Source organism: Carex rostrata, chromosome 12 (assembly GCF_964058835.1).
Source record: "Carex rostrata chromosome 12, lpCarRost1.2, whole genome shotgun sequence".
Classification (NCBI taxonomy): domain Eukaryota; kingdom Viridiplantae; phylum Streptophyta; class Magnoliopsida; order Poales; family Cyperaceae; genus Carex; species Carex rostrata.
The window spans coordinates 10,265,740-10,337,828 of record NC_135929.1 but is presented as its reverse complement, the minus strand read 5'-3'; the positions used below and the strand labels follow the sequence as shown (position 1 = coordinate 10,337,828).

The following is a 72,089-nucleotide window of genomic DNA, read 5'->3' as shown; positions in this document are numbered from 1 at the left end:
CACTGAGCCCCTGGTATATATGGTATTCAAATCCATTGGAAATAGTATGAATTGTGGATTGAGAGGAGGAGACAAAATTGTTAGCGGCGCAGAGTAAATTACATGCACTTTGTGCATTTCATTCTTGTAAGATACACAACTGTCCAGTCTGAGGATACAAGAAGAAAGGTTGCGATGACGTCAAGGGCGAGGCAAGCACCGAATATGAGACCTATTTGTATGCTCAGGCTGGCGATACCCTTTTGAGTTTCATTGGTTTTGTCATTTCTCTGAAGAATATTATATATCCATTCTTTTTGAAATGGCAAAACCAATGGAACTCAGAAGAGGTAAGGATTCTCGTCCTCGCCAGCCTCAGCATACAAATAGTTCTCATGTTCCATTCTCTCTCTATCTCTCTCTCTTTTTGAAAAGCTTGGCAGTGTTTGCCAAGTCTTTCTCTTCCTCCCCTTGTCCTCTTCCTCTTTCTAGTTTCTTGTTCTGGGATGCCTGGCAAGATCCAAGCCTTGCTCAACAAATAAAATATGAATGTTGCTACCCCACGATTAGGTAGAATTTATTGGGCCTCATAACTGATTCAACGGGTGATATTGTTTTTTAATATTATTTGTCACATGACATGTTTAATATTAGTTGGCAGATTTGAATTCTGTTTCAGTTGACTAATTGGAGGTTCCGAATGGTAATGTAATTAAGCCAATTAAGATTCATTTTTACAAAAAGAAACAAGTTAGTACAACAAGGAAACAAAAAGTTAAATAACACATAGAATATCAGTGAAATATTGTGTAACATTAGTACGGTGATTTTTGGCATTCATCTCTCAATGCATGCAGAAGACACATCCATTCCTGGAAGCCAAAGGACAGAATTTTTTTTATAAATCATAATTAAAAAATTGATTTTTATCAAACCAGCATGATTACTTTTCTTATTTTTTTTTTAACAAAAACAACAAAGACCGAACAACCAATTCGGTGTTGCATTTTTTTGGGACCGAATTGGCTATTCGGTCCGCACTTATTTCACATATTTTCCCACCACGGTGTGGCCGTTGGTGTAAATGCGATTTTTTTTCAGACAGAAATGCCAATTCGGTCCCAGTGTTTTTTTTCAGCTGGGACCAAATTGACATTTTGGTCCCATGTATTTTTTTTAAAATACCATTTTTCTTTCTCAAAAAACATATTAACATGCAAATCCAATTAAATATTGACATGCAAACCCAATTAAATATTAACATTCATTTTATTACTCTACTCTACAATTACACTACAAAAATCTTAATTACATTAAAAATTTAAATCATTCAACAATTGATTTATATTACATGCAAAAAGCTAAATTACTTTACATATGCAAACTAAAAACACTCTACAATTAATAATTACACTTCATAAACTTAAATTACACTAAAATAAATAAATCATTCAACGATTGATTTATACTACATACAAAAAACTAAATTACTCTATATGCAAACTAAAAAATTCTACAATTAATAATTAAACTACAAAAACCTAAATTACATTAAACAAAATACCGGTCATTGTATACTACCATTGATAGAATTACAGTAAACTAAATTTTTGAGACACCAAACGACTTTTTTTGCCATTTTGATTCCGTCGAACACCCGGGGATACTCCCTCGGGCAAAATTCAGATCTGTCGCGTCCCCCCTTTCTGAATTGGGGTCATACGCGTAAATCCGACTTTCCTAGCCAAAGTTATAGTTGTTTAAAGTTAAAAAAAACGATGCTTTCGTGCAAAAACACCGATAACGCACTGATGCTTTCTGCTCAGTTTAACGACAACAAAAGTGCATCAATGTTTCATTGCCAAAACATCGATGACACACTTATGCTCTCTAAACAGCTATAACTTTAAATGCATTTACTATTTATTTTGTGTGTTTGCTTTTTTTTAAGGGATTACAATTTTGTTTATTATTTAAAGCTCATTGAAATTATCTATGATTGTTCAACATATGTATTTTAAATTTGATAATTTATAATTTAAGTTGGGTATTAATAAAAATATCGGTAAATTGCTCTACATGAAGACTAAAAAATTCTACAATTAATAATTACACTACAAAAACCTAAATTACACTAAACAAAAATCTAAATCACACCTTTTTCAACACGCGGCCACAGAAAATCCGAAACCACAAGGGACCAAATTGGCTATTCGGTCCATACGTTTCTCAGATTTTCTGTGGCCATGTCCACGAAAATCTGCAAAAAAAAGTGGGGACTGAATAGCCAATTTGGTCCCAAAAAATCAAAAATATAGGACTGAAATGGCTATTCAATCTTTGTGGTTTTTGTAAAAAAAAAAGTGATGATGTTGGTTTAGTAAAAATCAATTTCTTAATTATGGTTTATAAAAAAAATTCCAAAGTTCATGTAGAGAATAGGAGGTAATATAAAATTTCTTGAAGGGCCCCACGTCCCTAAATGAGAGTAATATAATAAGAGGGTTGAGAAATAAAGAAATTAATTTATAGATATATATAGTAAACATTTCTGTCTCTCTCTGACGCATGTGCTTGCTTCACATGAAATGTTCCCTTACCGCGTGCATTCCCGTTGACAACCAATTTATTGATTGTTAAATCAACATGTTGTCCATAGTTTAGCCAGCTAGGTTGTGTATTTAATTTAATTTAAAAACCATTTTTTTTTCCATCAATTAAGTGACTAACATTTTTTATACCATTTTTAATCTATTACAAAATATTAGTGGTATGGATCTAGTCTATGATTTTATTTGTAGAACTAGGGTGTTTTTAAGTACACAAAGTCTTTTGGTGAATTCAAGTCTAAAATCTATCGAATTGGCTTTAAATGACGAATCCAAACTGTTGAAACCCGCCTACCTTACGAGTGATGCGTTTACATGTAAACCTTTTTAATTTTAAAATTTATTTTGCATAGAGTCAAGTGGTCAAAAAATGTTATAAAAATGAATGCATTAAAATTAATTTAGTAACCTTCTAATTTTGACCGGTTCATTAATTACTAGAAGCTTAATTAATTGAATATCATAAATCAAAACCTTGTTAAATTTTAAATTAATGCAAATTAATAGATAAAATTTACAAAAAAACAAGTGAATGATTCAAGGACCAAAAGAAAGAACAAAAGATAATTAATTAGTGATCAGTGTTAGGTGGTTCTAGTTGACCTTTATTAATATTTTTTTTTTGAAGGTCAGGGGCAAGGGGCCCTCCGACAATTTTGTATTAAATAAAATAGAGAGTAATATTTACAGGGTCACCTCAGCATATCAAATTTTCACTAATCTACCTATTTTGAATAAGCTGCAGCCAATAAAATACAAAATCCTCGCACAAAGTCTCTCTCTAAATCACCTCCTCTAGATGGAGTGAGCAGCTTATAAAACAGACTGCCAAAGCTTGATTTGTGAGCATGCTTCATTTGCCAGTATTCGCGCCGTCTTCCTCTCTCCTGCGAATGTTCGCCTATTTCACTCGCGCCAAAGGGCCCATGTAGCACCTGCCCATGTGATATCCCAGTTTCTTTTATCCGAAACCCCCAGATTCCTACGAGTCCGTAACCAAATCCTGACTATGCCTCCCCGATGGATTGTGTTAAGTTATATTTGCAAGGAGATGGAGAGGAGCTGCCAAAATTGTTTGGCATAAGGACACGACCAGAGAATATGGTCCCTTTCTTCTAAAGTTGAAGCCCCACATAACTGACATAAAGGGATGACTGGGATTCCTCTATTCATCAACACGTGCTGAGTGAGGATCTTGTTTCGGATTACTAGCTTATTAATAAATTATTAAAAACTAAAGCAGATAAATATAAATAAAATAATAAACAAATACAGATGTTATAAAGCAAAGATAAACAAACACAAAACAAGATGGAGAATGTAAAGAATGACTATCTCTTATTCATATATTTCTCATGTGTACAATACAAGATTACAATGCCTCTATTTATAGGCAACCAAATGTAAATGAAAAGCCATTACAATAATAAATATGAAAATGAATTCTAAATAGTAGTGGGACATAAATTCCAATGGTAGTGGGGTAGTGGGAATTAATATTGGGAGTTACAAATGAATGGACCATCCATTATATTCATAACACTCCCCCTTGGATGTCCATTACATAAGAATATGCCTCATTAAAACCTTACTAGGAAAAACCCTATGGGATAAAAACCTAGTGAAGGAAAAATAGTACATTATTCTTTTAATGCGTATTAACTCCCCCTCATGACAAGATCTTTAAGTCGGCGAACTCCAATATTATGAACTAGCTTTTCGAATATTGTAGTTGGGAGTGCCTTAGTGAATAAATCTGCTAGATTATCACTTGAACGGATTTGCTGAACATTAATAGTATTATCCTTTTGGAGATCATGTGTGAAAAATAATTTTGGTGAAATATGTTTTGTTCTATCTCCTTTAATGTATCATTCTTTTAATTGAGCAATACATGCAGTATTATCTTCATATATGATCGTCGGGACCATTTTTTCAGAAGACAAGCCACATGTCTGATGAATGTGCTGAATCACAGATCTTAACCAAACACATTCTCGGCTTGCTTCATGTATTGCTAAAATTTCTGCATGATTAGAAGACGTGGCTGTTATAGTTTGTTTCACAGATCGCCACGATATAGCTGTTCCACCACATGTAAATAAATAGCCCATTTGAGATCGTCCATTATGTGGATCAGACAAATATCCAGCATCCACATAACCAATTAAATCTGATTTAGATACATTTGAAAAAAACAAACCCATATCCATTGTACCTCGGAGGTAGCGAAATATATGTTTAATTCCATTCCAATGTCTTCGCGTAGGAGAAGAACTATATCTTGCTAATAAATTTACAACAAATGATATATCTGGTCTTGTATGACCAGCAAGATACATAAGTGCTCCTATTGCACTAAGATATGGTACTTCGGGACCAAGTAGTTCTTCTTCATTTTCTCGAGGTCTAAAAGGATCTTTATTCACATCTAATGATCTTACAACCATTGGAGTGCTCAACGGATGTGATTTATCCATATAAAACCTTTTTAGCACTCTTTCAACATAAGTTTCTTGATGCACAAAAATATCATTTTTTAAATGTTCAATTTGTAATCCAAGACAAAATTTTGTCTTTCCAAGATCTTTCATTTCAAATTCTTTCTTTAAACAATTTACTGCTTTTTGAAGCTCTTCAGGAGTTCCAATGATATTTAGATCATCAACATAAACTGCAATTATAACAAACTCATTTCCAGTTCTTTTCATGAAAATACATGGACAAACTGTATCATTTTTATATCCATGTTTCAATAAATATTCACTGAGATGGTTATACCACATGCGTCCAGATTGCTTTAATCCATATAAAGATTTATTCAATTTAATTGAATATTGTTCTCGAGAACCCAAATTACATGCTTCAGGCATCTTAAATCCTTCAGGGATTTTCATATATATGTCATTATCAAGAGAGCCATATAAATAGGCTGTAACAACATCCATTAGGCGCAAATCGAGCCCTTCATGTACTGCTAGACTAATTAAGTACCGAAAAGTTGTTGCATCCACCACAGGTGAGTATGTTTGTTCATAATCAATTCCAGGTCTTTGCGAAAATCCTTGAGCTACAAGTCGCACTTTATATCTTACAATTTCACCTTTTTCATTTCTCTTTCGCGTAAATACCCATTTGTATCCTACTAGTTTTACGCCTTCGGGTATTGGAACTACAGGTCCAAAAACTTTTCGTTTTTCAAGGGAGTTTAATTCTGTCTCGATTGCGCTTTTCCATTTTGGCCAATCATTTCTTTGTCGACATTCATTAATAGATTTTGGTTCATGATCCTCATTATTCATTACATCTAGCGCTACATTATATGCAAAAATATCATTAATATCAATTTTATCTCGGTTCCATCTTATTCCGTTCATGATATAGTTTATCGAGATCTCTTCGTTTTCACTAATTTTAGATTCTTGAGTTTCTGCTGGAACTCCAATATTAGTTATAATTTGATTTTCTTCTGGAATTTTTTCTATCATATCCTCGACTTGGCCATTTTCATTCTTTGCTCCTTTTCTTTTTCGAGGATTTTTATCTTTGGAACCGATTGGTCTTCCACGCTTCATGCGTGTTATAATCTCATTAGTTTGTCCAACAGGGACATCAACTTTTATTGGAGCATTAGCAGCTGGTACATGTGATTTGGTCACTTTCTTTGAGTCTGTAAATGCGTCTGGCAATTGGTTAGCTAATCTTTGCAAATGAATTATCTTTTGAACATTTAGTTCACTTTCTTTAGTACGAGGATCAAAATGTGATAATGATAATTCATTCCAACTAATGTCTTTTCCCAGCTGATTATTTTCTCCCCCTAATGTTGGAAATTTTGATTCATCAAAATGACAATCGGCAAACCTAGCCGTAAATAAATCTCCTGTCATTGGTTCCAAATATTTTATTATAGATGGAGATTCAAATCCAACATAAATTCCCAACCTCCTTTGAGGTCCCATTCTAGTGCGTTGTGGTGGAGCAATTGGAACAAATACCGCACATCTAAAAATTATTAAATGGGAAATATTAGGTATGTGACCAAAAACTAATTGTAAATGGGAAGTTTCGTTATAGCTAGTTGGCCTAATGCGAATTAGTGCTGCTGCATGCAAAATAGCATGTCCCCAACAAGATATTGGAAGTTTAGATTTCATAAGTAATGGTCTTGCAATTAATTGTAATCTTTTTATAAATGATTCTGCAAGTCCATTTTGTGTATGAACATGAGCTACAGGATGTTCAACATCAATTCCAATAGACATACAATAATCATTAAATGTCTGAGAAGTAAATTCACCAGCATTATCTAGACGTATTTTTTTTAATTGGATAATCAGGAAAATGTGCTCTTAATCGGATTAATTGAGCAAGTAATCTCGCAAACGCCAGGTTGCGAGTTGATAATAAACTTACATGTGACCATCTTGTTGATGCATCAATTAAAACCATAAAATATCTAAATGGTCCACATGATGGGTGTATTGGTCCACAAATATCACCATGTATACGTTCTAGAAATGTAAGAGATTCATTTTTTATTTTCGCTGGTGATGGTCGAATAATCAACTTTCCTTGAGAACACGCAGCGCATGACAATTCATTAGATTGGAAAATCTTCTGGTTTTTCAATGAATGTCCACATGAATTGTCTATTATTTTTCGCATCATTATTGATCCGGGATGGCCTAACCGGTCATGCCAAACTATAAACATATTCTTATTTGTAAACTTCTGATTTACAATAACATGTGATTCAATTGCACTAATATATGTGTAGTATAAACCGGAGGAAAACATAGATAATTTTTCCAATATGCATTTTTTATTTGAGATTTTGCTAGTTATATATAGATATTCAACATTTTCTTTATTAGTTGTCTCAATATGGTATCCATTTCGGCGGATATCCTTAAAACTTAATAAATTTGTTTGAGACTTAGAAGAATATAGTGCATCATCAATATAAAGTTGAGTTCCTCCATATAACAACAATATAGCTCTTCCGGAGCCTTCTATTAAATTTGTACTACCCGAAATAGTACTAACATTGGCTTCTTGCATTACTAAATAAGAAAAATATTTTTTATCTTTAAGAATAGTATGAGTTGTTGCACTGTCGACAAGATATATCTCTTCATTATTGATGTCGCTGTTAACCAAAGAAATATTCATTCTTGAAAGAAACATAAAAAAAAACTAATCAATATATATAAAAAAAATGTAATCAATGGTACAATAAATGACTACTTTTTTTTATCTGTTATGATTAGTTTGGAACATCCATACTGGTAAGGACCTGTAAGAACGGATATTTGTAGTGATTTGTTACTTAAATTTATCTAATATAATATCATCTGTTTCTTCCTTTATAAAATTTTCAGGCATAAATTATTTCTCACTACACATACCAGGTACTATAGTCCAAGCTCATAGAGGCCTCCAGTTGGTTCATGAACTGGCACAACAAGAATGAGACACTTTTCGCGAGGATAAAAAAATGATTTTTTGCGACGAACTACTCTCATTGTTCAGCTTTTTCTTTTTGTGACGGTACTGTTTGCGACGAACGACCGATGTAAAAGCACTTTTTCCCTCATAAAAAATATCTACTTTGTTGTAGTGTGGAGTTGAAAGAAGACAAGGATGCTCCTTTCTTTCGAGAGATACCTCTAAGTGGGTTCCCCTTAATTTCCACTGTACCCTTCACTCGCACCTTCTCAGCTCTCTTCTTTTATCAACATCAGTACACCTAAATTGTCAGGTTACTACAAAGAGTATTTTTTCTAGATTTTTTTTTATTTCTGTTGCATGTAAATAACTAAAATGATATACCCGATAACAGAACTATATTAGTAATATACTAGTATAGTGCTATGGTACTATGCATAGTGTGGATCGATCTGTACTATGACTTCATATTTTTGTTTTTAAAAAAAAAAATAGCATCTTCCATAAATTTGTGCTACTGATTGTCGTTTTCTGCCCATTCCTTTTTACTTGAATAAGTTGAGATGCAAGATAATTAGTAAAACCATTGATTTATTTATTTAATCCCCATTTGCTTCTTTAAATCGATACTTTTCTTTACTTTTAATGGAAAAAGAAGGATACTGTAAGAATTTCAGTTTTGCATAACAGTGATATAGTGCTTCCCATCCAGCTCTTCGGATTGAAAGATCTAAGTTCGTAATATATGCTGCACTCTTTTTCATGTTGAAACCGATCATTCTTCACTGCCCCTCTCCATATCCGACAATACAATCTTTTTTCCTCTGCTACTGTTTTTTTTATTCGGATATCAGTTCATTTGTCTTATTGAAAAGCAATTCCAATTAAGTGCAATGGAGAATGGGAATTGCTGAAATTCTAAGCTTGGATATGACTTATTATTTCTGATTTGAATTGGAAATTCCTGTGTTTAATAAAGAGACTTAACTGATTATATTTCTTTGTGTTTCAAAATGACTGTGCTTAGAATGTATATTGCATACAAGGTTGCCCCTTCATCTCAAACTTGCAGCATTTCCGTCTCTGTTATTGTTACTTTTTTGGTATATTCATGTAACAATTTAATGCATATAGAAAGAAAGAAAGACCCAAATATTCAGGAAAATACTTATTTCACCCTTTGTTTTCCTTGTGTGTGTCAGGGATGGGATATTGTTGAGAGTCAGGGTAATTAATGCAAACCCCGGTTGGTTGAATCTATTTGATAAAATGCCAAGGTCAGCTCATGGAACTCTATCATGCATGTGAGTCTATTAACCTTTTCTTTTCTTTGATGTGATCTGAAAGAAAATATTTTGATAAGTCTTGTTTCGATGTGATCATGGTTATTTTTCTTATATTGGATTGATCGGTGTATTTGAAGAGGAGATATTGCAAGGAATTAGTGTTTGTTGTAGGATTTAATTTGTATCTCAAATGCATGCAGTTAATATTTTTCAACCCATGTAAAGCTCTTAATTAATTAATAAAGAATGATATGATATGATGTACTTGTCTCGGCAGTATTTGTTGTATCTACAGTCGTCAGATCCAAGTGATGAACAAGTGTTGGATTCTTTAGCTATGGTCTCCAGACACACACCTGTGCCTCTTCTGGAAGCTTTGCTTTGCTGGAGAGAAGGGTACACGGCAAAGGGGATTGTGTAAATCCAATTTGTTGAAGTCAGTAATATATCTATTATGTATTTTTATTAAGCTAGAGATTCTTACAAGTTCTCTCTTTTCTCTGCCCCATGAGACTGTACAAAGACTGCAAGCAACTCTGCAATGCTTTTCAAGGTATGCGTTTCCTAATCTTGCTTCTTTTGCATCCTCAATTTGACACATAAAAAACAAAAATGTAAGCATTTGACGCATAGCATTTCGAAAATTAGCAGTACACAGTTCCCAAACTGGTTTAGTAAATTAAGCATTTGATGCATACCATTTAGCAAATTACCAGTTTACATGCAGTACCTAAACTGGTTTAGTAAATTTTGTAAATCACTTTTGTTAAATGGAAAGCACTGGAGATCAAGCTTATTGTGTCATTTCTAAGCTGATTGTAGATTTGCAGGTAGGATGAGGATCCTCCTCTCGTGGTTTAAGGACCAGTTGTGTAATTTTGATTCTTCATTAAAAATATTGTATTATGTTTATTTCAGGACAATGTCAATCGTGATGAAGGGAATGCGGGATGAGAAAGGAAACAAAGCTGATCGATGCCAAGTGAGTTAAATATTCTTACTAAGCTTGATTTGTTTTGTTTCATATGGATGGTCTGTTTGCTCGACTGTCTATTTTGATTCCAAGTATATGTATGCAAACTTTCTAAAGGTTTAAAACATGAAGTTGTGGCATATAGTCCCTTGTCAGAGGGTCTTATGCAGAAAATTTAATAGTTGCTGGGTGTTTGGGCTTTTGAATGTTTAAATGAAAAGGGAGAATGTATTGGGCTGATTATTTGGGCTTAATTTCCAAATAAAAATGTACTTGAAGACTAAATTTTACATTTTTTATAATTTTTTTACTATTTTTTTAGATAGGTAGAAGAACATGATCACATACAATGGGTAAAGATACTATGAGATGAAGGCACAATAATAGAATTATTATCATGGATTAGCATGGTTGCCTTGGGATTCCCAATTATATCTTCTAAAAACTTCATTTTTGGCAAAATATGTAGATCAGCATAAATACAAAGTTATGTAGATAATATGTGAACTTGATTTCCCAGTGGGAGCTTACTGTCATGAGCTTGCATGATTTCACAAATATAAATAAAACAAAACCAAGGATCAATTTGCATAATTACACCTAATATCTGACAGAAACAGAGCTTGGATTTTCTTTGAAATTTTGGTTACTTTTATGGCCCATTCTTTGATTTGGTAATTAGATAAGAGGGACATTCATGAAAATGTTTTCTTCATTAGATATATCTTAATTTGTTAAGAATGTCATTTATCTACTGATTAAAGAAATGCAGCCGTGGTTCGGAACTAAACATAAAGTCTATCTGTACCATGCATTTATTGAATTTAACCGAGGGTGGTTCATGCCAGATAAAGGATGTGAATTCATTTGAGAGTGTGGTTAATACATCTAGGGTTTTGGAGGCTTGTCAGAAGGTGGACCCGGTTAATGAGTGTTGTAGTAGGGTTTGTCAGAATGCAATCGAAGATGCAGCTAGGAAGGTTGTGACGAGGGGTAACGGGTTATCGGGTTCGGGTAGAAAGATAGTGGTTTGGTGGCTTTTGAGTAGGCTTGAACCCGGCCCGCTAAGCACATGCTCAGACAGATCTCCAACTGTAATGTCAATGGAGGTAATTAGTTCAAACTTTTGAATTATTGTTTGTATCACCATTCAGTTGTTGTAAACTAATGTCGATAATGATACTGGTAACACTCTATGATTTGAGGCAGTACCAGTATTGATTTAACAGACTATTTGTATTTTTCTAATAAATATGATAATATGAGATGAATATGCACTCAGTTGTTACAAACAACATTGGTTGAAATTTAGTTTAATTGACTAAATTTGAGTTACCTTAGGTGATATGAATTCTCATTACTCTGTACCAATACTAATTTCACCCACTAGCTGGTACTTTTCTTACATATATGATATATGTATGAGGTGAATTCACAATCAGTTGTAAAAACATATATAGGTTCAAAATTTAGTTTTGTACCATCTATAACATAGGTCCAGATCCCCTAAAGTAACGGAATTTTTGAGTGAATTTGAATCGAGACCGTCTTGTCAGAATATCTAACAAAATGATATATGCATGTCATTGTCTTCTCTTAATTAATTAATTATGTGTTTTGTATGTGTGCTATGTATCATGTCTAGTAGGCAGCTCATGTCCAAGAGAGCTAGCGCACGTCAATGAATGATGTTGTAAAGGAGTTAAATTCAGCACGTAACAATTTGTTAAGAAAGAAGACAACAACACTCCTCTGACAGTCCCCATTCTTTGATATATACCTCAATTAAAGAAATTAATTGTTATTAATAAAAAAAAAACAAAATCGCAATTTAGCTCTCCCCTTTCATTCACTGCCCCCTCCCCCTTCCCTTGTTCTTTTTCCCCTGCACTTCTCTTCCCAGGCGAAATCAGAAATCTTTTATTTATTATTCTCAACTAATAATTAGCAGTAATATGACAAAGTTCACCATGCTTTATTATTGACACGAAATTCACATTCTTTCGACAGTGCATGACTATTTCTTTTTATATTTGTATTGCATGAGTCAATGCAAAAAGGGAAGATAACTGAAAAGTTCGATGGATTAATTTGATTAAGCCTTTATTGATTAGTTATTCATATATATTCATATAAGCCACATGTTAAAAAAAAAAATTGATCTCATGCAACAGGAGCCGATTCTATTTGTTGCAAGCATATTTTAAAACAACGCCTATGGGAAAGATTGTGTCACTGAAATAGATGCAGTGGAGGCGGCAAAGGTGGCAATTTTAAACATGATACAGGTATCAGGCGAAAATTATAAATACTTAATTATACTGCATGCATTACAGTCTTGCTTCATTAAGATGCTCTTAGATATCATCACGTACTCATCGAATACAATCATACATTGATAATAGTCTATTTCTTTCATATTTCCCCTCTTCTTAACTTTATTGAGATAATCTTATATAAGAAAATTAGAAAAAAAATGTATTGCAATTTTGATGGAAAAAATTAAAATAAGAGAAGTTTTAATAGGTACATGACAAATAGGGTGAGAATATTTTAGCGTACTCAGGCTTGAATGCCCTGCCATTAGTGCCAATGAAGGGCATTCTCCTTATAACATATGCACATCAAACACATTGATAAATTAAAACAAAATACAAGTAAATTAAAATGACCATAACATTCCACAATTATTCCAGTCCCATACAAAGCAACAATTAATCAAGTTACATATAAATAAAACCGTACAAAGAAAAGAAATATCCAACATGTAAATCCTCTGCCTTTGGAGTATAAATTAAGGAGCGTGCAAATTAATAGATCGCTCTAAGTTGGTTCACATAAGAAAAGGGTACAGATCTCATTATATAACAATTAGACATCAGCAACCAGGGATTTCCCTCTGTATAATATCACTACTCTCTGGTCGCTCATTGCATCAATTACGATTTCATCATGTTAGATTTCATCAATTACGATTTCAACAGGTTCGATTTCATCAAGTTTGATTTCATCAGGTTCGATTTCATCAGGTTCGATTTCATCAGGTTCGATTTGCAGCATCTTCTGCTCCCCAACAACTCCCAAATGAGCCATCAGCAACCAGAGATTAGTGAGTAATTCTCCACCCCTGCTCAAGGCCTTGGCATGCTGGTATGAATCGCAATGAATGGCGGCATATCCCAGCATCTCCATCCAGATCTCACTAATTAACTTCCATTTTATATTTTGGTCGAGTTTATGCAACTCTTTTGCAAGTCGATGGCAGTCCCATAAAAAATATCGGCCACCTTTCTTCACGGCATCCGTAGAGTAATCAAAAATAGAGTAATCAGAAAGGACCTCTGTTTTGTCGTAAAGCACTTGGCGTGCTTTCTCATCATCAAGCTTTCTCTGATTCTTAAAAATCATCCTGACCGCATCACATATGACCTCGAATTGCATTTGACCATATCCGAGCTGCATCATTGACTGCTGCTGGGTTAGGAGATAAACCATGTAGTTGGATGTCAGGCAACTCACAATACATTCGGACTCAATCTCTTTAGGTTGGCCAGAAGTGTCTTTATAATAACAAATGTCTGTGGCAACATGCCACAAGAGAATGCACTCATCAAATTGGCCATTAACGCTCCACCCCAGATTTTTTAATTGGCCGTAATGTTTCAATGCTTTCTTTCCCCTACATGATCTAGCCTCTACAATCTCATTGTCTGTATCCATGTTTGGCGCTCTCCTTATTGCCTCACTGAACATATAATCCTCCAACAACTCCGGCAAGGTGATCAACTTGCTCTCACGCATGTTGTCCCATTTATGTTTTATTTTAATTAGTTTTTCCATGATCCATCTACGTGAGGTATAGATATACGTATGCTTGTCTCTCAGGCAGAGACCAACGAGATTGTACTGCCCGATAGTTTTCGACCACCGAGTTTTTCCCTTCCTGAAGGTAATTTTTTTCACCGCATTGACTATAGCAGGTGCAATACACTTTGTGCGTTTCATCTTTGTAAGATACACAACTGTCCAGTCTGAGGATACAAGAAGAAAGGTTGCGATGACATCAAGGGCGAGGCCAGCACTGAACAGGATGTATGTTATGATAATATCTTTAGATGCATACTTTTGCATGTCAAGATGATGAAATACGACGAATGCTGCCATGATGGAGACCAGAGAGGAACAATGAAATAAACGGCCTAAAGCGCAGTGTTTTTCTGGTGCCTTTGTATATAGGATATCATATAGGAATGAGAGCTCTATGGCAATCAAATTAATTGCTTCCTTTATGCTAATGCGTGAGAAGCGATGATGACTCCTCTCCAACAGAAATGGGGTGAAAGTTACATCTACCAATAGGCGCTTGAAGCGATGGAACCAGAAATAAGCTTCAGAAATGGCCTGGCTTTCCCTTTTACTTTCGCTTAACTCAACTGCATAAATTAAAGTTCAAATAGTATTTTATTAATCAATTCTCTCTCAATTAATCACTTATATCACGCTTTTCTTTTCTATTGATATCTATGTATTAGGACGACAATAACAGGAGTGGTGATTAGTCAATGGTCATTTAACTTTTCTAAGTTGTTTTTTATTCAATTTAATTTAATACTGAAAAATTGCCTTCATTACAAGGTACAGAAACAAGATCTGACTAGACTGATTCACTGAAAAAACATTGCATGACATTATTGACAAATTGAGCTAGAAGAAGAACGAACTATTGTTTTCTTTTTTCATATATACGGCTTCATAGTAAATGATAAAGATATAAATTATTCATTTTGAGTACTTAATTGGAAAAAGGTACCTTATTATTTAGATTTGTTCTTGTTATGCTCGATAATCTTGCCTAACTTATTCAGTTCAACATTTCGATTTCTGATAAGATCACAATTGATTTTCTTTTATATTATATTATACTTGTAAATTTGAAAACTATATATATACACAAGCATGCAGTAAGAAATATAATATCCTTAAATTCCCAAACTAATCATAAATTTAAATAGTTAAATTAAATCTTATGGTAAACTTGGCAATAAATCAGATATATTTTGCTGGAGTTAATATATATAGTTAGCCGGAACTTGGCAATATATGTACCTTCAGTTTCATTTCCTGGGAGAGCGTCCCGCATCGCCCTAATTTCATGCAATGGAACTGCCCTGTCTACAAATATTACATAAATAATATTTAATTAATGGGTCTACACTCTCACACCAAAACACAAAAAAGTCAAACTAATAAATGCTGAATATATGTAGTCACATATAAAATGTACTATATATATATCTCATATTAATGGATGACGGCCAAGTAATGCTTATTTTTTGAAAACCTTCGCAAAAGTTGCAAAAACGTGAGGGGGAATCGAACTCTCGACCTTATTTGGGTACAATAATTCTAGGATTTTTTTCTAGTCAATTATGCTACCTTTCCTTTCAAATAATGCTAATTAATGGAATAATTTTGACCTCTCATCTTATAATTAATATTCATGAAATAATTTAAATCAATTTCAAACCTACTCTCCCATGCGACAAGCGCTACCTTTCCTACTAGATTTAAACTGATTATCCTTTGATATATACTTTATTTACAAAAGAAGACAAAGTAGTTAGAACTTCCCATTTTTATATTATCCTGTTTTAAAATGTGAAAACAATATATACATGTTTTTAAACTTACAACCTTGTAAATTTGGAAACTATATACACACGCCACTACGCATTAAATTATCCTTAATATTCCCAAACTACCATATTTTTTTAATATTTAAATCAAATCTTAAGATACTCTTTAGCAAGAAATAATAACATATATAGTTAACCGGTAGTTGTTTGAAGGTAGATATATGTACCTCGGTATATACTTTCAATCCTGATTTCCCTCAGAGTTTTATCCTTCAAATTGTCTCTGCTACCTAAGCGTAGAGCATGGGTCTTCTCTACAAACTTGATCATTCCAGCGATGCACACTAAAGTTGTTGGTATCGACAGCACCGGATTTGGTGGTGATTGCCAAAATACGTAAAATGCAGCTACAACCTGAACAACTAGCCCAACGGGTGACGCCACCAAAGCTCATTATCGTTGGTTGAGTATGATGTGATGGTATCGGGACCTCCGATGTGCAGCAAGAGGAACGAGGCCCACAAGATGGTGAGGTCGCCTGTTATAGTTCCACTATCACCACATTTTGCTTGTTCTATCTGTTTGCCCATGCTACCCAGTGCTAATGGAGGAACCAAATCAGCAGTCAGGTAAAACACCCAGATCATCAGCGCGAGCACCTTGTTGCTGGTGCGTTTGCGCAATGGTGCCAAGAACATGAGGCCTATTTGTATGCTGAGGCTAGTGAGGACGAGAATCCTTACCCTTTCTAAGTTCCATTGGTTTTGCAATTTCTGAAGGGTATTATCCATTCTCTCTCTCTCTTGAAAGCTTGGCAGAGGCTGCCGAGAAACTCTCTCTCTCCCTCCCCTTGTCCTATTCCTCTTCCTCTTTCTAGTTTCTTGTTCTGGGATGCCTGGCTAGATCCAAGCCTTGCTCAACAAATAAAATATGGCTGTTGCTCCCCCACGTTTAGGGAGAATTATTGAGCTTCACAACTGATTCAACGTGTGATATTATTTTTTAATATTATTTGTCACATGACATGTTTGTTTCAGTTGACTAATTGGAGGTTGATCCTTCCAATGCATGGATCCAGCTTCTATGTAACGGCCAAATTTTACAATCAAAATCTATTGTTATTCTTGTGCATGAACAGTATTACTGCTATCTCTGCTTTTTCAAATTCAGTCATTGAATTATTTCGAGATGGGTGCATAGAAAAGTTCTAAAAAAATTGCTTTGAGATTTGTTCCAAAAAAATTGAACAGTTGGATTTGGAAGAGCAGGGATAGCAGGGTTACTGTTCACGGGAAGAGAATAGCAGTGGATTTGATTCCCAAATTTTATGGAAGCGATTTTAATTGAATGAATATTAAATTGCTTATATATCAAGACAAGGAAAGCCTGATTTTGAATTACAAATCGTGTGTGTATATATATATGTCGGCTAATATCAAAACGTTTGTTCCGAAACCATGGTGCAATCAATTGGTTTTTTCAATTTTTCAATCTTAATAGTCGATCCAAACTGTTAGATATAATATGTATATTAAAATGTGCCTGGAGACGAAATTGTACATTTTTTTTAGAATTTTTTTACTATTTATTAAACTAGTTTGGCAAATTTAATAAACAGTGACAAATTTATTGAAAACAATGATTTTTAAAATGACTTAATAAATTGTAAAAAAATTCCAAAAAACTATAAAATTTGGTATCCAAGTACATTTTAATATACATTAAATGTTGAACGGTTTGAATCGACTATTTGGGCTTTAAAAATATAAAATCCGAAACATTTGTTAACGGCCTAGGAATAAACGTTTTGATATTAGCCAACCTCTATATATATATATACATATAGCAGAACCGCCCATCTCTATTGAATTAATTGTATAATAACTACTTGAAAAGTTTGGAAAACGAAACTGATGATGCCATGAAACTTTCATCTTTTGTTTATTGTCATATATATTAACATATTATTTTGTTCTTTAAAATTTTTTGAGGGTAAAATTTTCAAATATGCTTTTCACTCTGTGGGAGCAGTAATAGAAAGAATCAATCAATAAATAAATAATGTATGAAAACACTGCAATTAGTTTTGTAATCATTCACTTTTTATATGAAAAAAAAGAATGTATATTACTTTCTCACACTACTACAAAAAAACACTTTTATATCGATTGTAATCGCGTTATGCCATCTGGTTTCAAACTAGTGCTTATCGATACACTGTCATCGGCTCAGGTGTGGGAGGCTAGATCCACAGTTCAGGCGTGGGAGGCTAGATCCACAGTTGACTCCCCGAGATGAAGAATCTCGCACATGGGAGGCAAGATCCAGAATTGACCACCCGAGATCACAAGCTGCTCTTTTTTTATTCAAATTTACACTTTTGACTTGTGATGTGTTGCTATACAATATTGTAGTTGTATTGAATAATAATCCCAGCCTTGAAATCGAGATTTGGAGACAAAAATATCGCTATAAAGTTCCCACTTCCCTATCCCAGACCACATATTCACTGAGTCACTGTTTTATTACAATTAGCACCCAATTACGAAAAACAGCACACATTGTTAGGTAATTGCAATTTTGCCACATTATGAACTGGTTGGCAATTTTAATTACACCGGATGACCGAATTTGTTATTTCGTTCTAGTCAGAAAATTCTACCCATTTGCAGTCTTCTCAGCAAATTCTCCTCGTATTAACAAAAAATGTTATTTACATTTTCTTCTAATTATTTGTTAGAAATAAAATGGAATAATGATAAAACATTATGCATCCAATTTTCCCTTACCAACATTATTTGTTAACACAATAGGACTCACCAAATATCAGGTTTATTGGCAATTATTCCAATCGTACCTTTCGAAAATTTAATATTTTAAAAAATATATTTTTTAATAGTACATATAAAAAAATGGCAGGTTTACACTGATGGCAACACTATTGGAAAAAATAGAATCATGATCGGTTATATATGCATATTAGTATCGGTTCACAACCGATTCTGATCAGAGCGATACAGATATCAAACAAATTTGTATCGGTTTTACGACCGATCCTAATAGTCACTATCTGGATCGGTTGTAACTAAGAACCAATCTAGATATGCATCATCAAGATCAGTTCTTAGCTAAGAACCGATCCAGATAAGAAGTCATCTGGATCGGTTGTACTATAGAACCGATCTTGATGTATATTTTAAATTAGATTTTTTTTTAAATTCAAAAAATAATTATCTGGGTAAGAACCGATTCAGATTGTTGCCTATCAGGATCGGTTCTTATATAAGAACCCATCTTGATAGTTATTTTGCCTTTTTTTAAAAAAATGCTATCTGAATCAGTTTCTTAGCTAAGAACCGATCCTGATGCTTTATTGAATTTTAAAAAAATATTTTTTATTAAATGGCTAGCTTCCATATTTTTGCATTTTTTTTTGCTCGACAGCAGTAGTGATCATTAGCATTTTTTTGCTCTTCTTATCAAAATCGTACACGTACAATGCACGTTCTCTTGGCATAAGCACGACCAATATCCAATGATTTCTACATGTTAGGTTTGTAGCATGTCATATTCTATAATTTATATGAATTGAAAGAAATATAATAAAATTAGAATATATATATAACACTAACATCTGATGGTAAGGTATGAATATCAATTTCTTGTCCCGATTTTTTTGGAGTGCTTTCCCTGTGTATTGAAGAACATGTCATCGGTCATCATTCATCAGGGTGGCATTCGTTCGATTGGGATTCATGAAACCAACCTGCTCATCGAAAAATTCCTCAATGAATTTGTGCCAATACCTATAAAATAAAAACATACAGGTGATCTCAATTTTGTGAAATTTGAATTAAAAGTACTAAATTCTACAATTATTACGAATATTAACTCACAGCATCCAGATCTGAACAACTGATACAGTGAGCCACTCCCGTGGTGTAAGCAAGTCCGCATAATCATCTACATAGACGCATATGGAGTCATCAGTAACCCAAAGAAATATCTTGTTTGTGAGAACAACATAGTACAAAAAAGCTACAAGCAATAGAAGAATTTGAAAACAAAAACACAAAAATATTAACTTGATTAATGTTGTTTTATTTTTGCCATCTAGTTCTTCCTTAATATTTAGCATTATGTGGTTTCCAATTTTGTCTAGCAAGCCTCTTTTTTTTTCTTTTTTTTTTAAATTGAGATTTGATATATTGGCACCATCAGGAGCAGAGTTAGACATTTGAACTATAGAAATCAAACACAATAAAGATCAATTATATAATTTTTTTTATAAAAAAATGAGGAATTATACAAGACGATGATATTTACTCTAAATTATATAAAAAATTATATTTAAATATAAAAATTAAAAAATAACGATCAGTTGACATCCATTTTTTTTTTCACTTGATTCTATCCCTAAGCACCATCAGATAATAGTTTATTTGCATATATGTGCAGAGAACAATCTTTTTTTCTTTTTTCTTTCTAAGATACGCAAGGGAGAAGAGAAGAAAGAAGATGAACATTGTGTATAAATTCAGCGAATTTTATCACCTCCAAATCAGAATATAGAGAAATTAAGTAAACACTGATGACATCTTATCTTTCTTTCTTTTTTTCTTTATTTCTTCCCCTTTCCATTATATAGTATGTTGTGACACAGCCTAACCCACCCTTCCTCAAAAATAAAAAAAAATTCAATCAAGGTATCCAATCCTACCTGATTAACTTATTATGGAGAAGGGTTGTAGCACAAATTATCAAACTTTACTAGAACAAAAGCTTAGTAACTTCTCTCTCTCTCTCTCTTTCAACAATAAAATCTTCTTCCTATTTTTGTTTAAATATTATCTCAATCAAAAGCGTGCAATGCTGCCATCCTTTTTCTTGACTTTTCTCTTGCATTCTCTGATGGTTTCTCCTCTGCAAGGAATAATAAAATTTTATATATTAAGAAGAATATATATGCATGATATATAAATTGTTGGGGAATTATTGGTACAAAGAATAATTACAAGGTGAGATATACACAAAATAAAATCATTTTTTTCTAATATTTGGTAATTTATGTTAAATTTAAAGAGATCACTTACCAGGAAAAATATAGTGGACAAAGGTAGCAGAAATCAAAATCACACCAACAAAGAAAAATGTGTAGAGATGCCTCCCCATTTGAAAACACCACCTCTCCTCAAGTCCCATCATCTCTCTCTCTCTCTTATATTCCTTTGATAAATATTTTGTTATATTTTACATGATTGGGATGTTATGGATGGTATATATATGTATGAAAAAGAAAAAGGAAACAATGGGACAATGAGCCCCTGGTATATTTGGTATTCAAATCCATTGGAAATAGTATCAATTGTGGATTGAGAGAAGGAGACAAAATTGTTAGCGGCGCAGTGAACTGATGCATTTTCTGAAGAACGTATTATCTGTGCCAGGATAGATATGACAAATTGTGTGGCAGCCTCTCTTATATAGTCTATCTCCTAACACAGTTTCGAGTGGTTAAAGGATCATGGGGTCGTGAAACCGACATAGAGACGGTTATCTTGCATAAAGGCATTGTCGGCCAAATAAAGGCCATATAGGCCGGATTCAGGTTCGGCTCATATTTCACGAGGCTTTATGAGGTCTTGAGGGCTCTGATTCAAGATAGGTCATGAGCTTTTTATTGAGACCGAATCGTCTGCCTTCCGGAGGGCAGGAATTTTCTGTCCTCAGAGTCTCTGCAGGTGGGACTCATTTAAAAACAGTAACAATAATTAAATCCTTAAACAGTAACCGATCCCACTGCGCAGAGACTCTGGGGGCAGGAAATTTCTGCCCCCCGGGAGGCAGACGATTTGATTTCCTTTTTATTGTTATTCCGGGTTGGCCTTTTTTAGAGGTCTGAATTCCGATCGTATTAATGTCCCGTGAATGGTTTACAAGGATCTTGGGGACATGGTGTCACACCCCGCGGCCACGGGTCGTAACAGTCTCCCGCCATAAGCATACAACGCCGTGTATGCTTACAAGGCTACTCACAATTCAAACCAAACAACACGCAATTCAAAACAAGTTTCTAATATATAATCAGAGTACACAGTCTGGACAGTAATAATACAACAAAAGTATCACATCCGGATACCAACCATGAGGCCTACCCTACATCTATACAACAAAATATCTAGGGTCCTGAGATGGTCAGCTACTATGGCCCACTACTCGCGTGCCTCTCCGGAATCAGTCGTACCTGTACCTGTAAAATAACCGGGAGGGTGGGGGTGAGAATAAAATTCTCAGTGCGAATTTGCCACATTTGAATTATTGGACTTGCAATCAAACTCTATATTCAAAGATGAAACCCAAACAATAAACAATGCAAACAGATACATATAATCATAAATAACAGAATGCCAATGCACGACAACAGTTAATCAACCTGAAACACAGTTCACGGAATTTACAAGATGAGTTTCAAAACACAACATGTATTTTGGCTTAACTCGATTCATAACTCAGTTCATTTGGGCTTGTAGCAATTACAGATGTTCTTTCGAGCTGAACCTTTATCAAACCCACATCTGTAGGGTTACAGACGCCTACAGATGGCCAACCAAGCTGGACCCTTTATCAGACACCCATCTGCAATTGCTGTTTGGCTTAACCATTTCCTAAGGTCCGGTTACAAGTCACCAATGCAGGTCAACTTGACAAATGCAATCACACGGAATCAAAGTTACCTATACAGGTCAACTTTGCTAAATCTCAAGCAAATATATATATATCAAAGCCACACATATAGGTCAGTCTCGCAAAATCATAACAGGTCAACGCATAAGTCAGCAGCGTCACCTTAATCCAGCCACCTAAACAGGTCGGTCTGGCAAATTCTAACAGGTCAACGCATAAGTCAGCAGCGTCACCTTAATCCAGCCACCTAAACAGGTCGGTCTGGCAAATTCTAACAGGTCAACGCATAAGTCAGCAGCGTCACCTTAATCCAGCCACCTAAACAGGTCGGTCTGGCAAATTCATAAAAACAGGTCAACGGATAGGTCACCGTCACCTTATCCAGCCACCTAAACAGGTCGGCCTGGCAGATTCATTCACATCAAGAACAATTTATAGAACTAATCAAATAATAACCATACCAACATGCCAAGTAATCTTAACCGAACAATTCAAATCATTCTCAGTTATGCAAGAATCAATCTACAGCATGAATTCCAAAATATGCAACAATTAATCATTCAACATGACAAACGAATAAACAGTTTAATTCCTGAAAATAAAGTATCAAACAAGTCCAAGAATCCCGCACCTTAGTATGACGAGCGTACCGCTTAATTTAAGGATCGGACGTCTCGTATTGTCTCGCAAGTTCTTGCTCGACCGAGCCTACACCTATATTATACGTATACTTGGTTTAACATTGGTTCAGGATCGAGAGGTTTACTCGAGTTACTTCTAGGGCTTATACCTTCTCTAATCAATTCCTATGTTTTTGGTATCAATTCGTTCGGTTCATTATTTCTTACCAAAATCCTCTAAAACCACACAAATTCTCATCTAGGTCCTCTGGACCATACAAACTCTCCATTTGGTAACCATCAATCACCGTTTCAATACTTTGGTTCTCGGTTCAATTCAATCCACCGATTGGTTAACCCTAATTTGGTCAAAACCTCAAATCAGTCGTTAAATATTCTAAAAATTTACGATCAGGAGGCAACCCTACCGATTACAAGTCTAATTGGTCGGGTTAAACAAATCAAATCACGATTATGCCAACTTTCAATTTTGGCACGAAACCCTAGAAATCAGATTTCATAAATCGGAAGAAATCGGGAAAAAGATTGGCAAACAAACTAGTAATGAGTGTAGAGGAACTAGTCCTCGAGCAATTCGAACACAAATCTCGGGTTTAAAACGAGAATCTGAGAAATCGAGAAAATTCGAGGTTTCGAAAGCAAAAAGGAGAGAAAGAAATACCAAATAGAAGGGTTCGGAGAGATCCTCGGCTGCTTTCTCGGTTCCAGACTCGATTTCTCGCAACAATCGGGAGTCTGAAAGAAACGGAAACTCACGGGCTCTTTTCCTTCTCTCTTGGACGAAAATAACTTAAAAATGGGGAAATGATGGAGGAGAGAGAGAGAGAAGCTTTGATTTGGATTTTAGGGTTAATTTTACCCTGAATGCGGATGTACCCATCCGCACTGCGGGTGGCTTGATCCGCACTCGAGACTTAGTCGGTTGTCAACAGAATCCAGGAAAACTCCGAGCCTAGTGCGGATGAATCCCACCCGCACTGCGGGTCAACCTCATCCGCACTCACTACTTAGCCGATTTCAGAAAAATTCAGTGCAATACAGAAATTCATGAGTGCGGCTGGACCCATCCGCACTGCGGATCCCTCACCCGCACTCACTACTTAGTCAATTTTAGACACAAGTCCAGAGAAAGTCTGAGCCAACTGCGGAAGACTTCCACCCGCACTGCGGGTCCATCCATCCGCACTCAGTACTTAGAAAAAATGCAGACCAACACAGAATGGCATGAGTGCGGATGCACCCACCCGCACTGCGGGTCAATCTCATCCGCACTGAGCCTATAAAGTTCCGAAATCTCGAAATTTCGACGCGGTTTCGATTCACACTTAACTTAATTATTTAGGGGAACCTTAATTAAGGTTTAAACTTCTATTTTGTTAACATGATTTATCGATTCCTTCTATTAAATCATTTGAATTTAATTGTAAAAATTTCGTAACGTAACACATGGCCTTATCAGAAAGAGTACCAAGTTATTCAATATTGTAGTTGAAACCGATTTTTTTTTTTGATCCAAAGTGTTTATTCTATTTGAGAAAAATATTTCAAAAATCTTTTCTGTTTCAGGTGAAATTCCAGCTACTCTTTATGATTTAAAACAGTAATAGTTGTGTAAGTCACTTGTTCTGATTGCATCTCATCTGGTTGTTCTATTATTGAGTTAATTTTTTTATTTTATTTTCATTTTAGCATCATATATATATATAGATACTTTTATGGATGACATGAATTCAGATTTCCTAAAGTAACTCAAATTTTGAGTTTAAAATCGGTCTGTCTGGTTAGATCTGGCACAAATATTAATTAAAGAGACTTTGTGCATTCCATCTTAGATTAGTTCAGTTCACATTGTGATCAGACGGTTCAGATTAAAACTCAAAATTTGGAGTACTTTAAGGGAATCAAACTATAGATGACATGATATTAACTTGAGTTAGAGGCAGTTAATCTTTTTTTTTTTTAATAAAGGTCTATAGGTTCTCCATTTACATCACAACACATACACTTAGATCTCATTCCACAAGTGGAGTTCGATCTAATACTCTTATGTAAGAATATGTTTGATTGCAAAATAAAAATAGTTGGAATAGTCAAATAAAAAATAGTTATTGTTTGTCTTATTAGAATAGTCAAATATCAAAATTTTTATAAATAAACTATTCTAATAAGACAAACATTTGAATTCATTATTCTAACTATTATAACTCAACCAAATATGAATAGGCTATTTTGAATAGTTCATATTCTCAATCCAACCAAACATATCCTAAAATAAATTATGTCATTACCAGCTGTGTTACTGGTGGCAGGATCCGTATCCTCTCAGGTACCTGATTCAACACAATTGAAATGGACGGCCCAGATTTACTCTCAGCCGGTCCTTGCTCAGAATGACAGGGGGGCAATATTATTTGTGCTTTGAGATTCGTGCTAAGTTAAATAGAACAATTTTGGACCGTCTGATTCAATTGTACTCAGTCCGTCAACCTGATGGGGATGTGAATTCCTGGTGGCAGAGGCAGTAAACTTGAAAAGGCCTCTTCTGAGACTTTGTTGAATAGTGAGTATGATCTTAAAATTGTTAATCCAATTTTAAGATCAAAGTCAAAGTTGTGGCGCTGCTAATTGCAGAATAATTTGCTAATTGCGGTCATACTCCTCTGTCCTTAATTCACTATTCCTTGCTGTTGACTGTTGACTGTTGATTATTGAGTCGCTAGCCTGACTAGAAAGAAACAACATCTATTCTACTCATCTGGAATTCGCATCCTCTCAGATACCTCATATTTTGCGTGACTTTTTGGGTAATCTCAACCGTTGAAATACAATCTACACGAATATCAAAGCTCAAATAATACTGCCCCCCAGACACGTCGGTCAAGCAAAATATGAGCTACCTCAGAGGATACGTACTCTTCTATCAGCACCCTTCATATTTTCTATACGCCATAAAAAATAATAGAGTAGAAATTGCTCTAGCCACAAAAGAAAAGGAAGAAGAAGAAAGGGGAAATTGCTCTCTCGCTCTCTCATGGCTTCGTCAACCATATTCCTCTTGCCCTCTCAAGTCACACAAACAGGAGCAAGAGCAATTTCTATTACCTCCACAAACCCTAACCCTAGAAGTGTCTCCTTCCCCAAATTGCGTAACGGGTCGTCACTCAGGTCGACCCGTCAGGAGCTGAGAGCGAGGGCAACGCTCCAAGTGGAAAGACAGGATCCTTCCTATTCTTCTCCGCCTCCTTCCCTTCCTTATCGGATAGGGCACGGTTTTGATTTACACCGGCTTGAACCGGGACTACCTCTTATTATCGGAGGAATCGATATTCCTCATGACCGGGGTTGTCAAGCTCACTCTGATGGTAATTCATTTCATTTCATTTCATCTCATTTGATTTGAATTGATTTCATTTGATTTCATTTCATTTACTATTAATACATACAGGTGATGTGTTGCTTCACTGTGTGGTGGATGCGATTTTGGGAGCATTGGGGCTACCTGACATTGGCCAAATATTTCCAGATTCTGATCCCAAGTGGAAAGGTGCCAATTCTTCTCTCTTCATGACAGAAGCGGTAATTCATTCATTCCTCTTCTTTGTAATTTGTAATTTGAAAATTGGAATAGGCAAGTGTAACAAATCAATTTGGGGTATCAACGGGTACGATACGAGTTGAGTGGAGACATTTTCATACCCGTATCCGTTATGATAAAAAATTTTTTTTACTCTTATTCGTCTTTTCAAATACAGTACGGATCGAGTAAACAGATAAAAAAGTGTCATTGACATTTTAATTTTTGTTTTCAATAAAATATTATTAAAAATAAGAAAATAGTATTGTATCATCTATCATCTTCGTACAAATATATATCTCTATATATTTTTATTTTTAAAAATTATCTTATACAAAAACAAGTAAGATAATGAAAAAAAATTCGTTATCCTTATCCTCGATAAGCTAACAAAATAATCTTACTTTTATCGGTGTTTTTGGATACGATACAGGTCGGGTAAAAAGATGCCATTGACACCCTTAACATCAATCAATTTTGAATTCAATTAAACATGTATGTAATGCTTGCTATTTGGAATATGTGATATGATCTCTCAGGTTCGACTTATGCATGAAGCAGGATACGAGGTAGGTAACATAGATGCTACCTTGATCCTACAAAGGCCCAAACTGAGCCCACACAAAGAGGCCATTCGGGCCAACTTATGTACTCTCCTTCAAGCCCATCCTTCTGTTGTCAATCTTAAAGCAAAGACTCATGAAAAAGTCGATAGCCTTGGAGAAAACAGAAGCATAGCAGCTCACACTGTTATTCTTCTCATGCGAAAATAGCATCTTATTCTTATGTTATGTTATGTTTTGTTCTGTTATTCATTCAAGAAATAAAGCTCAACGCTTATTACATGTTTATGTGTGTCTAATAAATAAAGCTGTCTACTGTAGGTTTTGGGTCTCTTTGCTCTGTTTCCAAGTTATTCTAAAGCAATGTTGTAAAAAATAGCTGTTTAGGTTGATTAATCAGTTGATTAGACGGTGATGAAATAGTCATAGATTTTTTTTGACTAATCGACCGATTATTCCCAATTACGACCGAGTATTATCGATTATTCTCAATTAATTGCTTGCCGGTACTATGTCCGTCGTCATTTACAAGACTGTTCTAAACTATATTGACTTTTTTGCTATTACCAAACAAAAATTCCATGGCAAAACTTTGCATAAGAAGTGATTCTAAATCTTAAATTTCAAGCTCTTTATTTGATCAAATGAAGAGCACAATACATAATAAATTCTCCATTTTATGCGCTATAGTACAGTAGCCTCACTCATAAATCATTGTTAATTGAAAATTGATTATCACGAATTGGAAAGTTTGAAATAATATTTTTCACAAATGAAAATTTAAGGTCGGTTTGTCCAAAAAATTAAAGGACTTCCAATAACATTATTTTTGTTATATAATAACATGAGTGAAGCTATGATACTATGCATAGCACGGATTGATATGTACTACGGAAAAATATTTTTGTTTTAACAATTACAACAGTAGATCCGAACTATTCAATATGGTATAGAATTTTTAGATCAAGTGATTTTCTATCCATCTTAAGAAATAGTAAAATATGTAAAATTTTGTTTACAAGTACATATTTATATGATGACTATGTTGAACGGCTGAGATTGACCGTTAGGACTTTCAAACTAAAAGTTTGAATCCATAACACGGGCAATATACATGGTCGAGCTCCATAATAATAAGAACCGAATCGGTCGGTTGGATCTGCAAAAAAGGGATCCCATTATCTGTGCAGTTTGATTCTTTTCAAAATAATCGTTTACGCTATTAAATTGGCGAAAATCAGTTTAACAGACCAGATTTTAATAACAAAAATGTTGAATCGTTCCGATGAAAAGCTCAAGTTCAAAACATACTTAAGTTTCAGATTCTCCTCCTCTTATGATCTCCTTTCTCCTTCAATTTGTCTTTGCTTCACTCCTTAAGATGAAAAGCACCGCGAGACTAGTGGGAGGGTATCCTCTGCGGAGGTTTTACCTGCGGTGCTGTGCGGTGGTTTTGATCTGACCGTTCGTTTCGGATCGGACGGACCAGATCAGATCTTGCCCGAATTTTAAAAAACTCAAAATTTGGTGAATCCTTAATCCAGCCCGTCCGATCCGAAATGAACAGACCAGATCAAAACTACTGCACAGCACCGCAGGTAAAACCTCCGCAGAGGATAGCGTTCCGAGACTAGTAGCTGTTGGATTATATAGCACAATTCATTTAATTTTTTTTTCCGATACTTTAACCTTAGAGACGGAACTAGAAATTTGAATAGTGGAAATTAATCTATAAAATACATAATATGTGAAAAAGACAAAAAAAATGTAGTTAGTGGGAATTTAAACTATGACCTTACAAACATCAAATATAATAATAAGAGACTATAAGTTCACATTTGTCATTTTATAAGGAGAGTTAGACTATATTAAAGTTAAAAAAATAATAATTAATTAAATTTTAATATACATAATTAAAGAATAAGCTGTCAATATCAAGTAATGGCTATGCATTTTTATCTCATCAAATATGTTGTAGGAAAATTACTCCCTTGCAAAAAGTAATATTTTGAATTTATAACAGAATATTGATTTTTTTTTTTTTTTGCATCTAAATCGAATAATTTCACACATGCAAATGATTAGATCTAACAAATACTACATATAAATTTTTTTTTATCAAGATCAGAATATTTTGAATTTTTATAAAGAGATGAGCGACGGTGAGTTGCGAAGTAAAACGGGTTTCTATTTCACGCTGTATTTTCATTTTGAAAGTCCAAACGACCGATCCAAACCGTTAGATGTGATCTCCATATTGAAATGTGCTTGGAGACCAAATTTTACATTTTTTGAAATTTTTTTACTATTTATTAAGCAATTTTGAAAACTGCTATTTTGCTGTGAACAGTAAAAAAAAATAAAAATTTCTAGACCTTCAGATCAACGATTTTCAAAATTACTTAATAAATAGTAAACAAATTCCAAAAAATGTAAAATTTGGTCTCCAAGCACATTTCAATATGGAGATCATGTTGAGCAGTTCGGATCGGTCATTTGGACTTTCAAATCACAAAATATGAGCGTAAAGTAAAATAGTCACTTTACTTCGCAACTCACCATAGCCCATCTCTTCTTATTAATATCAATTTTGAAATGCTTCATAACTAATTATGTCATATTTAATTTCTTTTCATATTCCGAGACCTTTTGAATATTGGCGAACAAGACCAAAGAGTTCGGGCTACTGACAAGTGACAAGCATAGTAACACAACTCGCGTTTAATAACAAATTATTTGCATTTTATTCGTTTTTTTTGACGTTTTCGAACTGAACTCCGAATAAAATGCAAAAAAATGTATAATATGCTTTATTTGCAAATAAAATACGAGTTACAAATTATTCATAAAAAAACTGCGAATTTTTTTTATTTTTTTGGGGATTTTTTGGGTTTTTTTTTTATTTCTTATTGCATCAAATCATTTTCGAATTATATCTAAATTATACTCGAATTATATCCAAATTACAAATTTTTCACCCCGCCTAACCGAATCCAAATACTCGTTTGTTTGACAAGCAGCAACTCGGGAGCAACTGCCTTTATTGTAAAGTTATAAACTTATAATCGACAGAATAACTTGTCAATTGATCGATTGTAACCAACTGATTAACTGATTAGTTAATTAGTTCTCTTCACAGCAAATCCTTTTATCTCCAATAGTTAAGGGTCCTAATTTTCTGTTCTATATTTCCTGATGTAGTTCTTGTTACGGTCTATTGACAGATAGGTCCCACGTTATTGGAGACCACAAAGTTACAAACGGCCCACTCGTCAGTGGATCTCGACAGGATCTGGATCAAAAAAGAAGCTGAAACCTTGTCCTTTTGGAGTGGGTTTCCTCTGAGATATCTCATATTTTGCGTGACCGACGTGGCCAGTGTCTATTCGCGAATAGCGAAGGGGGCCAGTATTATTTTAGTTTGGGATTTATGCAGAACGAATTGAACGGTTAAGATTTTCCAAAAAGTCGCTCAAAATATGAGATATCTCAGAGGATGCGAATTCGTTCTTTTTGTTCGTCTCTTTCGCAACCTCGTGACCTTGTCGAATTCAAATCACCTGAGGTAACAGAAGTTGTGTTTAGATCTGAACCGTTCGATCTGAGTTAACACGAATATTAAAGGAACCCGTGTGTTACAATCCTAACTCAAATATTCTTTTACCTCCGAGTAAATGGACTCGACATTGTTTACAGTCCTACATGATTGCATCTACCGAATTCCACATTTCCACTGCCTCTGTTCCCCCTCTCTCTCTCTCTCTCTCTCTCTCTCTCTCTCTCAATCAGAGGAGCGAGGAGACATGGGGGACGAGCCATTGCTAACTCGCTGGAGCTTTGAGGTTAGCTAATCAAATCTCTCTTCCTCTCTCTATACTTAATTTCTTCATTCAATAAGTTAATCAGTATTTGTATTGTCTGTTCAAAGGATTTCGAGTTCAATTATGATGTCAAATTTGGGATCAAGAGAGCGGCCAAACAAGAGGATCAAGAGAGAACGACTTATCGGGAGAGCTATAGCAATGGCGGAGTGAGCTCTAATCGAAGTGTAAATAACAACAACAGGACCGGTGCTGATTTGTCCATCTATGAACAGTTTCAGCAAATGGTTAGATGTGGAACTATACTCGATTTGGCTTTCTGATGCTATTTTTTTTTTTTTTTTGTTTTGTCGCAAGCTGAATTATTTTTCATCTCTTTGTACGGATTTGGAATTTAGTGAGCGCAATTGAAGAATTATTAGTTACATTGTAGAATTGGACTGTATTTAGCTTGCTCCAGTTTCTGAATTATCAATTAGACTGGAGTTGTAACCAAATAAGGAAAATATACACACAATGACACACCATGATATAACTGGATGAGCAATGGGAATACGGGATTAGATATAAATTTGTATTGACAATAATTATATATTAAAAAGAGTAGTTTTGGACTCTATTGTGTTGTAATTTTTAAATTCCAATTACAAAATAATTTTTCATATTCTAAATCTCAGGATAAGAAGACAGAGATGCAATCTAGGTCAACTTCTGAGAGAGCTGGTGATGTGCCGTAAGATTCCCTTTGTATTCTATGTTAATGCTAGCCAAATGATGAGCACTTCCAATACTCGTATGAGTACTCTTGATTAGAGTATCATCTGAGCAGAGTTCATATTTTAAACCATAATTCTGCAACAGTTACACTACTGGTTGATTCTGTATACCAGTGTTATGTATTAGCATGACTCTGAAACAGTATGGTTTATACTTTATAGCCTAGTACCTTCATGTACCAAAGTAGCAGACTATATGTTTGGTGCATTATTTTGAGCCAACTTTATATCAGTACCAGCTAATTTTGTTATATACCACTATTATGTACTAAAATGAAGCCAAACCAGTGGGTATAAGCTATATTCCTGTGCCAGACTTACCATGAAGAAGTTCGGAGTGTATTTTTCTTTTGTTTTTATTCAGTTATAAATAATATTTTCAAATATGTTGTCTGTAGTCAGAAGTCTCTGTTTCCTCCATTTGAATCTGCTGAAATGCGCCACCTAGCTGAGGCATTATCAAGGTACTCTTAGCTAAATAAATTACAAATTGATATACCTTGCTTAGTAGCCTGTAAAATTAACTGGTTCAAAGTATTAATCTGTAGTCTGAGACTTCAAAATATTATGTGTACCTAGAAAAATGAAAAGTATGCTGTATATCCTAAAGAACACTGTGAATGTCTTCCTTATTCCTCTACTTGTGTTAGTTTCCAATCCAAACTGCCATTTTTTTTCTTAATCTTCAGTGAGTGCGAAACAAGAAGCGAAAGGGTTAGTTTGGGCAATTTTGGATACTATGAAGAACAGAAGGGTTTTATGGCCCCTATTAGTGCCTTGTAGAGTTTACTTAATGTCTATGATGTTTTCTACAGGTGTTTGAAGCATTAAAAATTTCTCAGGGGTATACATGGAAATTAGTCTCATAATCTGCCCCTTTTTTTGAAATTAAAAACAGGGATATCGTACGGGGGAGCCCAGATGTGAAGTGGGATAGCATAAAGGGATTAGAGACTGCAAAGCGTCTTCTCAAAGAGGCAGTTGTCATGCCCATTAAGTACCCCAAGTAGGTCACACTTGTCATATATGGTTATTTTCTCAAGTTAACCCCAAAAATGTTTGAGAATATCTCGACCTTTTTACAATTACAAAGCACTTCACATGAATAAGCACCTTGGATCATTGCATTTGTATCTGATCTGTTGTATTGGTACCGGTATTGTAAGGTACAGTTGGTGAGATGATTAAATACTGTTCAACATTTAAGCAGAATTTAATGCAAATCTCAAAGTAAGATGATTTTAAATAAGAAAACAACAAGTGGATGGTGCTCTACCTGTAGTAGAAAGTAGAAACCTGTATGTAATGTCTATTTTTTGTTAACAAAATGATATTTTCAGTGAACAATATATCATTTGTGCTTTGCGCATGTAAAAAACTCAGTGGTAAAAGGGTATCTTATCGTCTAGCTTGCATTTTTGATTTACAGGGTTAGATTTTTGGTAATAGTAATACTTAAATCAAATCGCCAATATTGTCGAAAGAAAATGGAAATGAATTTTAAATAAGAATTAGTGGTCCTTGAATTGATGTTGGATGCTTTGTGGTGGATGAATCAGTCATGTATGTACATGTTGGTATAACAGACACCAGCTTATACTTGGTGTTATATTTTTTTTTTACTTGATTTGTGTTATTGGCACAATCTGGGTAATCCCAGGCTAAATTGGGCAAATTCGAGGCTTGTTTGGCCCCAAATCAATAGTTCTAGCATAGTTGATGGTCAACTAATGCAGAATTGAACGAGGAAAATCCGGTTCAATGTTTCCCTTGACTCTCTTGTGTTCAGTTCAATTAGACCCCTGGACCATCTGCAATTGTTCAGGAGCCAAGGTGATGATAGGCTTCACTCGTATTAGATTAAACTGTGTTATTTCACAATTGGGTTGCAAAATTGCAACTATTTCCAACTATGCTTTGTTCAATGGGAATTACCTTCTTGTTGACTTTTGTATAATCATATTTATGTCTATATTATGTTAATGCTTTTGAATATCTAATGCCAATTGCAGGTATTTCACTGGCCTTCTATCCCCTTGGAAAGGTATTTTACTTTTCGGGCCTCCTGGAACAGGAAAGGTTTGTACTTGTTTATAATTATTTGTGGAGTGCTTTGCTAAGAGAAAAAACTGGAAATGAATAACGACATACAATATGCAGGAAAAACTAAAAATATAGAGAACGAAGTTTATTTAAAAGCTTGAACTGAGGACCAAATGCATATTTCATGACCAGATAACATTTAAAAAGACCCAATTTGCTTATCTGGTCCTGGAAGGACTGGCTGCATTTTATGTACTTTATCTGTAAAGATACTATTTAACTTGTTTAAAATACATTGTTTCAGACAATGCTTGCTAAAGCTGTTGCAACTGAATGCAAAACGACCTTTTTCAACATATCAGCTTCTTCTATTGTCAGCAAGTGGCGGGGTACTCTATTAGCTTTCTTTTTCTCACATCTTTAGTTATGAAAGGTTTTAAGTGTGTACCTAGGTCTGGGCTTATTTAGATTTTGTAAAGCAATTATGAAAATTTCCTTTGTTTGCTGTTCATGTAACTGCTGTGCAATACAAATCGCTACTGAATCTGCAGCAATCAACTACTGTTTAGCTTAGGTAACCGTTGAAACTCTGTGCTAATTAGTAGTCTACAAGACAGAAGTAGCTGTTGAAGGATCTAGATAATCCATCTAGTATTTAATTGAACAGGTAAAATTTAGTTAATACTAACTGAGGTCAACTGATTCTAAAACAGGTTAATTATCACTCAATTGTCTTAACTACATATTTGCGTATATCTAAGGATTAGATAAAAATTTCTTATGCCAATTGAACATTCAACAGAAAATGTTCATAATCAAAAGCAACCAATAAGTGAGCTATGGCATTGCTTTTGAAGGCAGGAAAAAACAATTTGATTTCTAGATCAGGACAGAAGTTGAGTGACATGCATACTTGAATATACATGCAGGTGACTCGGAGAAACTAGTGAAGGTGCTATTTGAATTAGCCAGGCATCATGCACCATCAACAATATTTCTTGATGAGATTGATGCTATAATCAGCCAACGTGGTGAGGCTCGCAGTGAGCATGAAGCGAGTCGCCGTTTGAAAACCGAGTTGCTCATACAGGTATGCTCAAACTTCCCCTTTAATAAAGTAGTCTTTATGTAGATTGGATGTTGTTTGTTGGAATTGTGGTTTTATTCTGGGATTTGAGTATAAACAGTACTATTTTTATTAAGCACCATAATTGCTTTCTTTCCCCTCTAAAAATTATTTTGTTAGTGTATCATCTCTATCTCAGCTATAAACTTGATCACGGGTGCAGATGGATGGTTTGACTAAGACAGACGAGCTTGTTTTTGTTCTAGCTGCAACCAACCTTCCTTGGGAACTAGATGCAGCGATGCTTCGCCGCCTCGAGAAGCGTGTATCCTTCTTTTATTTCAATTTCATAGTTAAATGATTATAATTAATCTTTTTATTTGTTTTAAACATGCAAAAGGTATACTTGCATGATCTGTTGTATCTGCTAACTTGTGGAAGGTTTTGAATTGTGGTCATTTTATCTTTGTTTAAGGACTACATTACAATACTACTTGAACTAATATTTAATATTTTTTAACTTTGTTTGTTAAACAGTCTCCTTAATTCATGTTCTGTTTTGGTTAGATTCTTGTGCCATTACCAGAGCCAGAAGCAAGACGAGCAATGTTTGAGGAGCTACTCCCATCTAATCCTGGCAAGTCTGAGATCCCTTATGACCTTTTACTTGAGAGATCAGAAGGCTACTCTGGTTCTGACATCCGCCTAGTTTGCAAAGAAGCCGCCATGCAGCCCTTGAGACGGTTGATGAACACCCTTGAAAGTAGAGGAGAGCATGTTACTGAGGATGGTTAGTGTGGTCATACACATTTCTCATACCAGAACTGTGCCTATGTAGGGAGGTTATATGTTTGGTTCATTCTACTTAGTATATGGAGTAGTCAATGAGCCTAGGGTGCAAAAAAATTGTTTCAGAATTGTCCAGTCCAGTACCAATATCGTCTGGTATGATCCAAATAGATTTCTTGTTCATTGTTGTCCAATACGTCTTCATTTGTTTTATTTAACTATTTTATTTCTGAGGCTATGTCTTTTTACTTCAGATTTCAGTACCAGTAGTATTCCTGTACTGGTATATGTTTTCGTGCTCCTCACATCATCAGTATCTGGCAGTAGTAATTTCAGCAATATTTAATTTATATTTTGTTTTGCTTGGTGGACATCTAGATGAATTTTGGTATATTGTACCCTTCTTATTAATAATGGTCATGTACAGTTTTCAGAATTTCCATTCAATTGCCTAACTTGATAGTTGATACTGTGACAGAATTACCAGAAGTTGACATAGTAACTCCAGAAGATGTCGAAGTTGCTCTTAGAAATACGAGGCCATCAGCTCATCTGCATGCGCACCGCTATGAAAAGTTCAATGAGGACTATGGAAGCCATGTTTTAAATTGATCACAGATTCATCGACATCACAACTCAGATTAAAGGTGTCAAAAACTCTGAACCTGCTTCAAATACTTGTACATCATTGTGGCAAAAAAAAAAAAGCCACTCGAGACTAGATCTTTTGTGCAAGGTTATGTATCAATATGAATTGGACTGCTTTTTAGGATAGTGACAAATGAATTATTCGGGTTTGGTTTGGCGAGGACAAAAATTCGTGATTCGAGAATAATTCGGGTATAATTCGGGAATGATTCGGAATTATTTGGATCAGAGATCTCAGTCTTACAAGAGAGTAAAAAAAATGTCATGAGAAAAATTTAGGAAAAATTTGTGAATAATTCGTGAATAATTCGTAAAAATTGGGGAAAGTTCGTAAAATTTGTGAATTATTCGGGTTTAATTCGGTCAAAGTTCGGTCAACCGAATAATTCGGCGTTCAGTTCGGCATCACAAAAAAAATGACTTTTTAGGTTTAATTTGCCAATCTTGTGACTATACTTGTTAGCGTAAACAGTAGAGTAGGTATTGAAACTATGTTAGAAACCATAACAGATGTCACTGCTCAACTGTCTTCTACGGGCTTTCATGTAGATGAATCCAAAATTTTGCACCATTATATACCTGTATTCTGTAATTATTGATGCTTGTTTAATCCAAAAATTGGACATCACAAAAATTGACATTATTGTTAATTATTATCATATTAGGACTTGCAAAGTAGGGATCACCTTGACAATACAGTACAAAAAAATTAAGTTATTATCATAATTATAACAAATATCTAAATTGATAACTTAAATGATCTGGTAATAAGGTAGTATGAAGTAACCAAGCTATATCATGGTTTGTGAGAGGAGTTGAGCAGCAGCCTTTCTTTTGTTGGGCCCGGTTAGTCAGATATAATGAATTAGTTGCTTGCTGAAGTGCTGGTAATTGGTAAAGCAATGTCGTATGTAAGCTATTTTGGGCTTTCAGGCTTGTTGCTTCTAAAATCCAACGAAAAAAAAAAAAACAGTGGACAACAAAATGAAAAATAACATATTTTGAAATAGAGGAGGGTTCAAATGCACTCAAATTTTTGTGCACCTAAATGCACTTTATTTTTCAAATCATTTTTCTTCATTTTTAAAGTCCGAATAGTCAATCTGAACTATTAGATGCGATCTATATATTAAGATGTGGTTGGAGACCAAATTTTATATTTTTTGGAATTTTTTTAATATTTATTAAGCCACTTTAAAAATTGCTGATTTTACATTTTCTAAACCATTGGATCAGCGATTTTCAAAGTGGTTTAATAAATAGTAAAAAAATTCAAAAAAAATGTAAAATTTGGTCTCCAAGCACATTTTAATATATAGATCGCATCTAACGGTTCGGATTGACTATTCGGACTTAGAAAATGGAGAAAAAGGATTTGAAAAATAGGATGCATTTGGGTGCATTTGAACCCTCCTCATTGAAATAATATGCATTTCATTTTTGTTGATGATATCATTATATGACCACCAGCTCCGGCATCTACATAAACACAGCCCTTTATTATTTTTCTCTTAGTACAAAGTACACCATTTCGAATAATTTTAGGCTTGTAGCTATATAATTGAACTTGCTGTTATTTCCTTGATTCTTTTTTTTTTAAAAGGATATGAATTTTATTAATAGACTTATTTCTTTTCTCCTAAGTGGTGATCCTGTTATTAGTCAATTGCTAACGGGTTACCCGTGACCCGTTCCGGGTTACCCGTGACCCGTTCCGGGTTACCCGTTACGGGTAACGGGTAGGACGGGTAAAGGGGTACAACGGGTACGGGTAAAACCCGTAACGGGTAGACGGGTAAAACTCCCAAAACATATATCCGGTCCGTTTATTACCCGTACCCGTTGCGGGTTGACGGGTACGGGTACCGCGGGTACGGGTCCGGGTATCCGGGTACGGGTCCGGTCCGCCCGGTTTTTTTTTTTTTTTTTTCTGTTTTTTCCTTTTTTTTCTGTTTTTCTTTCCGTTTTTTTTTCCGTTTTTTTTTTCTGTTTTTCTTTCCGGTTTTTGTCTGTTTTTTTTGTCAGTTTTTTTTTTTTTTTTTTTTTTTCTGTCTTTGTTTCTGTTTTTTTTTTTTCTGTTTTGTTTAATATTTTTTTTCTGTTTTTTTTACAGTGTCGTATAAATATTATTACGTGTTTATAATTCAATTTTTATAATATGAATAGTTCGATATCAAATAGAGTATATATATACATGAAATTATCAACTCGCGTCTTTATAATTTATAAATGAATAAAATTTGTACCTTATATATAAAAATTATTCGTACGAAAATTTGTATATTTATACGGCTAAGTACAAATCTATTTATTTATTTCTTTAAGCAAGTCATTTTATTTTATTTTCAAATTCTCATTATAATTAAAACAATAAAATATAAATAATAATATCTTAAATTAATTTATTACATTAAAAATAATTATGAATAATTTGAAAACAATAGATTAAAAAATAAAAGTTACCCTCCTCCTTTATTCCGGGCTTGGGACCGGCTATGTAAAATAACATAGGCGGAGTTCTAACTTTTTTTTTTGTTAGTAATTGTTCTTTAAAATGAATAATTTAAAAACTAATTGAAATGTTTAGAAATTATAATTTTTAAAATAACCATAAATATTAAAAGAGGTTAGAAAATTATACCGACACTACCTATCTAGTAGTTTGGATTCATATACCATTGTTCGTTTTCTTCCGCACCGTCTGAATCTGAATTAGGTTGAGGCTGAGGCTCGGTAACGCTTTCTTCAGTATCAGCTGCAGAAGATGATTCTTGAGCTTGATGTTGGTTGCGCTCGTCAGCATTAATCCAATCTTTCAAGCACACAAGTCTTTCAAAAACATGTGGACCCAATTTACTGCGTTTGTCGGAGAGGATCCTGTTTGCCGAACTAAAACAACTTTCTGAAGGGACGGTTGACACGGGTACGGCAAAGACGTCGCGGGCCATCATCGCCAGTGTTGGATAAGACCTTTGATTCCTCTTCCACCACGTCATGATGTCAACGTTTTCATTTTCGTTGCGCATATTCAAATAGCTCACTAACTCGTTTGTGGATGCGTGCGGTTCGCCATCTGATTGAAAATCTGCTAACAATCCACTACTGCTAGTGCTCCTGAAAGTGGAACTATTAAAAAATAAAAAAAAATTAGTGGACAAATAATGTAGATATTATAAATAATAAAGATTAAAAGCATAATGTATATTTATTCATACCTAGGACCAGCCCGGGACGAAGAGGGGTTCTGGTTGCCACTAATTCTTGAGTTGTATATGTTAAACATCTCAGCGAACTTCGCATCCACGTATGCCTCGACCCCGGTTGCGACTAAATGTAGATTATCTTTGTACGCTTCAACCATTTTTATCGTGTAATATTTCTTGTATGCCGGGTTGAGGCAACTTGCAATAATGGCCAAGAGGGGTACATCTTCCCAATATTTTAGAAATTTTAGTTTCATGGCCTCTACAATCGGTGTGAGAGATTTATCGTGAGTTTCTGCTTGTTCCAAATTACGATAAATCTTGGAAATTTGATAGATTTGCCCCAACAACTCAAATGCCGTCGGTGAATACGAGCAGGATAGTTTGACGGTTGCTTCAAAAAAGGTTCCTAGAAATGCTGAAAGCCTTTCTAGTTGGTCCCATTCCCTGCCGGTGGGTTCCAATTGCATTCCCTCAGGGGTGGATCCCCTCAAAAACTCCCCTATGACAGCTTTGTAAGGAAGGCATCGGTTCAACATCCTATAAGTTGAGTTCCAACGGGTATCTATATCCCAAGGTACTTTCAACTTGCTTACTCGATAGGTTACGCACAACTTCGCAAACTCTTGTCTTCTTTCATGGTTTGAAACAATGTGGTTGAGGGCATCCTTAAATTTAATTATCAATAATTTTATGGCTTCTGTTTTAAGTCCCGCCTTCACGACGAGGTTAAGTATATGACAAGCACACTTTTGGTGAAACATTTCACCATTCATAATCGGGTTTAGTGACCGTTTAAAAATTTCAATGGAAGCAATGTTGTTGCTAGCATTATCGAAAGATATAGAAAAAACCTTGTTAGCCATATCCCTCTTAAGGTTATACTCTTGTAAAACCTCAATAATAGATTTAAAAATTACATTTGCGGTGTGCGGAGAATCTAACACTCGAAAACTTAATATCCTCTTTTGTAATATCCACTGATCATCGATCCAATGCCCAGTAATACAAGAGTACCCAAGGCCATGTTTACCAGCAGTCCATATATCGGAGGTAATTGAGACCTTATTGGATTGATATGCAAATGTACCTTTGAGGTCATCTTTTATGGTTGTAAACTGTTTTTTTATTTCACCAACCAACTTTCTATGATGCATCCTCTTGTACATTGGTTGAGCACACCCCCGAATGACCAACCGGGCAAAGGCTGTGCAACCACCCATACTGATTGGTTGTTCTTTGTGGGTTATGTACCGTGCCAATTCACTAAGCATTCTTTTTTCATCAAATTTTGGGTTGGTTAAAGTACCATCCGGGGTGATTTCAGTTTGAATTTGCGCGGTAGTATTCGGGTTATAGTTTTCACCCTTTCTAATATGCACATCAACATGTCTTTTAAAGCTACTCATACCACTAGCTTGTTTATAAACAAAATAAGGTTTCTTGCAATGGTCTACCTTACAATAAAGAGTTTTCATGTAACCGTCGTCATCTTTGGTCACATCATACCATTCAAACCAATATTGGTTGTATTCGGGAGGTCTTCTAGCCTTCTTTGCTGCTGGTTGTTGTGGGGGGCGGGGGACAATTGGCGGAGGAGGAGCGAGAGTTTCTTCTTGAATTTCAGTGACACTTGTCGAAGGAGTACCTGAAATAGGGGGGTTGAGTTGACTCGACGATGCAACAGAAGAAGTGCCTCCATATGCATACGGTGGTGGTAGTTGATGTGATTCTTGTGGAATGAATATGTTTGGATCATTTGAAGTATAATACGGTGCACCCGTTTGGGGGTTGAGTTAATAATTTGTTTGTAGCATTTGGTCTCTTCTTTGATAATTTTGGGGAGGTTGTGGATAATTAGGTGGCGGCATTTGAGAGGAACTATCAAAATAAGGTTGTGGATGTGGATAATTTGTAGTTGGTATTTCGGGGCCAAAAATATCGGCCGACATTCTCGCGATATCTTCTTGCACCGAATCACGATGAGATGACATTTTTAAAAAATGTAAACCTATTCACAAAAATAAGGTTTATTACTTACCATATTCAACAAATAAATCTAACCTAGTTATATAATGAATTTCAAATACAACTTATTTAAAAAAAAAAACAGAAAAAAAATATAATATATTTAAAAATAAATATAACATATTCAAAAATAAATACAATTACTTACCATATTCAACAAATAAATCTAACCTAGTTATATAATGAATTTCAAATACAATTTCTTTTAAAAAAAAACCGAAAAAAATAAAATTAAAAAAATCTGGAAAAAACAGAAAAAAAAAAACAGAAAAAAATATAATCTATTTAAAAATAAATATAACATATTCAAAAATAAATACAATTACTTACCATATTCAACAAATAAATCTAACCTAGTTATATAATGAATTTCAAATACAACTTCTTTTAAAAAAAAACAGAAAAAAATAAAATTAAAAAAATCCGGAAAAAACAGAAAAAAAAACAGAAAAAAATATAATCTATTTAAAAATAAATATAACATATTCAAAAATAAATACAATTACTTACCATATTCAACAAATAAATCTAACCTAGTTATAAAATGAATTTCAAATACAACTTATTTTAAAAAAAAACAGAAAAAAATAAAATTAAAAAAATCTGGAAAAAACAGAAAAAAAATATAATCTATTTAAAAATAAATATAACATATTCAAAAATAAATACAATTACTTAGCATATTCAACAAATAAATCTAACCTAGTTATATAATGAATTTCAAATACAACTTCTTTTAAAAAAAAACAGAAAAAAATAAAATTAAAAAAATCCGGAAAAAACAGAAAAAAAAAGAATTTGAAAAAACAAAAATAAAATCTAATCTATTTTAAAAAAAATCTAACATATTCAAAAATAAATACAATTACTTAACATATTCAAAAAATATAACTTATTCAAAATAAATCTATCATTTTCAAAAATAAATCTAACATATTCAAAATATTTCACATATTCACAAAAATGAATCTAACATATTTTTTTAACCTATAAAAAATAAATCCGAATTTCAAAAATAAAATCTAACATATTCAAAATAAATCTAATTATTTCACAAGTTCACATAATCACATCTAATAAATCTAACATAAATTAAATAAATGTAACAAATCTAACATAAACTAAATCTAACATTCAATTTAAATTATACATTTATCTACAACAATAAATCTAATATGAAATTTTAAATTACTCTACAAAAATCAATTAATCTAACATAAAATAAATCTAACATATTCAAAATATTTCACATATTCACAAAAATGAATCTAACATATTTTTTTAACCTATTAAAAATAAATCCGAATTTCAAAAATAAAATCTAACATATTCAAAATAAATCTAATTATTTCACAAGTTCACATAATCACATCTAATAAATCTAACATAAATTAAATAAATGTAACATTCAATAAATCTAACAAATCTAACATAAATTAAATAAATGTAACAAATCTAACATAAACTAAATCTAACATTCAATTTAAATTATACATTTATCTACAACAATAAATTACTCTACAAAAATTAATTAATCTAATATGAAATTTTAAATTACTCTACAAAAATAAATTAATCTAACATAAAATAAATCTAACCTTTAAATTTCGCGGAGAAATCTTGCGGGAGGTGCACAACTTTGTAATTTCGATACCTTCGTAATTTCGTCACGGGTTTAGCGAACCTCTAATTCCGTTTGCGTATTTGTAAAATGAATTAAATTACAACCATATGTTTTTCAAACAATAAATTTAAAAATTTAGAATAATGAAAAATGAGAATTTGAGATTGAGTTTGAGAGATTGAAAATTTGAGTGTGGAGAGGAAGAGGATTAGAGGGGTGTATTTAAAGAAAAAAATTGGAGAGGGAATAAAATTTGAAATTAAAAAAAAAAAAAAAAAAAAAAAAAAAAAAAACCACCGGTTGAGGTGACCCGGGTGGGTCCGGCCGGGTTTGATTTGACCTGGCCCGGGCCCCGTCTTGAACCGGCGGAAAATTCAAAAAAATTTGAATTTTGCGGTACGGATCGGGTACGGATCGGGTACGGGTAACGGATAACGGGTACGGGTAACGGGTAACGGGTACGGGCAACCGGGTAAAGGGATACGGGTACGGGTAAAGGGGTACGGGTACGGGTAGGCGGGTATAGGGGTACGGGTAGGCGGGTACGGGTTGGCAGGTAGACGGGTACGGGTACAATGGGTTTATTTCAAAATAGGGGTGTCCGGTCCGTTTATTACCCGTACCCGTCTACCCGTCTACCCGTTTGTACCCGGGCAACGGGTACGGGTACCACGGGTAACGGGTACGGGCCGGGCAAAATGGGCTCAACCCGTTAGGGGTTTAGCAAACCTCTACCTGTTATTTCCAGCTTATACTCCAGTCAAATTTAATAAAAATCACCAACCTACAGCAAGCCCAAATAATGTTATATTCAGGATGCCATGAATATTTTATATATGCAAAGACCTGAGGCTGTCAATCCACACTGGCTATTATAGGAGATAAAATAAGGATGACATGATTAATATAATAACATATTAAAACTATTTGTTTTAAAAAATATATATAAAACCATATATATTTGTTGACCATGATTCACCAGCATTTGAACATGTGGCTCAAGCAGCGTTCATTAATTGCAGCAAAAAATCTACACCAACCTGTGCCCGTCTTTTGATTTCTATGCACAATTTTGCTCAAGGTCTAACGCCATGTATTGATGTGTATCGAAATTAACGGTCAATGTTCCTCTTCTCTCTCTCTCTCTACTTTCTGACTCTGTGTCTGCCGATTCTTTATGAAAACTTTTGAGTGGTGACTGTCTATGTCCCAGTTGATTTAGTTTCTAGTCATGTTTGATTCAGTATCTTTATTATAACTTTTGAGTGGTGATTATTCTAGTTTAATTGATTAAATTCTCAATCCAGTTTGATTCAGTACCTTCTAAGATAAAGTCTAGCCAGCAGGACAAACTTTGTGCAAAGAGAAAATAATCGGTAGGCTCCTATCATTTTCATCAAGTAAGGATGACCAAATTTGTGTCCACATAATGCACATACCTTTGTCATTTTTAGTTTGTTTACAGTTGTATGTTTTTTAAGATACTTACTGTCTCATTTTATGTAACATCTACTTTGTAACTCTTTAAATAAATAAAATTGTCTACCGACTTTACACCCAAAAAAAAAAAAAAATTAACGGCCAATAAATGTACCAGAATGATATTTATATTTAGATTGAAACTGTCTGGATTGATACTTCAATTAGTTAATTCGCACTTGATTATTGTTTAGATTAGTACACATCTAAAATAATATTTTATATATTTAGAAATTGCTGAAATATATTTAAAATTGATACCCAATATAACGCGTAGACTTGACCCTTTTTTTAAGAATTGTGTCCTTGATATTTTTCTTTTAACAATTGGCTTTTTTTTACAAAAAAAAATTAACTAATTATTGGATTATGCACGGATAATTGTAATTATAAGGATACTTAAAAAATGGCATCATGATTACTATTAAATATATTCCAGTCTGTTGAACTCCTGCAATGGGGGAGCACAAACAAAATTGAAAAAAAATATATAGAGAAAAATCAATATGAAGTACTTTGCTTCATATCTCCTTATATCATCCAACGTTAGTGGCTTGGAAGCAAATCCTGATATAATTTACATAGAAGTTTTTGTGCTCATTATATCATCCGATTTAAAGATTCTGAACAATTGAAATCAATATTTGATTTAGTGGCAAAGACAATGCTCATAGGGGCGAGCCCATGTGGTTTTCGGAGGGGATAGCTGCTTTCCCTAGATTTTGAGTTTTAGTGGAGATCGGAACGTTCCGATCAACTTTGCTCCCCCCCCCTCCGCCCGAAATTTTTTGTTGCCACCCCCTATGTTTAATTTGTAATTTGGATTAAATTTAGGGTTAAAATAAAAATAAATTTCTTAAACTATGATTGGTAATTAGAATTATAGGTTAAATAATCAAATTACAAGTCAAAGTACTGAAAATTATAAGTTAAAACATTGTTTTTTATCGAGTACCTAATTAATTAATGGGTTTAAATCTAATTAGCTATTTAAATGCGATTCGATATTTTTTTTTGCTTTCCTTGGCGAAAATCCTGGGTCCCCCCTCTGAATGCTCACTGTGTGGGATATTGCAAGTTCAAAACTCGAAAGAAACTTTTTTGTGAATATTAAATAGTTGAGTGGTTTGACTTCCAACTTTTACTAAAAAAAAAAATGAACCATTCAAAAATAGTGATTTTCTATTTATATAAAAAATAATAAAAGTTAGTAAAAACCAGTGTTCTAAATAGCGCGCTATAGCGTTTTTGGACCCTAAACGCTACGCTATGGTATCAAAACACGCTATTTGAGCTACGGGCACTATAGCGGTAATAGCGGTCCGCTATAGGGCATAGCGTGTAGCGCAAATAGCGCGTGCTATGCAACATGAGCTATTTTTTTCTTTTCAATTTATATGAGTTTTAAATAAAGGCTCAGATTGGATTTTAACCGTGATTTTTTTTTTTGCAATTGACGTATTAAGCTTTATAGTAAACTATTAATTATTAAATAAGAGATCCATCAAACGAAATCAAATAAGGAAGTTACAACGCGCTATGCAACATGAGCTATTTTTTTTCTTTTCAATTTATATGGGTTTTAAATAAAGACTCAGATTGGATTTTAACCGTGATTTTTTTTTTTTTGCAATTGACGTATTAAGCTTTATAGTAAACTATTAATTATTAAATGAGAGATCCATCAAACGAAATCAAATAAGGAAGTTATAGCGCGCTATGCAACATGAGCTATATTTTTTATTTTCAATTTATATGGGCTTTAAATAAAGGCTCAGATTGAATATATTAAGATATTTCTTGAAGTAACAAAATAATACTTATTATATGGTAGTTTGAATATTTTGAATAGATAAAGATAATTAATTATGCCATGATGTCTAGGTTATTTTGAAATTTAAATAGAAAAAATATAGATTATGTCATGATGCTGAATATATTTTGAATAGAAAAAAATCGATAGTTTATGATATTAGTATTACTATGGATATTTTGAGTCGCAATTTGGACTTTGTATTGGTTCAATATGAATATTATAATTTTTTTAACCAATTTGATGTTATTTATTGTTCTATGAGACTTAGTTAATGTTGATATTTAGTACAAATATATGATATAATTTTTATAAAAATAAAAAAACGCTATGTGACATAGATTTCGCTATAGCGACGCTATTCGCTATAGCTTTTTTTTAAGCTTCCCGCTATGACGCTATAAATGCTATTTAGAAATTTGGTAAAAACTAATATAGAATTTGATCTCCAACTTTTTTTTTTATGAAAATTATGTTGAGCAGTTCAGATTGATATTTAAACTTTGTAAACAGAAATATTAATCACAGCTTAACAAAAATCATATATAGCCTCACTCTATTAAAATATTGTTCCGAAAATGTTATCACAAATCAAACATAAGTTGATATGAATGATAATTAACATATATCTAACAAAACATAAATACAAAATTAAATACGTCAAATTCAATTATTAATTTACTGTTGTTGGTATAATAATTTCTAAATGGTACGTGTATTTTAATCTATCCACATAAAATATTTAAATGTAGGGGTAGATTTATTAAAACATTATTAGAGGTGACTCATAAATATAAATTAGATTCTTTACAATTAATAATTTCTAAATGTGTTTTTATGGTTCAGTACAGTTCCCACCCTTATAAAATGTTAAATATGTAAGTGTAATTTTGTTATTAAAATATTATTTTTTAGCTGTATAATCTTGAATTAAAATTCCAACTATCTTAAATTATGCATTTTACATTTAGACTAGCACCTAATTCAAAAAATTTCTAGTTTCACTGAAATTATCCGGTCTTTTCGAATGAAGAAAATTATTTGGGATTGAGTTGTCGCATCACTCCATATACCTGATGAGGTGCAATTAATAAATCCAGACCATCCTTTCGACTATGGTATGAATTTCAAAATGAACCCCTATTATAATATAGTTAACAAGATGCGAAGCTATATTCAACGAATGAGAGTCAATTAATCTCATTTATTTTGAATTTTTTTTGTATTTGTACACAATTTTCTACTAGAGTTACCCCCCTGATTACAATATACACCCAAGTTCGTTTTTGGTTCGGATGAGACTAAATCTAGACTGTTCTTTTTGAATTTTTTTAGAAACCATAAATAAAAAAATATATTTTACAAAACCAACTTGATTGCTTTGTTTTTTTACAAAAACCAAATCAATTAGGGTTGTAAATGCTATATTATTTTGCAATCTGGAGACACTACTAGAGTACTCCAAAATACCTTCAATTGAAGTGTTGTATTAGGGTTGTAAATGCCCTATTATCTTGCCATATAGACACACTACTAGAGTGCTCCAAACACCATCAATTGGAATGTTGTATCAGGGTAGTAAATGCTTTATTATATTCCCAAATAGAGACACTACTAGAGTGCTTGAAAGACCTTCAATTGGGGTGTTTTATTAAAGTTGTAAATACCCTATTATCTTGTAATCCGGAGACACTACTAGAGTGCTCCAAACACCTTCAATTTGAGTGTTATATGTTACACCAAAAAGGTATAGTCCAAAGTTTTATTACAATCAAGATGTACCTTTTATCCCTAAATACACTTTTGGTTCAGATTGCAAGTATACAATCCTACCGTGTAGTATATTGTCGGGTATCGATCCACATAGAGTATGTTTGAATACTATGCTTAAACTTTAAAAATAAATTTCAGAAAATAAAATAAAGTAAAGTCAATAAAAGTAAATTGGGGGGGGGGGGTTGTTCTAACAATTCGTAGGTTTTGGGTTCAATACCCGAGAGAGAAATTTTAAAACAATTAAAGTAAATAAATGAAATAAAGATTGGTTTGCTTTTTAGTTGAGAAGATCTAGGGGCATTCGGTCTACAATCCCTTGCTAATTCTATCTATTCGGTATTTGTTTAAGTTCATGTATGATTTGATGAGGTTTCTAACCTAATGTATCATTAAGAGTCACTTTTGTGATTTAATGACGTGTCTAAGTAATTTGGACTTCACGATTAGGTCCTTCACCCTAGCTACCTAGACCCATTGAGCTCTTGTTAGTCTCTCATCTCCTTAAATATTAGTACTTCACAATTAAGTCCATTATACCAATATCCGATTCGATTTGAGATGTCCTAATTAGGGTTTGGCTTCACGGTTAGGTCCTTCACCAAGTTCCTAACCTTAATTTCTATAGTTCCGGCTTAGATTACAAATTGGTTAGATCCTAATCCAAACCTAGGGTATTTGCATTCATAATTTGGTACTATCCTATTGATCCTAGTCAATTTTGGTTTTTTCGAATCCAAAACGGGATAACTACAATTCAAGTACTAATTATGTAATTAACACAAATGATAAAATCACAGAAATTAACATCAAATCCCATAGAAACAATCATAACAAAAACAAATGACCGAATAAGATACAATTAAACAAGTTCATGCATTGACCTAAACTCCTAGAGAGAGATCTACTCCCTCATGGGGAGAGACCATTACAAAAATTGGCAAAAATTAGAAAAAATGAAATAAAGAAATGATTACACACTTTATTGGATCAAAACCCTCAATCTTGCCGACTTCTTGCTCGAATCTCCTTCTTCTCCCTCTTAGAAAAACTTTCCTTGGCTGCAGAATTTTACGCTAAGTATTGGTAGAGAAGATATTTTGAGAGATGAAATTGATCTTTGCGAAGAGATGCCTTGAATGGAGAATGAACCCCCTCTTATATAGCCAAGGACCATGCCCAATTAAGAGGCTAGGAAGTGGAGTTAGTGGGTGCTATATTTGGATTGTTTCCCAGGATTGCCTTGTCCACATTTGGCTGTCAAAACGCGTCCTTGGTGAGCCAAAAATAGAATCTGTGTTGAAAACGTGCAATTTTGGCTTTCTGCGGGTCCAGTGCGGGTGCCCCGGACCGCACTGGAGGTGAGTGCGTCCGCACTATGCTCAGACTTTTTTTCTGAGATGCTGAAAATTCTTCTAAGTACTGAGTGCATCCGCAGTGGATAATTTTTTTTTTAGTTTCTCATGTTGTAGATATTCTTGCTAGCTTTCCAAAAAGTGGTCACAAACTTAAAACGGAGTTACGAGTCAAAAGTTATGGCCGTTTTAAGTTCAGGCTCCATTTTTGGCTGACTGCTACAGTGCGGTCGGGCTACCCGCACTGGTGCTACAGTACATCCGCACTGGGCTCAGTTTATCCTGTGCGTCCAGATTTCGGCCACATCGAAATTCGTGCGTCCGCACAGATTTTGATGAATAGCTTATTATACTTTTTTCAAATTGGCACGCGTCCAGAAATCCATCTAAGTATTTAGTACGACTGTATCGCAAACCGTGCGTCCACACTGAGCATTTTACTTCAGTTTTCTTCATTTTTCTTCATTTTCTGCAGATTAAAACCAAACAAACGCAGTAACTTGATCCTAGGTGTATTATATTCACTTTATATTCAAAATACAAGATATTTGGTGTTATTTCGTGATAAAAATTAGATCGAATATGTATATAATTTAGGCCTATCATTATATTGTGATTGTAAATGCTATATTATCTTGCCATATAAAGACACTACTAGGGTACTCCAAACAACTTTAATTCGAATATTGTATTAAGGATGTAAATGCTCAATTATCTTGCCATATGGAGACACTACTAGAGTACTCCAAATACCTTCAATTGGAGTGTTGTATAAGAATTGTAAACGCCCTATTATCTTGCAATATGGAGACATTACTAGAGTGCTCGAAACACCTTCAATTGGAGTGTTGTATTAGGGTTGTAAATGCCCAATTATCTTGCCATATAGAGACACTAATAGAGTGCTTCAAGTACCTTCAATTGGAGTGTTTTATTAGTATTGTAAGTGCCATATTATCTTGCAATCTGAAGACACTATGAGAGTGCTCCAAATACCTTTAATTGAAGTGTTGTATTAGGGTTGTAAATGCCATATTATCTTGTCATTTGGAGACACTACTAGAGTACTCGAAACACCTTCAATTGGAGTGTTTTAATTTGGTTGTAAATGCCTTAGTATCTTGCCATATAGAGACACTACAAGAGTGCTCCAAAGACCTTCCAATGGAGTGTTTTTTTAGAATTGTAATTTCCCTATTATCTTGCAATCTAGTGACACTACTAGAGTGCTCTAAACACCTTCAATTGGAGTGTTTTATTAGGGTTGTAAATGCCCTATTTTGTTGCCATCTGGAGATATTACTCTATTTCTCCAAACACCTTCATTTGGAGTGTTATATTAGGGTTGTAAATGCCTTATTATCTTACAATCTGGAGACACTACAAGAGTGCTCCAAAGGCCTTCCATTAGAGTGTTTTATTAGGGTTGTAATTGCCCTATTATCTTGCAATCTGGAGACTCTACTAGAGTGCTCCAAACACTTTCAATTTGAGTATTTTATTAGGGTTGTAAATGCCATATTATCTTGCTATATAGATACACTACTAGAGTGCTCCAAGCACTTTCAATTGGAGTGTTTTATTAGGGTTGTAAATGCCTCATTATCTTGCCATCTGGAGACACTAATAGAGTGCTCCAAACACAATTGGAGTGTTGTATTAGGGTTGTGAATACCTTATTATTTTGCCATATAGAGATACTACTAGAGTTTAGGGTTTAGGGTCCAAACACCTTCAATAGGAGTTTTGTATTAGGGTTGTAAATGTCCTATTATCTTGCCATCTGGAGATAGTATTAGAGTAAACACTATCAATTGGAGTATTTAATTCAGGTTGTAAATGCCCTATTATCTTGTCATATAGAGACACTATTATCTTGGAGCACTATAGTAGTGTCTCCAGATGGCAAGATAATGACACATTTACAACCCTAATAAAAAACTCCAATGGAAAGTGTGTGGAGCACTCCAGTAGTGGCTCTATATGGCAAAATAATTGGGCATTTACAAACCAAATACAACACTCCAATTGAAAGTATTTAGAGGAGCACTTTAGTGGTGTCTTTATATTGCAAGATAATTGGGCATTTACAACCCTAATACAACACTCCAATTGATGGTGTTTGGAACACACTAGTATTGTCTCTAGATGGCAAGATAATATGGCAATTACAATCCAAATACAACACACCATTTGAAGGTGTTCGGAGAGCACTATAGTAGTGTCTCTATATTGCAAGATAATAGGGCATTTACAATCCTTATACAACACTCCAATTGAAGGTGTTTAGAGCACTCTAGTATTGTTTCTCGATGACAAGATAATAGGGGAATTACAATCTAAATACAACACTCCATTTGAAGGTGTTCGGACCAATCTAGTAGTGTCTCCAGATGGCAAGATAATGGGGCATCTAGAGACAATACTAGAGTGCTCTGAATACCTTCAAATGGAGTGTTGTATTTGGAATGTAATTGCCCTATCATCTTGCCATCCAGAGATAATTCTAGAGTGCTCCAAACACTATCAATTGGAGTGTTGTATTAGTGTTGTAAATGCCCTATTATCTTGCAATATAGAGACACTACTATAGTGCTCCAAATGCTTTCAATTGGAGTGTTGTATTTGCGTTGTAAATGCCCAATTATCTTGCCATATAGAGACACTACTAGAGTGCTCCAAACACTTTCAATTGGAGTTCTAATTAGGGTTGTAAATGCCCTATTATCTTGCCATCTGGAGACACTACTATAGTGCTCCAAACACTTCAATTGTAGTGTTGTATTAGAGTTGTAAATGTCATATTATCTTGCAATCTGGAGACACTACTAGAGTGCTCCAAACACCTTCAATTAGAGTGTTGGATTAGGGTTGTAAATGCCCAATTATATTGCCAAATAGAGACACAACAAGAGTGCTCTAAATACCTTCAATAGGAGTGTTATATTAGAGTTGTAAATGCCCTATTATCTGGTCATTTGGAGACACTACTAGAGTGCTCCAATCTCCTTCAGTTGGAGTGTTGTGTGGGTTGTAAATGCCTTATTGTCTTGCCAAATAGTCACACTACAAGAGTGTTCCAAACACCTTCAATTCAAGTGTTTTATTTTGCTTGTAAATACCATATTATTTTGTAATCAAGAGACACTACTAGAGTGCACCAAACACCTTTGATTGGAGTGTTGTATTTGGGTTGTAAATGCCATATTATCTTGCCATCTAGAGACAATACTAGAGTGCTCCAAACACCTTCAATTGGAGTGTTTTATTAGGGTTATAAATACCCTATTATCTTAAAATTTGGAGAAACTAATAGAGTGCTCCAAACACCTTCAAGTGGAGTGTTGTATTAGGATTGTAAATGCCCAATTATGTTGCCTTCTGGAGACACTACTAGAGTGCTCCAAACACATTCAATTGGAGTGTTGTATTAGGGTTGTAAATGTCTTATTATCTTGCCATATAGAGACACTACTAGAGTGCTCCAAGCACCTTCAATTGTAGTGTTATATTAGGGGTGTAAATGCCCTATTGCCTTGCCATATCGACACACTACTAGAGTGCACTAAACACCTTAAATTGGAGTATTTTTATTAGGGTTGTAATTGCCGCAATATCTTGCCATCTCAAGACACTACTGGAGTACCCCAAACACCTTCAATTGTAGAGTTGTATTAGAGTTGTAAATGCCCTATTTTCTTGCCATATAGAGCCACTACAAGAGTGCTCCAATGGCTAACAATTTAAGTGTTTTATTAGGGTTGTAAATGTCATATTATCTTGCAATCTGGAGACACTACTAGAGTGCTCCAAACACCTTCAATTAGAGTGTTTTATTAGGATTACAAATGCCTTATTATCTTGCCATATCAAGATACTACTAGGGCACTCCAAACAACTTCAATTGTAGTGTTTTATTAGGGTGGTAAATGCCATATTATATTGCTATATAGAGACACTACTAGAGTGCTCCGAACACTTTCAAATGGAGTGTTGTATTTGGATTGTAATTGCCCTATTATCTTGCCATCTAGAGACAATACTAGAGTGCTCCAAACACGATCAATTGGAGTGTTGTATTAGTGTTGTAATCGCCCTATTATCTTGCAATATAGGGACACTACTAGAGTGCTTCAAACACCTTCAATTGGAGTGTTGTATTAGGGATTTAAATCTCCTATTATCTTGCCATGTGGAAACACTACTAGAATGCTCCAAACACATTCAATTGGAGTGTTATATAAGGGTTGTAAATACCCTATTATCTTTGAAATTGGAGACACTACTGCAGGGTGCCAAACACCTTCAATTGTGGTGTGGTATTTGGATTGAAAATGCCATATTATCTTGCAATATAGAGACACTCCTAGAGTGCTCCAAACACTTTCAATGGGAGTGTTGTATTAGGGAAGTAAATGCCCTATTATCTTTCCATCTGGAGGCACTACTACAGTGCACTAAATACCTTCAGTAGGAGTCTTGTATTAGGGTTGTAAATTTCTTATTATCTTGCAATATAGAGACGCTACTGGAGTGCTCCAAACACCTTCAATTATAGTGTTGTATTAGGGTTCTATATGCACTATTATCTTACCATATAGTTACACTACTAGATTGCTCCAAACACCTTCAATTGGAGTGCTATATAAGGATTGTAAATGCCCTATTATCTTGCAATATAGAGACACTACTATAGTGCTCCAAATACTTTCAATTGGAGTGTTGTATTTGGGTCGTAAATGTCCAATTATCTTGCCATATAGAGGCACTACAAGAATGCTCCAATCATCTTCAATTGAAGTGTTTTATTAGGGTTGTAAATACCATATTATCTTGCAATTCAGAGACACTACTAGAATGCTCCAAGTAACACTAATAGGAGTGTTGTATTAGGGTTGTAAATGACCTATTATCTTGCCATCTGGAAACAGTTATAGAGTGCTCCAAGAACCTTAATTGGAGTGTTTTATTCGTGTTGAAATGCCTTATTATCTTGCTATCTGGAGACATTACTAGAGTGCTCCAAACACCTTCAATTGGAGAGTTTTATTAAGGTTATAAACGTCTTATTATGTTGCCATATCGAGACACTACAAGAGCTCTCCAAAGACCTTCAATTGGGGTGTTTTATTAGGGTTGTAAATGCCATATTATATTGCCAGATAGAGACACTACTGGAGTGCTCCAAACACCTTCAATAGGAGTGTTGTATTAGGGTTGAAAATGCTCTATTATCTTGCCATCTGGAGAGTCAACTAGAGTGCTAGAAACACCTATAATTGGAGTGTTTTAATAGGGCTGTAAATGCCCTATTATTGTGCCATATAGAGATATACTACTAGAGTGCTCCAAACAGCTTCAATTGGAGTGTTGTATTAGAGTTATAGATGCCCAATAATCTTGCCATATAGAGACACTACTAGAGTGCTTGACATACCTTCAATTGCAGTGTTTTATTAGGGTTGTAAATGCCCTATTATCTTGCAATATAGACCCACTACTAGAGTGCTCGAAACACCTTCAATTGGAGTGTTGTATTAGGATTGTAAATGCTTAATTATCTTGCCATATGGAGACAGTACTAAAGTGCTTAAAATACCTCCAATTGGTGTGTTTTCTTAGGGTTGTAAATGTCTTATTACCTTGCCATCTGGAGACACTACATGAGCGCTCCAAACACCTTCAATTGTAGTGTTGTATTAGGGTCGTAAATGCCCAATTATCTTGCCTTCTAGAGTCACTACTACAGTGCTCCAAACACCTTCAATTAGAGTCTTTTATTCGGGTTGTTTATGCTCTATTATCTTGCCATCTGGGGACACTACGGGAGAGCACCAAACACCATCAATTGGAGTGCTGTATTAGGGTTGTAAATGACCAATTATCTTGCAATATAGAGACACTACTAGAGTGCTCCTCTAAATACTTTCAATTGGAGTGTTCTATTTGGTTTGTAAATGCCCAATTATCTTGCCATATAGAACCACTATTGGAGTGCTCCACACACTTTCCATTGGACTGTTTTAATAGGGTTGTAAATGCTCCATTATCTTGCCATCTGGAGACACTACTATAGTGCTCCAAACACATTCCATTGTAATGTTATATTAGGGTTGTAAATGTCCTATTATCTTGCCATCTAGACACACTACAAGAGTGCTCCAAACTCCTTCAATTAGAGTATTGTATTAGGGTTGTAAATGCCCAATTATATTGCCATATAGAGACACAACAAGAGTGCTCCAAACACGTTCAATAGGAGTGTTGTATTAGGGTTGTAAATGCCCTACTATCTTGTCATCTAGAGACACTACTTGAGTGCTCCAAGCACCGTCAAGTGGAGTGTTGTATTAGGGTTGTATATGCCATATTATCTTGCTTTCTGGAGACATCACTAGAGTGCTCCAAACACATTCAATTGAAGTGTTGTATTAGGGTTGTAAATGCCTAATTATCTTGCCTTCTGGAGTTACTACTACAGTTCTCCAAACACCTTCAATTGGAGTCTTTTATTCGAGTTCTAAATGCCCTATTATCTCGCTATCTGGAGACAATATTAGAGTACTCCAAACACCTTCACCTCGAGTATTTTATTAGAGTTGTAAATACCTTATTATCTTGCAATCCGGAGACACTTCAAGAGTGCTCCAAACACCTTCAGGTGGAGTGTTGTATTAGGGTTGTAAATGCCTTATTATCTTTTCTTCTGGAGACACTACTAGAGTGCTCCAAAGACATTCCATTGGAGTGTTGTGCTAGGGTTGTAAATGTCTTATTATCTTGCCATATAGTGACACTACTAGAGTGCTCCAAGCATCTTCAATTGTAGTGTTGTATTAGGGTTGTAAATTCTCAATTATATTGGCGTACAGAAACACTACAAGATTGCTCCAATCACCTTCAATTGGAGTGTTTTATTAGGGTTGTAAATGACCCATTATCTTGCCATCGGGAGACACTACTAGAGTGCTCCAAACACCTTCAATAGGAGTGTTGTATTAGGGTTGTAAATGCCCTATTATCTTGCCATCTGGAGACACTACAAGAGTGCTCCAAGCACCTTCAATTGTAGTGTTATATTAGGGGTGTAAATGACCTATTGCCTTGCCATATCGACACACTACTAGAGTGCTCCAACCAACTTCAATTATAGTGTTGTATTAGAGTTGTAAATGCCCAATAATCTTGCCATATAGAGACACTACTAGAGTGCTCCAAACAGCTTCAATTAGAGTGTTGTATTCGGGTTGAAATGCCTTATTATCTTGCCATGTAGAGACATTACTAGAGTGCTCCAAACACCATCAATTGGAGCATTTTGTTAGGGTTATAAATGCGTTATTATGTTGCCATATCGAGACACTACAAGAGTGCTCCAAAGACCTTCAATTGGGGTGATTTATTAGGTTGTAAATGCCATATTATATCGCCAGATAGAGACACTACTGGAGTGCACCAAGCACCTTCAATAGGAGTGTTGCATTAGGGTTGTAAGTGCTTTGTTATCTTGCTATCTAGAGACTCAAATAAAGTGCTAGAAACACCTATAATTGGAGTGTTTTAATAGGGTTGTAAATGCCCTATTATCGTGCCATATAGAGACGCTACTAGAGTGCTCCAAACAGCTTCAACTGGAGTGTTTTATTAGGGTTGTAAATGCCCTATTATCTTGCAATATATATAAACTATTAGAGTGCTCCAAACACCTTCAATTGGAGTGTTTTATTAGGGTTGTATATGCTCTGTTATCATGCAATAAGGAGACACTACTAGAGTGCTCCAAACACCTTCAATTTGAGTGTTTTATTAGTGTTGTAAATGCCTTATTACCTTGCCATCTGGAGAAACTACAAGAGTGCTCCAAAACCTTCAATTGGAGTGTTGTATTAGGGTAGTAAATGCCCAATGATCTTGCCTTCTGGGGTCACTACTACAGTGCTCCAAACACCTTCAATTGGAGTCTTTTATTTGGGTTGTAAATGCTCTATTATCTTGCTATCTGGAGACACTACTAGAGAGCTCCAAACACCTTCAATTCGAGTGTCGTAGAAGGGTTGTAAATGCCCAATTATCTTGCCTTCTGGAGTCACTACTACAGTGCTCGAAACACCTTTAATTGGAGTCTTTTATATGAGTTGTAAATGCCCTATTGTCTTGCCACATGGAGACATTACTAGAGTGCTTGAAACACCTTCAATTCGAGTGTTTTATTACGGTTATAAATGCCTTATTATTTTGCCATCTGGACACCCTACTAGAGTGCTACAAATACCATCAACTGGAGTGTTGTATTAGGGTTGTAATCGTCCTATTATCTTGCCATATAAGAGACACTACTAGAGTGCTTCAAACACCTTCAATTGGAGTGTTGTATTACGAATTTAAATGCCCTATTATCTTGCATTGTGGTGACAGTACTAGAGGGCACCTTCAATTTGAGTGATATGTAAGGGTTGTAAATGCCCTACTATCTTTGAATCTAGAGACACTACTATAGTGCTCCAAACACCTTCAATTGTGGTGTTGTATTTGTATTGTAAATGCCCTATTATCTTGCAATATAGAGACACTCCTAGAGTGCTCCAAACACTTTCAATGGGAGTGCTGTATTTGGGTTATAAATGGCCTATTATCTTAACATCTGGAGACACTACTAGAGTGCTCTAAACACCTTCAATAGGAGTGTTGTATTAGGGTTGTAAATGTCTTTTTATCTTGCAATATAGAGACGCTACTAGAGTGCTCCAAATACCTTCAATTGTAGTGTTGTATTGGGGTTGTAAATGCATTATTATCTTGCCATATAAATACACTAATAGATTGCTCCAAACACTTTCAAATTGAGATTTTTATTAGGGTTCTAAATGCCCCATTATCTTGCCATCTGGAGACACTATTAGAGTGCTCCAAACACCTTCAACTTAAGTGTTGTATTAGGGTTGTAAATGTCCCATTATCTTGCCATCTGGAGACACTTCTAGAGTTCTCCAACCACCTTCAATTGGAGTGTTTTATTCGAGTTGAAATGCCTTATTATTTTGCCATCTGGAGACATTACTAGATTGCTCCAAACACCTTCAATTGGAGCGTTTTGTTAGGGTTATAAATGCCTTATTATGTTGCCATATCGAGACACTACAAGGGTGCTCCAAAGACCTTCAATTGTGGTGCTTTATTAGGGTTGTAAATGCCATATTATATTGCCAGATAGAGACACTACTGGAGTGCTCTAAGCACCTTCAATAGGAGTGTTGTACTAGGGTTGTAAGTGTCGTATTATCTTGCCATCTAGAGACTCAAATAGAGTGCTAGAAACACTATAATCGTTGCATATCAAGACACTACAAGAGTGCTCCAAAGACCTTCATTTGGGGTGATTTATTAGGGTTGTACACATATTATATCGCCAGATAGAGACACTACTGGAGTGATCCAAGCACCTTCAAAAGGAGTGTTGTATTATGGTTGTAAATGCTCTGTTATCTTGCCATCTAGAGACACTACTAGAGTGCTTCAAACACCTTCAATTGGAGTGTTGTATTACGGATTTGAATGCCCTATTATCTTGCATTGTGGTGATAGTACTAGAGGGCTCCAAACTCCTTCAATTCGAGTGTTGTGTAAGGGTTGTAAATGCCCTATTATCTTTGAATCCAGAGACACTACTACAGTGCTCCAAACACCTTCAATTGTGGTGTTGTATTTGTATTGCAAATGCCCTATTATCTTGCAATATATAAACACTCCTAGAGTGTTGTATTAGGGTTATAAATGCCCTATTATCTTTCCGTCTGGAGACACTACTAGAGTGCTCTAAACACCTTCAATAGGAATATTGTATTAGGGTTGTAAATGTCTTATTATATTGCAATATAGAGACGCTACTTGAGTGCTCCAAATACCTCCAATTGTAGTGTTGTATTAGGGTTGTAAATGCACTATTATCTTGCCATATAAATACACTAATAGATTGCTCCAAACACTTTCAAATAGAGATTTTTATTAGCGTTGTAAATGCCCCATTATCTTGCCATCTGGAGACACTATTAGAGTGCTCCAAACACCTTCAACTTGAGTGTTGTATTAGGGTTGTAAATGTCCTATTATCTTGCCATCTGGAGACACTTCTAGAGTTCTCCAACCACCTTCAATTGGAGTGTTTTATTCGAGTTGAAATGCCTTATTATTTTGTCATCTGGAGACATTACTAGAGTGCTCGAAACACCTTCAATTGGAGCGTTTTGTTAGGGTTATAAATGCCTTATTATGTTGCCATATCGAGACACTACAAGGGTGCTCCAAAGACCTTCAATTGTGGTGCTTTATTAGGGTTGTAAATGCCATATTATATTGCCAGATAGAGACACTACTGGAGTGATCCAAGCACCTTCAATTGGAGTGTTTTATTAGGGTTGTAAAGGCCCTATTATCTTGCAATATATATATACTATTAGAGTGCTCCAAACACCTTCAATTTGTGTGTTTTATTAGGGCTGTAAATGCTCTATTATCATGCAATAGGGAGACACTACTAGAGTGCTCCAAACATTTTCAATTTGAGTGTTTTATTAGTGTTGTAAATGCCTTATTACCTTGCCATCTTGAGACACTACAAGAGTGCTCCAAACACCTTCAATTGGAGTGTTGTATTAGGGTTGTAAATGCCCAATTATCTTGCCTTCTGGGGTCACTACTACAGTGCTTCAAACACCTTCAACTGGAGTCTTTAATTCGGGTTGTAAATGCCCTGTTATCTTGCTATCTAGAGACACAACTAGAGAGCTCCAAACACCTTCAATTCGAGTGTCGTATAAGGGTTGAAAATTCCCAATTATTCAGCAATATAGAGACAATACTGGAGTGCTCCAAACACCTTCAATTGGAGTGTTTTATTAGGGTTGTAAATGTCCAATTATCTTGCCATATAGAGACACAAGTAGAGTGCGCCGAACACCTTTAAATGGAGTGTTGTATTTGGCTTGTAATTGCCCTTCTATCTTGCCATCTAGAGACAATATTAGAGTGCTCCAAACACCATCAATTAGATTGTTGTATTAGGGTTGTAAATGCCCTATTATCTTGCCATCTGGAGTCACTACTACATTGCTCCAAACACCTTCAATTGGAGTCTTTTATTCGAGTTGTAAATGCCCTATTATCTTGCCATCTGGAGACATTCCTAGAGTGCTCGAAACACCTTCAATTGGAGTGTTATATTAGGGTTATAAATGTCCTATTATCTTGCCTTCTGGAGACACTACTAGAGTGCTCTAATCACATTCCATTGGAGGGTTGTATTAGGGTTGTAAATGTCTTATTATCTTGCCATCTAGGGACACTACTAGAGTGCTCCAAGCACCGTCAAGTGGAGTGTTGTATTAGGGTTGTATATGCCGTATTATCTTTCCTTCTGGAGACAACACTAGAGTGCTCCAAACACATTCAATTGGAGTGTTGTATTAGGGCTGTAAATGCCCAATTATCTTGCCTTCTGGAGTCACTACTACAGTGCTCAAAACACTTTCAATTGGAGTCTTTTATTCGAGTTCTAAATACCCTACTATCTCGCTATCTAGAGACAATATTAGAGTGCTCCAAACACCTTCAACTCGAGTATTTTATTAGGGTTGTAAATACCGTATTATCTTGCAATCCGGAGACACTTCTAGAGTGCTCCAAACACCTTCAGGTGCAGTGTAGTATTAGGGTTGTAAATGCCTTATTATGTTGCCTTCTGGAGACACTACTAGAGTGCTCCAAAGATATTCAATTGGAGTGTTGTGCTAGGGTTGTAAATGTCTTATTATCTTGCCATATAGTGACACTACTAGAGTGCTCCAAGCATATTCAATTGTAGTGTTGTATTAGGGTTGTGAATTCTCAATTATATTGGCGTACAGAAACACTACAAGATTGCTCCAATCACCTTCAATTGGAGTGTTTTATTAGGGTTGTAAATGACCCATTATCTTGCCATCGGGAGACACTACTAGAGTGCTCCAAACACCTTCAGTAGGAGTGCTATATTAGGGTTGTAAATGCCCTATTATCTTGCCATCTGGAGACACTACTAGAGTGCTCCAAGCACCTTCAATTGTAGTGTTATATTAGGGATGTAAATGCCCTATTGCCTTGCCATATCGACACACTACTAGAGTGCACTAAACACCTTAAATTGGAGTATTTTTATTAGGGTTGTAACTGCCGCATTATCTTGCCATCTCAAGACACTACTGGAGTACCCCAAACAACTTCAATTGTAGAGTTGTATTAGGGTTGTAAATGCCCTATTTTCTTGCCATATAGAGCCACTACAAGAGTGCTCCAATGGCCAACAATTTAAGTGTTTTAATAGGGTTGTAAATGACCCATTATCTTGCCATCGGGAGACACTACTAGAGTGCTCCAAACACCTTCAATAGGAGTGTTGTATTAGGGTTGTAAATGCCCTATTATCTTGCCATCTAGAGACACATCTAGAGTTCTCCAAGCACCTTCAATTGGAGTGTTTTAATAGGGTTGTAAATGCCCTATTATCGTGCCATATAGAGACACTACTAGAGTGCTCCAAACAACTTCAATTAGAGTGTTTTATTAGGGTTGTAAATGCCCAATAATCTTGCCATATAGAGACACTTCTAGAGTTCTCCAACCACCTTCAGTTGGAGTGTTTTATTCGAGTTGAAATGCCTTATTATCTTGCCATCTGGAGACATTACCAGAGTGCTCCAAACACCTTCAATTGGAGCGTTTTGTTAGGGTTATAGATGCGTTATTATGTTTCCATATCGAGACACTACAAGAGTGCTCCAAATACCTTCAAATGGGGTTATTTATTAGGGTTGTAAATGCCATATTATATCGCCAGATAGAGACACTACTGGAGTGCTCCAAGCACCTTCAATAGGAGTGTTGTATTAGGGTTGAATGTGCTCTGTTATCTTGCTATATAGAGACTCAAATAGAGTGCTAGAAACACCTATAATTGGAGTGTTTTAATAGGGTTGTAAATGCTCTATTATCGTGCCATATAGAGACACTACTAGAGTGCTCCAAACAGCTTCAATTAGAGTGTTGTATTAGGGTTCTAAAAGCCCAATAATCTTGCCATATAGAGACACTACTAGAGTGCTTGAAATACCTTCAACTGGAGTGTTTTATTAGGGTTGTAAATGCCCTATTATCTTGCAATATATAGAAACTATTAGAGTGCTCCAACCACCTTCAATTGGAGTGTTTTATTATGGTGGTAAATGCCCAGTTATCTTACCATATAGAGACATTGCTACAGTGCTGAAAATACCTTCAATTGGTGTGTTTTATTAGGGTTGTAAATGCTCTGTTATCATGCAATAAGGAGACACTACTAGAGTGCTCCAAACACCTTCAATTTGAGTGTTTTATTAGTGTTGTAAATGCCTTATTACCTTGCCATCTGGAGACATTACAAGAGTGCTCCAAAACCTTCAATTGGAGTGTTGTATTAGGGTAGTAAATGCCCAATTATCTTGCCTTTTGGGGTCATTACTACAGTGCTCCAAACACCTTCAATTGGAGTCTTTTATTCGGGTTGTAAATGCTCTATTATCTTGCCATCTGGAGACATTACTAGAGAGCTCCAAACACCTTCAATTCGATTGCCGTATAAGGGTTATAAATGCCCAATTATCTTGCCTTCTGGAGTCACTACTACAGTGCTCCAAACACCTTCAATTGGAGTCTTTTATTTGAGTTGTAAATGCCTTATTATCTTGCCACATGGAGACATTACTAGAGTGCTCGAAACACCTTCAATTCGAGTGTTTTATTACGGTTGTAAATGCCTTATTATTTTGCAATCTGGACACACTACTAGAGTGCTGCAAACACCATCAACTGGAGTGTTGTATTAGGGTTGTAATCGTCCTATTATCTTGCCATATAAGAGACACTACTAGAGTGCATCAAACACCTTCAATTGGAGTGTTGTTTTACGGATTTAAATGCCCTATTATCTTGCATTGTGGTGACAGTACTAGAGGGCACCAAACGCCTTCAATTGGAGTGTTGTGTAAGGGTCGTAAATGCCCTATTATACAGTGCTCCAAACACATTCAATTGTGGTGTTGTATTTGTATTGTAATTGCCCTATTATCTTGCCATACAAGAGACACTACTAGAGTACTTCAAACACCTTCAATTGGAGTGTTGTATTACGGATTTAAATGCCCTATTATCTTGCATTGTGCTGACAGTACTAGAGTGCTCTAAACACCTTCAATAGGAGTGTTGTATTAGGGTTGTAAATGTCTTATTATCTTGCAATATAGAGACGCCACTAGAGTTCTCCAAATACCTTCAATTGTGGTTATGTATTTGAGTTCTAAATGCATTATTATCTTGCCATATAGATACACTAATAGATTGCTCCAAACACTTTCAAATGAAGATTTTTATTAGGGTTGTAAATGCTCCATTATCTTGCCATATGGAGACACTATTAGAGTGCTCCAAACACCTTCAACTTGAGTGTTGTATTAGCGTTGTAAATGTCCTATTATCTTGCCATCTGGAGACACTTCTAGAGTTCTCCAACCACCTTCAGTTGGAGTGTTTTATTCGAGTTGAAATGCCTTATTATCTTGCCATCTGGAGACATTACTAGAGTGCTCCAAACACCTTCAATTCGAGCATTTTGTTAGGGTTATAAATGCCTGATTATGTTGCCATATCGACACACTACAAGAGTGCTCCAAAGACCTTCAATTGTGGTGCTTTATTAGGGCTGTAAATGCCATATTATATTCCCAGATAGAGACACTACTGGAGTGCTCCAAGCACCTTCAATAGGAGTGTTGTACTAGGGTTGTAAGTGTCGTATTATCTTGCCATCTAGAGACTCAAATAGAGTGCTAGAAACACATATAATTGGATTGTTTTATTAGGGTTGTAAATGCCCTATAATCGTTGCATATCAAGACACTACAAGAGTGCTCCAAAGACCTTCAATTGGGGTGATTTATTAGGGTTGTAAATGCCATATTATATCGCCAGATAGAGACACTACTGGAGTGATCCAAGCACCTTCAATAGGAGTGTTGTATTAGGGTTGTAAGTGCTCTGTTATCTTGCCATCTAGAGACACTACTAGAGTGCTTGAAATGCCTTCAATTTGAGTGTTTTATTAGGGTTGTAAATGCCCTATTAACTTCCCATATAGAGACACTACTAGAGTGCTTCAAATACCTTCAGTTTGAATGTTTTATTAGGGTTGTAAATGCCCTATTATCTTGCAATTTGTAGACACTACTAGGGTGTTCCAAACACCATCAACTGGAGTGTTGTATTAGAATTGTAATCGCCCTATTATCATGCCATATAGGGACACTACTAGAGTGCTGTACACACCTTCAATTGGAATGTTGTATTAGGCATTTAAATGCCCTATTATGTTCCCATGTGGCGACACTACTAGAGTGCTAAATTGGAGTGTTGTTTTTGGGTTCTAAACGCACAATTATCTCGGCATATAGAGACACTACTAGAGTGCTCCAAAGAGCTTCTATTTGAGTGTTGTATTAGGGTTGTAAACGCCCAATTATCTTGGCATATAGAGACACTACTAGAGTGCTCCAAAGAGCTTCTATTTGAGTGTTGTATTAGGGTTGTAAATGCCCAATAATCTTGCCATATAGAGACACTACTAGAGTGCTTGAAATACCTTCAATTGGAGTGTTTTATTAAGGTTGTAAATGCCCTATTATCTTGCAATTTGGGGACAGTACTAGAGTGTTCCAATCACCATCAATTGGAGTGTTGTATTAGAATTGTAATCGCCCTATTATCATGCCATATAGGAACACTCCTAGAGTGCTTTACACACCTTCAATTGGAATGTTGTATTAGGCATTTAAATGCTCTATTATCTTGCCATGTGGTGACACTACTACAGTGCTCAATTGGAGTGTTGCATTTCGGTTGTAAATGCCCAATTATCTCGGCATATAGAGACACTACTAGATTGCTCCAAAAAGCTTAAATTTGTGTGTTGTATTAGGGTAGTAAATGACCAATAATCTTCCCATATAGAGACACTACTAGAGTGCTTGAAATACCTTCAGTTTGAGTGTTTTATTAGAGTTGTAAATGCCATATTATCTTGGAATTTGGAGACACTACTAGAGTGCTCCAAACACCATTAACTGGAGTGTTGTATTAGAGTTGTAATCGCCCTATTATCATGCCATATAGGGACACTACTAGAGTGCTTTACACACCTTCAATTGAAATGTTGTATTAGGCATTTAAATGCCCTATTATCTTCCCATGTGGCGAAACTACTTGAGTGCTCAATTGGAGTGTTGTATTTGGGTTCTAAACGCCCAATTATCTTGGCATAATAGACACTACTAAAGTGCTCGAAAAAACTTCAATTTGAGTGTTGAATTAGGGTTGTAAATGCCCAATAATCTTGTCATATAGAGCACTACTAGAGTGCTTGAAATACCTTCAATTGGAGTGTTTTATTAGGGTTGTAAATGCCCTATTATCTTGCAATTTGGAGACACTACTAGAGTGTTCCAAACACCATCAACTGGAGTGTTGTATTAGAATTGTAATCGCCCTATTATCATGCCATATAGGAACACTCCTAGAGTGCTTTACACACCTTCAATTGGAATGTTGTATTAGGCATTTAAATGCTCTATTATCTTGCCATGTGGTGACACTACTACAGTGCTCAATTGGAGTGTTGCATTTCGGTTGTAAATGCCCAATTATCTCGGCATATAGAGACACTACTAGATTGCTCCAAAAAGCTTAAATTTGTGTGTTGTATTAGGGTAGTAAATGACCAATAATCTTCCCATATAGAGACACTACTAGAGTGCTTGAAATACCTTCAGTTTGAGTGTTTTATTAGAGTTGTAAATGCCATATTATCTTGGAATTTGGAGACACTACTAGAGTGCTCCAAACACCATTAACTGGAGTGTTGTATTAGAGTTGTAATCGCCCTATTATCATGCCATATAGGGACACTACTAGAGTGCTTTACACACCTTCAATTGAAATGTTGTATTAGGCATTTAAATGCCCTATTATCTTCCCATGTGGCGAAACTACTTGAGTGCTCAATTGGAGTGTTGTATTTGGGTTCTAAACGCCCAATTATCTTGGCATAATAGACACTACTAAAGTGCTCGAAAAAACTTCAATTTGAGTGTTGAATTAGGGTTGTAAATGCCCAATAATCTTGTCATATAGAGCACTACTAGAGTGCTTGAAATACCTTCAATTGGAGTGTTTTATTAGGGTTGTAAATGCCCTATTATCTTGCAATTTGGAGACACTACTAGAGTGTTCCAAACACCATCAACTGGAGTGTTGTATTAGAATTGTAATCGCCCTATTATCATGCCATATAGGGACACTACTAGAGTGCTTTACACACCTTCAATTGGAATGTTGTATTAGGCATTTAAATGCCCTATTATCTTGCCATGTGGTGACACTACTACAGTGCTTAATTGGAGTGTTGCATTTGGGTTGTAAACGCCCAATTATCTCGGCATATAGAAGACACTACTAGAGTGCTCCAAAAAGCTTCAATTTGAGTGTTGTATTAGGGTTGTAAATGCCCAATAATCTTGTCATATAGAGACACTACTAGAGTGCTTGAAATACCTTCAATTGGAGTGTTTTATTAGGGTTGTAAATGCCATATTATCTTGCAATTTGGAGACACTGCTAGAGTGCTCCAAACACCATCAACTAGAGTGTTGTATTAGGGTTGTAATCGCCCTATTATCATGCCATATAGGGACACTACTATAGTGCTTTACACACCTTCAATTGGAATGTTGTATTAGGCATTTAAATGCCCTCTTATCTTGCCATATGGCGACACTACTAGAGTGCTCAATTGGAGTGTTGTATATGGGTTGTAAACGCCCAATTATCTTGGCATATAGAGACACTACTAGAGTGCTCGAAAAAGCTTCAATTTGGGTGTTGTATGAGGGTTGTAAATGCCCAACAATCTTGCCATATAGATACACTACTAGAGTGCTTGAAATACCTTCAATTGGAGTGTTATGTTAGGGTTGTAAATGTCCTATTATCTTGCCTTCTGGAGACACTACTAGAGTGCTCTAAACACATTCCATTGGAGTGTTTTATTAGGGTTGTAAATGCCCTATTATCTTGCAATTTGGAGACACTACTAGAGTGTTCCAAACACCATCAACTGGAGTGTTGTATTAGAATTGTAATCGCCCTATTATCATGCCATATAGGGACACTACTAGAGTGCTTTACACACCTTCAATTGGAATGTTGTATTAGGCATTTAAATGCCCTATTATCTTGCCATGTGGTGACACTACTACAGTGCTTAATTGGAGTGTTGCATTTGGGTTGTAAACGCCCAATTATCTCGGCATATAGAAGACACTACTAGAGTGCTCCAAAAAGCTTCAATTTGAGTGTTGTATTAGGGTTGTAAATGCCCAATAATCTTGTCATATAGAGACACTACTAGAGTGCTTGAAATACCTTCAATTGGAGTGTTTTATTAGGGTTGTAAATGCCATATTATCTTGCAATTTGGAGACACTGCTAGAGTGCTCCAAACACCATCAACTAGAGTGTTGTATTAGGGTTGTAATCGCCCTATTATCATGCCATATAGGGACACTACTATAGTGCTTTACACACCTTCAATTGGAATGTTGTATTAGGCATTTAAATGCCCTCTTATCTTGCCATATGGCGACACTACTAGAGTGCTCAATTGGAGTGTTGTATATGGGTTGTAAACGCCCAATTATCTTGGCATATAGAGACACTACTAGAGTGCTCGAAAAAGCTTCAATTTGGGTGTTGTATGAGGGTTGTAAATGCCCAACAATCTTGCCATATAGATACACTACTAGAGTGCTTGAAATACCTTCAATTGGAGTGTTATGTTAGGGTTGTAAATGTCCTATTATCTTGCCTTCTGGAGACACTACTAGAGTGCTCTAAACACATTCCATTGGAGTGTTGTATTCGGGTTGTAAATGTGTTATTATCTTGCCATATAGAGACCCTACTAGAGTTCTCCAAGCACCATCAATTGTAGTGTTGTATTAGGGGTGTAAATGCCTTATTGTCATGCCATATAGATACACTGCTGGAGGGCACCAAACACCTTAAATTGGAGTGTTTTAATAGGGTTGTAAATGTCGCATTATCTTACCATCTTGAGACACAACTGGAGTACCCCAAAACACCTTCAATTGTACTGTTGTATTTGGGTTGTAAATGTCCTATTTTCATGCCATATAGAGCCACTACAAGAGTGCTCCAATGACCTTCAATTGTAGTGTTTTGTTAGTGTTGTAAATGTCATATTATCTTGCAATCTGGAAACACTACAAGAGTGCTCCAAACACCTTCAATTGGAGTGTTTTATTAGGGTTGTAAATGCCTTATTATCTTGGCATATCGAGGTACTACAAAGGTGCTCCAAACACCTTCAATTGGAGTGCTTTATTCGGGTTGTAAATGCCATATTATTGCTATATAGAGACGCCACTAGAGTGCTCCAAATACGTTCAATATGAGTGTTGTAAATGCCCTATTTTCTTCACATCGGGAGACACAATAAGAGTGCTCGAAACACCTTCCATTGGAGTGTTTGGTTGTAAACACCTTACTATCTTGCCACATAGAGAAACTACAAGAGTGATGAGTGTTTTACAAAATGCCCTATTATCTTGCAATCTGTAGACACTACTAGAGTGCTAAAAATACTTTCGATTGGAGTGTTGTATTAGGTTTGTAAGTGCCCTGTTATCTTGCCATCTGGAGACACTGCTAGAGTGTTTCAAACACCTTCAATTGGAGTGTTGTATTTGGGTCGTAAACGCCCAATTATCTAGGCATATAGAGACACTACTAGAGTGCTCCAAAAAGAATCAATTGGAGTGTTGTATTAGGGTTATAAATGCCCAATAATCTTGCCATATAACACAACTAGAGTGCTCTAAACACCTACAATAGGAGTGTTGTATTAGGGTTGTAAATGTCTTATTATCTTGCAATATAGAGACACTACTAGAGTGATCCAAACACCTTCAATTGTAGTTTTGTATTAGGGTTGTAAATACACTATTATCTTGCCATATAGATACACTACTAGATTGCTCCAAACACTTTCAATTGGAGTTTTTTATTAGGGTTATAAATGCCCCATTATCTAGCCATCTGGAGACACTACTAGAGTGCTCCAAACACCTTCAACTTGAGTGTTGTATTAAGGTTGTAAATGCCAAATTATATTGCCATATATTGACACTACAAGAGTTCTCCAATCACCTTCAATTGGTGTGTTTTATTAGGGTTGTAAATACCATATTATCTTGCTATTGAGAGACATTACATGAGTGTTCGAAAACACCTTAAATAGGAGTGTATTAGGGTTGTAAATGCCCAATAATCTTGCCATATAGAGACAATACTAGACTACTTGATATACCTTCAATTGGAGTGTTTTATTAGGGTTGTAAATGCCCTATTATCTTGCAATATAGAGACACTACTAGAGTGCTCCAAACATCTTCAATTAGAGTGTTGTATTAGGGTTGTAAATGCTCAATTATCTTGCCCTATAGAGACAGTACTAGAGTGCTTAAAATACATTTAATTGGTGTATTTTATTAGGGTTGTAAATGCTCTGATATTTTGCAATAAGGAGACACTACTAGAGTGCTCCAAACACCTTCAATTTAAATGTTTTATTAGGGTTGTAAATGCCATATTATATTTCCAGATAGACACTACTGGAGTGCTACAAACACCTTCAATAGGAGTGTTGTATTAGGGTTGCAAATGCCCTATTATCTTACCATAGAGAGACTCAACTAGAGTGCTAGAAACACCTATAATTGGAGTGTTTTAATAGGGTTGTAAATGCCCTATTAACTTGCAATATAGAGACATTACTAGAGTGCTCCAAACATCTTCAATTGGAGTGTTATATTAGGGTTGTTAATGCCCAATTATCTTGCCATATAGAGATAGTACTATAGTGCTTAAAATACCTTCAATTGGTGTGTCTTATTAGGGTTGTAAATGCTCTATTATCTTGCAATAAGAAGACACTACTAGAGTGCTCCAAACACCTTCAATTTGAGTGTTTTATTAGGGTTGTAAATGCCTTATTAACTTGCCATACAGAGACACTACTAGAGTGCACCAAATGCCTTCAATTGGAGTGTTGTATTTCGGTTGTAAATGCCCTATTATCTTGGCATATAGAGACACTACTAGAGTGCTCCAAAAAGCTTCAATTTGAGTGTTGTATTAGGATTGTAAATGCCCAATATTCTTGCCATATAGAAACACTACAAGAGTGCTTGAAATACCTTTAATTGGAGTGTTTTATTAGGGTTGTAAATGCCATATTATCTTGCAATCTGGAGAGACTACTAGAGTGCTTCACACACCTTCAATTGGAGTGTTGTATAAGGGTTGTAAATGCCTTATTATCTTTGAATCTGGAGACACTACTACAGTGCTCCAAACACCTTCAATTGTGGTGTTGTATTTGGATTGTAAATACCCTATTATTTTGCAATATAGAGACACTCCTAGAGTGCTCCAAACACTTTCAATGGGAGTGTTGTATTAGGGTTGAAAATGCCCTATTATCTTTCCTTCTGGAGACACTACTAGAGTGCTTTAAACACCTTCAATAGGAGTGTTGTATTAGGGTTGTAAATGTCTTATTATCTTGCAATATAGAGACGCTACTAGAGTGCTCCAAGCACCTTCAATTGTAGTTTTGTATTAGGGTTGTAAATGTCCCATTATCTAGCCATCTGGAGACACTACTAGAGTGCTCCAAACACCTTAAACTTGAGTGTTGTATTAAGACTGTAAATGTCCAATTATATTGCCATATAGAGACACTACAAGAGTGCTCCAATCACCTTCAATTGGAATGTTTTAATTAGGGTTGTAAATGCCATATTATCTTGAAATCTGGAGACACTACTAGACTGCTCGAAACACCTTCAATTTGAGTGGTTTATTTGTAAATGCCTTATTATCTTGTCATCTGGAGACATTCCAAGAGTGCTCCAAAGACCTTCAATTGGATCGTTTTATTAGGGTTATAAATGATTTGTTATGTTGCCCTATCGAGACACTACAAGACTACCCCCAAAGACCTTCAATTGGGGTGCTTTGTTAGGGTTGTAAATGTCATATTATATTGCCAGATAGACACTACTGGAGTGCTACAAA

The 72,089-nt window shown here is 35.1% G+C and overlaps 2 protein-coding genes and 1 pseudogene across 2 annotated transcripts; 2 read left to right on the top strand and 1 right to left on the bottom strand.

Annotated features, from left to right (window-relative positions):
• Positions 1-13,253: 13,253 nt before the first annotated feature.
• LOC144563613 (uncharacterized) lies at positions 13,254-16,725 on the bottom strand (annotated as a pseudogene).
• Positions 16,726-26,240: 9,515 nt separating this feature from the next.
• On the top strand, positions 26,241-27,678 carry ISPF (isoprenoid F). The gene is made up of 3 exons (XM_078312889.1): positions 26,241-26,621; positions 26,705-26,835; positions 27,373-27,678. The coding sequence occupies exons 1-3, from the start codon at positions 26,291-26,293 to the stop codon at positions 27,604-27,606; spliced, it is 696 nt and encodes a 231-aa protein (XP_078169015.1). The 5' UTR covers positions 26,241-26,290; the 3' UTR covers positions 27,607-27,678.
• Positions 27,679-31,090: 3,412 nt separating this feature from the next.
• On the top strand, positions 31,091-37,071 carry LOC144562838 (uncharacterized). Its single transcript, XM_078312136.1, has 12 exons — positions 31,091-31,238; positions 31,325-31,504; positions 31,895-31,950; positions 32,392-32,457; positions 32,892-32,999; positions 34,006-34,072; positions 34,341-34,425; positions 34,966-35,126; positions 35,326-35,427; positions 35,670-35,892; positions 36,370-36,665; positions 37,003-37,071. Exons 1-11 carry the CDS (start codon positions 31,200-31,202, stop codon positions 36,501-36,503), a joined length of 1,221 nt encoding a protein of 406 aa, XP_078168262.1. The 5' UTR covers positions 31,091-31,199; the 3' UTR covers positions 36,504-36,665; positions 37,003-37,071.
• The last annotated feature ends 35,018 nt before the right edge of the window (positions 37,072-72,089 follow it).

Bases quoted from the DNA above. Each gene is read 5' to 3' on its own strand.
- ISPF (XM_078312889.1), top strand. From the start codon at position 26,291: ATGGCTTCGTCAACCATATTCCTCTTGCCCTCTCAAGTCACACAAACA. The intron at 26,622-26,704 runs GTAATTCATTTC...TAATACATACAG, and splicing joins TTGTCAAGCTCACTCTGATG to GTGATGTGTTGCTTCACTGT. The intron at 26,836-27,372 runs GTAATTCATTCA...ATGATCTCTCAG, and splicing joins CTCTCTTCATGACAGAAGCG to GTTCGACTTATGCATGAAGC.
- LOC144562838 (XM_078312136.1), top strand. From the start codon at position 31,200: ATGGGGGACGAGCCATTGCTAACTCGCTGGAGCTTTGAG. The intron at 31,505-31,894 runs GTTAGATGTGGA...TCTAAATCTCAG, and splicing joins ATGAACAGTTTCAGCAAATG to GATAAGAAGACAGAGATGCA. The intron at 35,127-35,325 runs GTATGCTCAAAC...TCACGGGTGCAG, and splicing joins AAACCGAGTTGCTCATACAG to ATGGATGGTTTGACTAAGAC.